The following is a 60,948-nucleotide window of genomic DNA, read 5'->3' on the forward strand; positions in this document are numbered from 1 at the left end:
TGTTTTTTTAACTCTTTCCGCCCTGTGGGCACTAAGAGGGCCTCTTTTAGAAAGGCCCATTATGGGTTCGGCCAGGCCCACAATGGGGCAACCGGGTGGTGAGGGACGGGGCCCGACATATCCGAACGGACCCACCCTCCGAAAAATTCCTGAGGATTATTCGACCCTGATCAGATTCGATCCCGGGTCCCCCAGAGCGGTAAGCTGCCACCTTGACCGCTCGGCCATCCAGCCGTCCGCCATAAGTATGTCATTGCAGTTTGGTTTATGGCCAACACGACACACTGTCAGCTGCAGATCCAGTCTTAAAGTTGGATCTATTTGGAAATGCTTACCAGTTCAACTGCTGAGACTGAGTATCACCAATCATTACCTATAAAGTTTTCGGTGATTACTGGTTTCCAACAGACTGCAATTTTCAAGGGTGGGCTAGACCAGTGGCGAATGATGACATCCCCACTATGGACTAACCAATGAGTAAATTTCCAGACAGATCCCTTAGTGACCAGTCATCCCATGATGTTATGAAGTTGGTGCTCATGCTGGGCATTTGTGGTCAAACTTTCCACCTCGTTGAGCGTTAGGATGATCTCAATACATTGTCTTGCATCAATATTAGCATGAAATGATAAATTTCATTATAGTTTGCCTAAGATTTGTTATGGGATTCACTAGAATCAATTACAATATCAATAAAAAGATCATTGATACACAGTATCAAGCAATGATCTTTATATTGTTACTATATAGTTTCAAAATAGTATTAATACACCTGGAAGAGCAAATCAATGAAATGATTTTTAAGAAAATTAAATTCTTGTCATTTATGTAATGTGTTTATATTAAGTTTGAAAAGAAATGACCCAAGTGGTTAAGGCGTCAACTTATCGTTCCGGAGGATTCGGATTCGAATCCGGGCAGAGAAAAATCCGAGAAACCTCATAGGCGGTTCGTCAAGGATAGATCAGGCACCATCCTGGCCGAATTTACGATATTTATGATAAATGTTACCATAACGCCCACAGAGGGCCAAATTTTATCGGCAATTCTTCATTTTGATTATAATTGAATATTAGATTTAATAGTTAATTTTTGGCAATATTATCAAAGTTTTAATATATTTAATTTAAAAATATTAACTGGACAATTATTTTAAAATTAAAATGATAAAATATTTGTAAGCGCGCATCTATTTAAAACGCGACGTGTTAAGGCTTTTTCTAATTTTTATAATCCTTTTCGGTTAATTTGCACCTAGGTAGTCCAAGATGGTGGCCTAACCGCTTGCGACTGTTGGAAGCGAGACGCGATGCCGACGATCCCGACGGCGACTGTTGCGAGCGAGACGCGATCACGTGACCACCTCGGAAAAACGCCGACGCCTAACTAACCGTCCGTTGCATGTAAAAACTAGTACTACTATTACTAAGTATACGAAAAAAAAAAAAAAAAAAAAAAACATTTTTCTCACGTTTCCGAAGGCTGTCATTTTCCTTTCTTTTTTGTCAACGACGACGTGCTGACCGGTTTTCGACTCGTCTTAGGACGCTTCTTTTCTCTTCTTCATCCGTTTGACATTTACACTTGTACTTTCTATTCCCTTTGTTTCCGTTTCCTCCTTTTTCTTTCAGGGTTCTGGGGCGTCGGGCACAGACGGCGGTTCCTTCCGGAAATACGGGGATCTTACCCGATCCAGGATATATATAACTTAAATGTTTCGCGAAAAGTTCGAAGCGTTTTCCGGGCCGTAGTTGGTCCCATTTGAACAACTTCTTGTACATGAACATCAGTGGCGTGCCGTGACATTTGATGATAGGGAAGCTGTGTTTCTGTAAGAAGCCGACTTACAGGGGCAATCAATTAATTGCGCGTTAGGGCCCGTTCGTATTCGTTTGTTCGATAAACCAGTAAAAACCGTATACTTATTTAAATGTATTTTTAATAGATTATCTGACGTACTTAATAAATAAGAAAGTTCAATATAATTACCTCCGTTATTAGATTCAATAAATTCCCTATGCCCTCTTTTTTTTTTAACTCTTTCCGCCCTGTGGGCACTAAGAGGGCCTCTTTTAGTAGGCCCATTATGGGTTCGGCCAGGCCCACAATGGGGCGACCGGGTGGTGAGGGACGGGGCCCGACATATCCGAACGGACCACCCCCGAAAAATTCCTGGGGATTATTCAACCCGTTCGGATTCGATCCCGGGTCCCCAGAGCGGTAGGCTGCCACCTTGACCGCTCGGCCATCCGGCCGCTTCCCTATGCCCTCTAAATACCAATTCTTGCTTTGAGAAAAAACATATAACATCTATTAATTTAGATATATCTATTAATCGTAATTATCTTGTTATAATTTTCAATATTTATTTTATATTGTCTACCAATGTTAATTTCTATTCTATTTTGATTTCCAAATTGCTTCAATTTTACGAAAGAATCGTCATTCGTCATAAATTTTATTGTCAAAATGTCAAAATTTTTTTTGTTGACGTATTTATATTTAATTTAGGCATTGGTCTTTCTCTTTTAATAATGTTTTTCTTTTTCGTTATATGGTCTTGAGCCAAAACGTTTTTAAAATAAATTTTTGAATTACTAGCCACGATATAAGGGCTAAAATTTCTTCAATTGTATGAATATACTTTTAAAGAAACTTATAATTAAATATAACTTTGTGAAGAAACGTACATAAAAATAACAAAATATTTTCTACTTTTTAAATCTTAAAACAATCCACTTACAAGTTAGTGAAATAGCTCCCTACGAGTGGCTAATGAATGGAATTAGAGACGGTCCAGGTAGGTGTGTGCGTGCCAAATCCCGAGGGTTCCGATATTCGGTCAATGTCAAATGCCTCTTTTGTCGCATCACTAGTATATATCAAAGGACGTGACAGGGTTGTTGTATATTTTAAACGTTTCTCACCATAGCTGTAAAAATCTAAATATGTTAAACTTAACAGGTTGTCCGTCGTTCGTTTTCTAACTAATTCGTTTTAGGATCGAGTGTTCACGGAAATTTCCAAAATTTACAACTTTTCGGTCACTCTCATTGAACTGGAAAAATTTCTGTCTTTATTACATCTAATATTATGAAGAGATCAGACCCCACTGTACTCGGCAAGAGATTGGTTCGGTTAAGCTTCTGTTTAAGTAAAATTTCGGCTCTTTCATCGGGGTTTTATTTATGTTTCTATTTTCCTAATCGCTTAATTATTTAACTACTTCTTAAGTAGAAATAAGTCGAAACCAGTTACTTTGTACTTGAATATCTGTAGTCTTGGGAAAGAAGTGGAAAGAAATTTTTATGACAACCGATACATAAATCGTAAATTTAAGGAAAATAAATTCTAGAGCTTTTTTTTGTACCATTGTACGTTTCATTTATTAAATTTGGTTGTAAAAGACGCTGCCAAAATAACAGTTAATTTTTTTAACACTGTCCTAGAATTGTACACGTTTTTTTCTGCATTCCCTTACAGATGGGATATACTAAATCGTAATATCACCAGTTTAACATTGAAATCCGTAAGTAATATAAGATGGGAGAGCAGAATAAACGCAGAATAAATATCAATGGATTTTTTTTAAAACTCCTGTCAACTATACAGAACTATCACAAAAACATGCCAGTAAACTCCTATCGGTTTGGTTAAGTTATAAATCTAGTCTAGGGTAGGCAACCTTTTTTTTATAACATGGGCCAGAATAAATTTTACGTTTTTTCCGCGGGCCGTAGTAGTCAATTGACGCCTTCTTGTGACTCGTAATTTTTTAGTCTGCAAATATGAAATAAATAAATAAAAAGTTAATTACTACGTTTATTTCTCTTATCGTTTTCGAAAATTACAAAGAATTAAAAAAATAACTATTAATTAGTTATTTTTCCAATTTAATAATCTATTAAAGATCTCGCGGACCGGATAGAAACTTTTCGCCAGCCGTAGCTGGCCCGCGGGCCGGGGGTTGCCCGCCGTTGATCTAGTCTGCTCGTGATTCACATAATCGGGCGAGGGCGGCCGAATATTTAGCAGGCAGGCGGCTAACAGCCCACAACCGGTCCGGGATATAAAATTAGAAACTTTGTGTGTGAAGCATCCACCAGCTAAACCGGACGACGTTGGTGCTCTGTAAAGCGCATGCGCCAATGCCTATAATCTGGCTGCTCGGAAGTTAACGGGCGGGCGGCTAACAGCTGAGAACCGGTCCGGGATATAAAATTAGATGCTTTATGCGTGTGTTGCTTTCTCCAGCTAAACCGGGTGAGGTTGGTGCTCTGTAAACCGCATGTGCCAATGTCTATATGATCTGGCTGATTGGAAACTGAACCGGTTTCTACACTCCTTCCGCCACCGATTTATTCGAATATACAATAGCAATCTTATCGTTTTTTTCACATGTAGTATAGAAATTTGTAAAAGATACATAATGCACTTATAATAAAATATTAATTTTAATTAATGCAAAGTACGTTAAAATATGAAAATTTATATTTTATAAAATACAAGGGAAGGTCATTGAAAGGCGGAATCGGCGCTTCCAATGACGGCACGCCACTGATGAACATGTACATAAATCCTCGGTGTAATGTTTGGGCAAATGCTTCCTGTTTTTTAACACTCCCCATAACCGTTCTATCTTCTGAGTGTGTACTACGCCGGTTTGAGGGTCCACGAAATTCTTCGAATGATTCGCCGTCTTGTGAACTATTTCCACACCTTCCAGGTCGTCTATTGATTGTAACCTCTCCACTCGTCGGTAAAAACCGTGCTTCCAGATTTGACGAATTTCGAAATTATCCAATTCAACGTTTCCTCGCTCCTGTCGTTGACCTTACAAACAAAACATGCGAGGTTATCCTCGCGACACACACTCCGCCGACTACCCATCTCGTGCCCTTCAGTTTGCGACCCTTTTCGTATTTACGTCTGGCTATCACGGTCTCGTCGATTTCCACGGTTCTGCCGGGTCCTCTTATTTTAAACGACGAAACATTCTCCACGGCTATCATCAATACTAGACGGAAGTAGTTAGCCCAATCGACAGACGTGTGTGACTACTGATAGAGCACGCAAAGGCCGCGTTCTTTAGCGTGCATTCCAAGCACAGCATGTGCCATACGAAGGAAAACACTTTGCCCCAAGAAATGCGTTCGCACTTACCCCTGAAGGTACCTTCAAAAGCGGAAAAGTTCTTTTTACAATAGGCGCATCTCATCGCCACGGAGTTCCTGTCGGCACGGTACACCAACTTCGACACACGGGAACAAGCGGTACAAGCGGCCTCGACGTGTCGCAAACCTAGTTTTACAGCCAATTTCACGTCGGACGGAATTCTCTCGTCCATCCCCAAATCGTTAAATTTGCTTCCAAGCAATTCAAAAAACATTAGCGAATCACACTTAGTCCAGAATTCTTCCGAAATTATCACTTCGGTCGACAATATTATTCTCGGGTTTTTTTTTCTTTCTAAATTTCGAAAAAAAACAAAAATAAACCAAATGCAAAATGTCAGGAATAAACCTCGATACGAAAGGAGAAAAAAAAGAGGGGCAAGATTCTAGGACCGAATGACGCGGTGGGGAGGGGGGGCAAATCGTCGACCTCCCTGGGGGAGCAAAAATGTCAAAGGAACCATACCTGTATATGTGCGCGTTCGCGAGATATAGCCCTCGAAAGTTGCGCCTACGTTATGCGGGTTCGCGAGCAAAAAAGCCGGGTCACGTGACCCAATATTTTTTTTACGATTTTACGGGAGTCCCGTCGCTTGCCGTTAAAATTGCCTTTAGTAGACGTTTCCCCCATTTTTTTACTTCGTTCAAGAACTACCGTGAATCGATCACTAGTTTAGCACATGGCGGCGTGTGGTGGCGCCCGTACGAGAGGTCAGTCGGGCCGCCATGTTCGCTGCCATATAGTCATTTTGGGGGGCCTATATCTCGCGAAGGCGCGCTCGTACACCCATGGTTCATTAGACTTTTTTGTTCCTATCAGTATGTTCTACAGTTCTGTTAAAGTCTCAACCGCGTCATTCGGACCTAGAATTGTGCCAAAAGGGGCAGGTACCGTAAAAAAAGTAGTAGGAAAATTCTAGAGATTAAAAAAAAAACGTCTCGCATACGCCACGACCAAGCGAAAGGAAACGAAAATTTCCATAATTTTACCGCAAGGGAAAAATCGACGACGAACGAAGCGATTTGCATACAAAAATAGCCAGATTTCGAAAAACGCCCTCTACAGTCGCCAGCGCCGAGATTTCCGAACGGGTCACGGGTTACGTGATCGCGTCTCGCTTGCAACAGTCGCCGTCGGGAGCGTCGGCAGTCGCAACCGTTCAGGCCGCCATCTTGGACTACCTAGGTGCATTTTAACCTAATTTTCTTTTCCTTTACAAAATAATAATTTTATTTGTATTTTAAGTAATAATTTAAAAATTAAAACAAATATTTAAAAGAAAAAATTTCGAAACGATGATAAAATTTAAATTTTTCATATACACTTACGACGTAAGGGGGCTCTTTTACAGCAAATGGCGACGTACACAAGTAAACAAGTATAAAGTTTGAAAATGTCTAGTGAAGAGGTAATTACCATCGATTATCGATAATCGTACGCATTAATATTTATAAATTCGGACTTAAAGTGTAGTTTAGTTATATATAAAACGTAAAAACAATTTTTTTTGCGAAGAATATTGTAATATCTGTAATATAAATAACTTGCAATTGCAGTGGAAAAGTGGATAAGACCAACGAACTCGGGTAGTCTGGTCGTGGATTCGCACCCGACCAACTGGCTGGCCACGTGGAATTTCCCGGATTTTCTACACGTGAAGAAAATCCGGGAAACTTCACGTGGAACCATTTTCCTATAGAAAGTCGTCCTAAGAGGCACTCCCCTTGGCAGATTACTCACGTGTTGTATTGTTGTATCCCATTAAACTAGTGAATCCCAAAGTGGGTGTTACCCCAGGGGGAGATAACTCTAGAGTCCTCTCCAAATGGTGACTGTAGATGAGGATTTGGGTCACTGACAACCTTTCTCTTTCCTTTGTTAAAACACCTAAGAAGAAACATTGCATTTAATGGTTTCCAAATGTTGAGAACAATGCACAGTAAGGGGACAGTGTGAGGTTCATAGAAAAACTTTTCTAAGGGTGTGACTGTACAGATGTGAATCTAGTAGTGAGTGATATAGTTCTTGGAAAGGAAAACCATGCACGAGCAAAAAACAATAAATCTCGCTGGTGCAAGAGAATTTCTGCCTCTCGCAAACATCTTGTGAGAATCAGAATTTTATTACTTAATTAGCATGAGAAATATATATAGTTTTTTCATGTTTACAAAAAAAGGAGAAGACAAAGCTGTCACTTTTGTGTTGAAAAGAGAAATTAACTTCCTTTCACATGACCTTATCTCCAAACTGAACTAACCATCTGGATATCTACCCCCTTGTACATCCCATTTACCAACATTTTCCTTTAATGCTATTGGTCACAAATTAAGATAAAAAAGAGTGATTTTTTTGCCGTTTGGGATAGTCAATAGAAATCCAACATTGCCACAGAGACAGCAGTCTGCAGAAATTTGAACATGCCATAAGACAGACAATCCTCCAGTACTTCAAAGGTGCCATATTAGCAAGAGTCTCCTCACTCACATCCTCTACAGTCCTTGTCCTGCTTGACACTTCATCATACAGCTCGCTATCTTCAACATAGAGTAAGAAAACCAAAGTCACAGCTACAATCAAGAGCTACAATCACGGTAGTATTTTCAACTTGTTGTAAACTCTCACTCAATTTATTTAGAGGTGTATGTTAGATAGACTAGATTTATGTAGATTGTATATTATGTATTTCAAAGCATGTGTCTTCATGTTCTATTTTTATTCATTAAATTCTTTTATTGTTATCATTATCGGTTAATCCTCTCAGTTAATCAGGTAAGGACATTCACCCTACTACGTTCGAACTTACTCGCGACTCCTCCCCACTCGAATAATAGCCCTCCTAACCACCATCCGGTGACCCCTGTGAGCGGGCCTTAACGTATCGACGACCAAAGGGTTTAGCCCTCAACCGTGATCTCACAATTTGGCGTCTCAGGAGGAGTGGATGTTATAAATTCGACGTTCTGAAAACTCACACAACTGATGGGGGTTTGATATTTATTGCATCTTGTTGCTGCTTCTCACTGAATACTGTGAGTAGAAGATGGCTTTCTGATATCTTTCATCTAATATATACAGTGGTGATATTCGGCGGGTTCGCACAGGTTTGCCCGAACCCGTTGTTAAAATTTTCAGTTTCCCAAACCTTGTTAAACACACGGAACATTTCTCAGTGGGTTTGTTTTTTTTAAAAAATATATTAAAATATGCGTATTATACTCTGTAATACTACTAAACTAAAGCCTTATACCCCGTTCGTACTGAGCATTTCAATCTAGATTGTGAGCAAGGTCAGGGAGTATGTCTTGGTACGATATCTCTCGACCGTTTCAATCGAGGTTTAATCGCGATCGATTCAAGAGAGTTCTTGAAAGTAGATCCAGTGATAAGAGAGATCCCAGAATGCCATGCGCGCGAGATAATACAAGATGGCTGTCGAACACGTGTTGGGCTATGGACAGCGAAAGAAAAAGTATAATGTATCTCGAGAGATGATGATGACACGTGTATTTCCAGAAGCGCCATTTCGCGGTAAAGATTACCCCTGCCTAAAAAAAAAAAAGGTCGACAGCCCTAAAATATTATCGTTACCTGCTCTTCACCCATGGCTCGTTACGTTCCAAGTACGCCACTGATTGTTAGATATACGGTTGCAAGGAAAGGTGTTGTATTTATTTCTATTCAAAACTTCCATTTCATTTGTCCGTGATTGTCAGGGAAAAATTTTCTGCTAGCGAACCCCTTGTTAAATATTTCGAATATCACTACTGAATATATATATATATATATATACACAAAAATCTTTTTGTATTTTTTGTTTTTTTTTTCTTTTCTTTCTTTCTTCAAACTAGATATACATAGTCATACAAATTCTGTTTTATTAACAAATTATAGTAATGTTCTTTATCCTTTTGCTGTTTTGAGAGAGGAGGAACACCGTATTTTCATTTTCTTTTTATGTGCTCATTATGAAGTAATCCTAGTAACAAAAGTTATTCTTTGTTAGTAGTAAGTGTCGTAGTGAACCATTTTGATTTTTACTTCCATCATCTGCAATAATTCATGCTTCTCGCGCGTTCAACGCAAAATGAACAACGCGAGTTCAACGCGAACATGACGTTGTCATCTTCACGTCACTTTCTCCCGTTCACTCATGCCATTGTAGTCACACTGTACTTAATGACAGCAAGGAACATCATCACTTCTCGCCATATATTCTCACTCGTAGTGCTCGACAAATTCACTCGCTTACATCTGCAAAGTCATACCCTAGAAGAATATTTCCAAACCACAAGGGAAAGCAGGTTCGGGGATATTGGATATATTAATTAATAAGTTGAATAAACCAAGGGAGCAGTGTCTTGAAAAAGTTTAGTAATCACTGCATTAAACCAAATCATGCAATTGCAAGTTTATATTCTATTATAGAAATATTCTAATTAGATAAGAGCTGATTATTAAAGTCATACATTATTTTGATTTTAAAAATTATATTATTATTATTATTATTTTCTTCTAAATATCTTGAACATCACTTGCCTGTTTTTAAATACCAGGTGGTGGTAGTAATTAAAGTACAGTAGAGCATCGATTATCCGACTTAATTGGGGACTGGGGTTGGTCAGATAACCGAAAAGTATGAAAAAATACATTATTAGTATAGTGTATTAGGCCTAGTTTAAATACTAGCCTCCCTTTCATGGTCAAGCCAGTGCTGCCAGCTAAAACATGCAAAAATTTAACAAAAATAATATTAAAGTAGCCAAGACATAACTAAATATTGTAGCGCCACATCACTAGCAGACATTTGAATTTGCCGACTAGAACACAGTCAGTTAATTGGGGGTCGGATAATCGATGCTCTACTGTATTCCTATTAGGGTTTCTCAAACTGGATCCCAGTTGTTTTTTTAATCCGGGAAATTCTTTTCATCCTGGGAAATCTCACAAATTTCTTAAAAGTTTACTTTCTTTTTATTTTGTGTTAAGGTTGTGGAAATTTTTCCTATAGAAAGTGTAACTAACTCATAAACTGTCAGAATGCATTTGCATTTATTGATTTTAAACCTACCTATTAGTTTTTTAATTTTTCCTCGTTATGGCATGTCACAAATCGTCAATAATCAATACGTATCTTATTTGTGGCAGGACTCTGAAAATTCTTTACTTGTCAAAACTTGTAATATCTGGAATAATTGTGCTTACTCTGTCTTAATTTTTAACCATGCCCAGTAGCTTCAATAACTGCGTAACACCAGGTTGTACAAATTGGGCCAGGATACAAACGAGTACAAAGTCTACAAGTATGAGGTTTTTCTTCATAAACCTGATTATTAAAGACAAACGAACTGCCGAATTATTAGGCTATAAGCTTGATGTTTCTATTAACACGTTGACTGCCACGTGACTTTTCAGGATTCTGTTGTAAAACGCCAACTTAATTTAATTATATTATATTATTAAAAACTCTAATCAGAGTACATAGAAATAATCAAAAAGCATATAGAATGTGTTTTTCTTAAAATAAAGGTATTACGAATTATCTCGTAGTTGGCTTATGTAACAGAAAGCTCTTCGCTAAAGACAAACTACGAGTTAATTCGTGCACAGACACGATTCGTCCTGTCACTTCGCTACAGCCAATCGGAGATGTGCGTCTAAATTCATTAGTAATAAATCGGATATAGAGGCGAGCACATCACATTTACGTCTTTTTTGAGAGTGTTATTTTTTATTTATTTTCATAATCTTATATATAAAATTCTCGTGTCACAATGTTAGTTACCGTACTCCTCCGAAACGGCTTTACCGATTTTTACCAAATTTTATATGCATATTCAGTAGGTCTGAGAATCGGCTACTATCTATTTTTCATACCCCTACACCATTTCCCCCTTTCAAAAATATATTTATATATGGATTAAGGCTTTTATGTCCAACAGATGGCGCTAACTTCCGACGACCTAAGTTTGCTTTTCTGTGAGGCATTATGCTTTTCTGTGAGAATGGACTGAAGCAGATCATTTTCTATCTATCTATATAAATAAAATATAACGTTCGTTTGTTCCTACCGATTCCTTTGAAATTTTGACACAACGTTGCATTCGAATACGCACGCGTTTTTTTATAATATACATGTCGAAATTCCCCCCAGTGGGGGGAGATGGACGGGATTAAGGCTTACCGTGAAGAACTCAGCTTCTATTATACTAATTTACATGCGGTTTTTTGCGTTTTTAATTGCGTTTTAATAGGTTACGTCAACAGAATATACACTAAAAAAGGATTTTTCGATATTCCCCAGCGGGAAAAATGACGGGATTAAGGCTTACTGTGAAGAACTTGGCTTTTATTATACTATTTTAGATGCATTTTTGATTGCGTTTTAATAGGGTACATCAAGAGAATGTACACTAAGAAGGGATTTTTTGAAATTCTCCCCACGGGGGAAGTGTTATACATTAATAATAGATACATTTTGAGCCACAACAACGCGTGGCCGGGTCAGCTAGTCAAATTATAAATATCCCAATATGGATAAGAAAAGACCACTGACTAAAAAACAACTTGATTACTACACTAATCTAAGTGATTCAGAATCTGACAAAATTTTTGGTGAGGATGGTAACGACAGTAGTGATAATGTACCATCTGAGGATTCAAGTGAGGACAGTGATTATGACGTGTCTCCGAACCTGAAGATGAGACTGTTCTCGAACCTGAAGGCAATGACGATGCGTCTCAAGCAACCACATCAAATCCAAACGATAATTTGTGGACAGAAACTCAACAAAATCCTGAACTATTTATTTTCCAAGAAAATGTTGGTTTGAAATTAGATACGACAAACCTTACAGTGCAAATGCTGGTAGACTTATTTTTTTCGGAAGAATTTCTTGCATTACTGGTCGAACAAACGAATTTGTATGCTGCACAAGAAATTGCAAAACATAAAGAAATAAAAAAATCTAAAAGGGTATCACAGTGGAAAGACGTCAGCACTGCGGAAATGAAAGTTTTTATTGGACTTGTATTACAAATGGGTCCTTGTTCTTTTCCTTCAATAGAACATTACTGGAGCACAAACGAATTGTATAATATAATGTTTTGGCGATCACATATGAGTCGAAATAAATTCCAATTGTTACTGTGTTATTTTCATTTAGTTGATAGCTCAATACCATCTTCTGACAGATTATATAAGGTAAGACCTATACTAAACCATTTCAATAATATTATGCACCAAAACTATGTGCCTGATAAAAATATGTGTATCGATGAATCAATGATGTTGTGGCGTGGAAGATTGCATTTTTGCCAGTACATAAAAAATAAAAAACACAAATACGGTGTCAAACTGTATGAACTATGTGAATCCGATGGTATTGTTATGAAAATATCAATTTACAGCGGAAAATCTGAAGGAATTGACAGTAATTTAGGCCACACTACTGATGTTGTCTTACACTTACTTGAAGACTATCTTGATAAGGGATATACCGTATACATGGATAATTTTTATAATTCTGTTGCTCTTACGAAATTACTGACTACACAAAAAACTTTGTGTGTGGAACTCTGCGAAATAACAGAAAGGGGAATCCCAGAGATGTGGTAAATCGAAAACTGAAAAAGGGGGAGTTTATTTGGCAGCGAAATGGTCCTGTTACTGTATGTAAATGGAAAGACAAACGAGAAGTCCTTACCATTTCAAACATGCATGTTGTTGAAATGGTAGAGGTGTTCAATCGCAATGGAAAATGTTCGATGAAACCGAATATAATTCGAGATTATAATCATGGAATGTCTGGCATTGACCGATCAGATCAAATGCTATCGTACTACACAGCTCTAAGAAAGACTATTAGATGGCCCAAAAAGGTTGCATTACATATTATAGAGATATATATACATAATGCGCACAAACTCTTTCAAAAAGCAACTTCTTCTAAAATAAAACTTATAAAGTTTAGAGAAGCATTCGTCAAAGCGTTGATTGGAGAAGAGATTCAACCAGTTTCAAAAAAAATTAAATTGCAAGAGCTTCACTATTTACAGAGTATCCCACCTACTCAGAAAAAACAACATCCGACAAAGCCATGTCGAATTTGTACCAAAGCTAAGAAACGCCGAGAAACGCGTTATTTCTGTCCAATCTGTCCAGAGAAGCCAGCCCTTTGCGTAGAAGATTGTTTTAAAAATTATCACAAACAATAAAAATATCGTTTTGCTTTTGATTTTGAATAAACTTTTTATGATTATATTTTCTGTTCATTTATTAATAAATGTTCTGTTCATATAAGCCAAACTTGATTTTTTGTTCTTGCCCCTGAAGCTATCTATTCATATTTACACTGATATACTACGAATTACATCGTAGCTGCACAAATATGGCAAGGAAACAAACTACGATATAACTTCGTAGGTGGCGTCCTAGGCAGAAACGGTAACTACGAGTCATCTCGTAGATGGCAGTCAACGTGTTAAAGCAGCCGAGGCAGACAAATAAAGAATACTAGAGAGCAAAAGAAGTACTACAATCTCGAAAACGAACTGGAAATCTTCCAGGCTACGGGTAAAAAAAAAAAAACATAACATCTGTCTTCTCTTAAATGCATTAAACACGATTCCACTTACATCAATTGAATCGGAAAAAACATTCTCGGTAGCAGGACTTTTCATTACTAAAATAAGAATCGGATTACTGATCGGAGTATCAACCATCTTTGCTTTTTAAAATCTTATTATAAAAATTTACAATAATATTTTGTATTATGTTTTATTTAAAAAACAAAAATTACCTTTTAAGTTAGAAGTTTGATCTAAGTTCTTTCCTTTTTTTAAGTTTTCAACTCAATTCAAAGCATTTTTGTTTTTTTGTTGTCTTTGTTGTTGCATGCAGTTTCCAGCAAACTTTAATAGACTTTTTCTATTTGCGAAAACTTCTACGTAATTCAAAGGTAATTTTTAATGTATATCTTACACTGCATTATTAATATGATTTTGGAGGTTATAGAATGTATTAAATTACTTTAAAAAGTGAAAAATATTTATATCATTTGATTTAATGATATTTTGTATATCTTAAAAATGATTAATTCTATCCCTGGATTTCCCGGCATTCCGGGAAACAGCTCACTTTTATCCCGGAATCCTGGGACAAGCAAAAGACTGCGAAATGAGAAACCCTAACTTTCATTCACTGCTGTCCAGAGAGATATTTAGCAGTCTAAATGCAACCAAATCAGCATGGTGACATTTCGAGATCTACAGAAGATATTTCTTTTTAAAAAAAAGTAGTACCAAAACTCGTCACTATGGCACTTTTGGCACTGCAAGTAACAAAAAAGAGCAGTTTTATTTGTGCGATGCTTAAAAAGTATGATTTATTGAGGACACGTTGCAAATTGGACAGCCTTAAAGACAACGTTACACTGCATGTGAGAAATATCACGGATGATCAATTATGGTCAGCCATTGAACACGCTTTCAGAATTCAGATCACATTGAACAGTATTCCTTTAAGATATAGCATATCTTGTACAAATAAAGTGTATTTTGTTTTCAGTTTTTGGTATTAATTTTTTTTATGTTAAGTAATTGTCTTGTATAGTAATTACAGGACTGCTAAATCTCTCTCTCTCTGAACAGCATTGAGTAGGAGTGTTCTAATTACAATTACTCGGTATAACAAAATACTTTCGAAGCATCTAAATAAAAACAATACTTTATATTGTTTTAAGTAAATGATTATTTGTATTATAGTAGTGTGCTTGAGTTCCAGTAATACATATTCATTTGTATTTAATCCTCAAATGAAAATTATTTTAAATTTTTAATAAAAATGGATTCAATTGAATATAATTGTCATATATTCTTTGCAACATAACTGCCCACCTATCCAAATTATATGTTATTTGTATAATTAGTTAACCAAGTCCTATTTCAATACTTAATCCTGCTCCAATCGTTTAATTATTACTGTAATTTGGTCCGTGTTTTTTAAATATAATTATGTATATTCTTGTTTCATCAATCAAAAGTTAAAAGACATTTTAGTAGTGTTAAAAGTCAGTAACAATCGGTGTTATTTTTCAGATGGTGTGCACTGGTAAATAGCATAAAAAATATAAATAGCCAGTACACAGTGTCAACAGTTGCTCGGTAAGAAAAATTCTATATATTCAGTCTGGAGAATCACGTGATAAAAATGAACGAAACAAATTGGCCACCCTGTCAGCCACGAGTGCCATGGGCTAATTGAGACCAACACAAAAAGCAAATAGGGTGGTCACTTCCATCTCATTGTAGCTGTTTTAACAGATAATACTGTTTGTTAATTGTCTGTTCCTGCTACGTTCTTCTCAAGAAACAAGGTATAGGGAAGAACTAATGATGATATTTTGAAAAGGAAAGGTAAAAACACGATTACTAAAATATCACTCCATTCGGCAACTGAAATATGGAATAAACTATTCAATTAGTATTCATTGCACTAATTCCAAACAGTCGTAGCTTTAATGTGACAATGTTTTGCATTAACTAAGGCAGCTTATTTTCACGAAATTCGCGGCCATCAATGCCAAATAATTGTTCTCGTCGACTTCGGAAAGCTAAATGCTTGTAATGAAAGTCGCTTAGCGTGCACGGGCGAAAGCCTGGGGCCATTCGGGCTACCGAGCTCTCAAATCTGTGAAATCATAACTGTGACTTATACCCTTTTTCATCCCCTTAGGGTTGAATTTCGTAAAATCTTTTTTTAGCACACCTAAACTTTACAAAAGGAACACCCTCAAATTTTTTAAGTTTCTAGCACCAGTAGTTTTGGCTCTACATTAATTATCCTATCAGGATTTATTCTTTTATATACGAGTATTTAGATGACTAAACTACATAATAAATAGGTAGTTTTCGTTTGATTTTTTTACATTTTTTCGATCTCTTAAAAAAATAACTTAGTTATATTACTTTTCCTTTGATCTTTTAGATAAATAAGCAAAAAGTTGTGCTTTCTCAAACTTGAAATGTATGTTCAACATTAATAAAAGTTACCAAAATGATTAATTTACTGTGTTTTTGTTACTTCTTTTGTTTTTAGGTATTCGGTATTTGGCCGAATAGTAACCAAGTATTCGTTTCATAACTAGTAATCATATAATTAGGTTTATTGTAACTTTTTATTTTACACAAATTCTTTGTGCTGCCCAATACTCCCTTCTTTTTGACCATTTTCACCATATTTTTTCAGCCAACTTGTTGATTAGGCTAGCTATAAATCATAAAAATTTGGCTCTCCATCTATGCATCTTAACATTTTATTTGGCCCGCTGTTTATAAAGGTTGCCTGCTCATCTTAGCAATACATTTTCATGGACCTGGGAGAATGATATAGTTTAATATAATAATGTTATGCTTTTAATGATATTGTACAGCAAGTGATAGTGAGGAAAATGGCATGTATGTAAGGAAAACAATGTACTTTCTGCTGTATTCTTCAGATATATCATAGGCATATCATAGCTGTTGTCATTGCATTGTATGCAGAGTACGACAGGTGTGACTTAGGAATTAGATTAATTGGAACATGCAATTTTAGAGTAACCCTTCCAGTTTGGTGCTTGAGGCTGTTACCTCTTTACCTCATCTATCGGCACAGCCCTGATCTATAATCATAGTGAATTACCGCTTATGTCTAACCTGACAGAGCCCAAATAATACAAATCTCATTCTTGTAATATAATATAAGCACACATCAGCTTGATCTACTTATTGTTTTCCTGGCTGTTATATATAACAGAGACACAGGGAAAGTATGGCGATAGTTCAAAAAATGACCCCTGAGATTTTTACACTTTTGGGCTTGGGACACCTTGTAATGTCGAGAAATACAAAAAAATTTGGGGGTTTTTTCTGTATGTATGGATGTTTGTGTGGAGGGCACAATTTTGTTCGCTGTTTTTGAAGTTTAGTAACTCCTGTGCTCTTGTGTCGAAAATTTCTGAAACAATGCAGGAGGTTTGTTTATTAGGGGGATCGATGCTAATAAATTTTGGTGGTTAAAGGTCAAGGGGGTGGGGAGATAATGGGGGTCGTGTATACAGTAGGGTTGGACTTTACTTGTTATTAGCATTTACAATTTGTTATAAAACCCCTCCCTACCCTCAAAATTAAGCTTTTTGCTTGATTTTGAGGGTAAAATATCATAACAAATGACACCCCCAAATGTTGCCAGGAAAGTTAAGCAACTCGTCGCTGGATTTTCTAATACGTGCATTTTGGAGTTGAAAACAGTAGCATTTATAGAATGGAAGTTTAGATTGTTGTTAATTGTGATACAAAAAATTTAAATACTATAAAATATTGCAAAACTCCAATTATTTGAGTCTTCGAGCTATCTGGATAATTGGATGTTTGCCTAAAATTGTCATTTTTTTTTTCTATTTAAATATGTTGTTATGTACAAATTACATGATTATGTGCAAATAAAATAGTTAAAGTATTACTGTGTTCATTTTTGGCAGTTTCATTTTAATGTATTCATTTAATAATTTACATATTTTACAGGAACAAGATGTGTTTGAAATCACAGATTTTACAACAGCATCCGAATGGGAAAGGTAATTTTATAAAATCGAATGCTAGTTTGTCATCTTTAACATGTTTTCCACCCATGTAGGATAAAACATCCCTATTTTTTGGGCTGCAATTTGAAAAAATCGTAGAGGTATAAATTCTCACTGTCCATCCTTCTGCCTGCCTGTCCTCCTGTAATCTCGAGAATGGTGTTAGATAGATAAAAGTCAAGACCAGATATGGATTCTCGGGCAGGAGGCCCCAATTAACTTCCGTTTTGGCCAGAAATCCGGTTATTTCAATTTGAAAATTTTCTCCCGAACAGAATTAGATACATGGGCAGCATGGCTTCAGTGTTAATTTATATGTTACTTAGTTTTAATTACTTTTTTGTACATTAAATACATCAAAGAAAGTATATTCAATCAATTTCTTTGCTATACCTGTAAACAATATTAAATTAGTGTGTAAATTCAATGTGAGTCCACATAAAACCATATGCTTTATTTAGGTAAATGTCTTTATTAGAAAGAACAGAAAACATACTTCCGTAACTCAAAGCAGCAAAATTAAACTTAGGCTATTTAATCACAGATATAAATAAAATTACCAAGATGACAGTCTTTACTATTGCACGTGTAGACAAAATACTAAATTAAAATGTAAAATTGTCTTTAACTTATTGTTCTTTTCCACACCCTTGAGACCCGATTTGTCTATTGAGAGTTTGGAAGAGTCTACTTTACCTTTGAGACTCTCATATGCCTTGATGTGCAAAAAAGTATTAAGAGACTCTGACTATTATTTGGTCTCGAAGGTATGAAGGACGACAATAGATGAAGTCACTTTAATTTTTTAATCTTGTGTTTCTTCTTCTTAGACTATTTTATATTTAACAAGCAATTATTCATTGAGACATTGTCACAATGCTGGGCTGCAATTTTTAATTTAAAAGATGATGTACGAACTTCCAGTCTAGACCAGAAGTTCGTACATAGTTAAACAGGGCCTCTGGCTCCTAAACTCTCCGTATCTGGTCTCGATTTTTGTCTATCTAATTGTTTTCAAGATTAACGAAGGACAGACAGCCAGGCGGATGACAATGGAAATGTATATGTCTGCAATTTCAAAATGGCAGCCCAATAAGACCACGCGAGATGCCACAAAAGACCATAAGAGTACCGAATACCATAGTTCTCTACCTCCTAAATTATCTGTACTTCTTTTAATAATAAAAGAGCAAAGTGTTTACTAATTACATTTTATGAAAGTAATTAATTTAGACTTTTTTAAACTTAAAAAAAAAAGTTTTTTTTTATTCTAAATCAATAAATGATTTTTAAAATATATATCTTATGTATTCAGGTTTATTGCCCGTATAGAAGAGATCATTCACGAATGGAAGTTGGTTTCATCAGCAACTGTACAGCCACCTTTAAAAAAGGTAAATATAAATTAGATTATCGTAAAAGAAATGCTTTGATGAATCAAAAAGAATATCAGAAACAGGTTCAAGCACAAATATATTATATTATAATTTGATAGAGTGTACTCTTAATTAGCAATTCTTTCGTAAAGCATCCCAATGAATACTTGCAAATGGCCCTTTTGTTATTGAAAGGAACCTTTCAGAATGTGTAAATTACTAAAATGCATGATTTTATGTTGTAATCAACATTGTTATTGCCAAACCTGGGCTTTCAACCTCTCAATCACATATTTGTACAGTACATAGATTTTGTTACTATACAGTGGACCCCGATATAATGCACGTGTCGGGCAGAAACAACACCCGCGTTATACCGAGCAGTGCAGTGTAATGCAGGTTCACCTCTTTACTTTAGCAATAATGTCAAGCTTTTCTTTTACTCATCATGCATACAATAATTAAACACTATTCAAAATACATGCAGGAACTCAATACATATACAATTACTCAATACGCAGTAACAATGAAATGCGCTACTCACTAACGGCACATGGATCTGTATAAACATGTTTGAGCTTATCACGTCGCAAACATCGCCCATGCTATAACCGAGTGCGCGGTATAGTGAGCAGCGCTATAACGAAGGTCCACTGTATATACATGGTATCCCAAAAGTTTCCATACATACAAAGATGAAATGTAACTTTATTCACAAAACATTGAAATGTCAGCATTAAGATTTGTGTCAGTGGATTGACGGAATAAGTCAACAGAACACGTGGATGATCTGCCAACAGGGTCACTTCTGGCAGGACTTCTTATGTGGAAACTGAATTCTGTTTAGGTGTTAGACACCCAAAACATTGCACGGTGGCCAGCCCATTGGTTAGGCACAAACCAATGACTAACTACCAGTGTTCGATGGTTTATTTATTCAGCCACTGGTTGCCTTAATTTGTGTCACTGTATGGAGACTTTTTGGACACCCTGTATATAATTCTTATTATTTGAGGTACTTAAGTTTAGCACCATATTCAATTTAGTGTGAATTTCAGGTGTTTTGAATACCCGAAGTTAGCACTAAATTGTTTAACCTGTGTAACTTTGAGGTTGTGAGGTTGAAAGCTTGGATTTGGTGATAGTTGTTGGAAATCCTCAAGTGAAGGAAACTGTCACTCCTTGGTTATGCACAATTGATCCTCTATCCCTGTACTTATCATTAGGTACGTATCTGGGATTTTTTATTCAATTTTTGTAAGACAGATATAATGTCTTTCATTAATAATTTCTAATTTTACAATGTGTGTTTGATCTGTTTTTTCTTATATTCTTTCCGCTCCATTAAAGAATTTATTTTACAAGTTCTATATTTTAGAATATTAATCTTATTTAACTATTTCAAATATAAATGAAACAAAACCTTGTCTATTGACAGTAATTAACTTTAATTGTGGCAAAACTCTCAAGATTTGTACACTTTGTAATCTGTCAAAAAGACTTATGAAGTTTACAAATCTTGAGAATTTTGCTACAATTAAAGTTAATGTCGATAGAAAGGATTTTGTTTTATTTATGATATATTTTGACATTAAATGTGGTACATACAGCTATTTCAACTGATCTCATTAAATAATTATAAAATTTATTTTATACGAGAAATAAATTTTAAAGTGTGAAGAAATGACAAAACAAAGACATTTTTATACATTGCCCTTTTTAGAAATTATTATTATTATTATTATTATTATTATTATTATTACAGTGGTACCGTGACTTACGAGCCATCTCTCGGCCGATTTTTTTTTTTTTTTTTGCTATGAGTTAAGAGCTAAAATTTTGGTTATGAGCCCACTTCAGATGCCCCACTGCTAGTTGGCACAGCAAACAATAGATTAAGAAAAAAAAAAATGGAAAACTGCCATAATTTTATCATTTTTGTCTGACAGGCTATAGAAAAACATGTGATCGAGTGTCATAGTCATTAGTTCACTTCTGTGTTGTGTGCACCACCATCTCTCATTTCTCAAATTTTCCATCTTTTCCTTCTTTATCTATTCAACAAATGCCACAACATCTGCTAAACTAGTTTATTGCAGTACATTCTGTTGTGTTTTTATACAATATTTGTTATTTATAAGTACATTTTTCTTGTTTAAAAGCATGTAACAAAAAAATTGCGGTGTTTCGGGGGTTCAGAATGGATTAATGGCATATCAATTCATTTCAATGGGAAAAACTGATCTGATGTACGAGTAACGAGTTTCGTCACAGAACGAATTAAACTCATAAGTCGAGGTACCATTGTATTTTGTGATTTTCTGAAAGTCTATACTTTATCATCATAGCAATTTAATGACTCAATCAGAGATTAAATGAATATCGCTTAGTTAATAGCACTAGCATAGTAGTTTTGTTCCATGCTAGTGACTAAGATACATAGATACATCAGTACTAAGTACTAAGATACATAATACTTATGTATGTTATACTATGTATCTTAGTAGTTAGTATTAAGTACATAGAATATTAAGAGACAATTCTTTCAAAATTATAGCATGACACGAAAACAAAACATTTTTTAACTAGATACATGTATCCCTTGCTTAACGTGGGATTTGATTAATGTGCGAAATTAACCACAGTAATCCCTTTATATACACAGCAGAAGTTTTAATTAATGTGGCTTTAACAGCCATCTTAACACAAATATGCTTTTCTTGGCAAATAAGGTGTTGGTGAATTTACTATTTCATGCCAAGGAAGATTTCCGGTACAGATATGCAGTTTAATTACGATAGTTGTGAAATTTAACACATTACTGCTGATGCGATATTTTATTCTTTGCTTAGAAGATATTTTTAAAACTTTATTTTACATTTTGTTTGTGTAAAATCAAATTGAAACGTCGGCAGACAAAATGCATATCGGGCATATTACATATGCTTTTCAAGTTTCGTAAACAACATAACGCTGTACAAACAGTAAAAAATTCTTGTAGTATATGGGGAAGATGTTCCTAAATATCAGACATGTCAGATGTGGTTTTGAACTAATGGATGCAAAATATAGGGGCCACCCAAAAGCTGTTGACAAAAAGAAATTTTAGGAAGAAATTGCTAAAAATCAATAAATAACAACTCACTAACTTTCAACAGATCTTAGTACAGTAGTACCAAGGTACCACTGTATTTGATTAATGCAATTTTGATGTACATGGTAGCATCGAGGGATTAATTAATCGCGTTAATCAAGGGATATCTGTATTAATTAATAGCATTTGATAAACTAATTTAAATTATTACATCTTAATTTGTTTTATTTTAATGAATTACAGAATGAATTAATTACTTCACAATGGGAAGAAGAAAGAGAGTCATTATTATTTGCTAATGTATCATTTGATGTGATACATCATTATATCAAACAGGAAAAACATAGTTCAGATGAAGTCGCCGGAAGTGATGAATCTAACGGTTAGTAAAGAATTAGTTAAATAGATGTTCGGATTTTGAAAAGTTTATTTATATTAATATAATTTTATGTGATTTGTAAACATTATTCTTAAATTCTGTACATAAATTTGTTGAATTTATTAATATAATAATTATAAAAATAGAATACAAATGCAAGAAATCTACTGGTATTCCAATTCGGACTATCAAACAGTAACACTGAATATGTCTTATAATCAAGTCTGTTTTATCAGGAGACAGAGTTCAGTTGGTAAAAGAAATTTTATTCACTATACATTTCGGGATTAGAACATCCCCTCTTCAAGCAGGAACACTTCAGTTTTTGGGCTGCAATTTGAAAAAATGTTAGACCTATAAATTTTACTGTCATCCGTCTGTTCGTCCTTCCTTAATCTCGAGAATGGCATTAGATAGATGAAATTCAAGACTAGATATGGAAAGATTAGGGGCAGGAGGCCCCAATTAACTATATACAAACTTCTGGTTTACACCAGAAGTTGCATGAATTCAATTCAAAAATCTTCCCCTGAATAGAGTTACATAGATAACCAGCACGACTCTGTTATTAACAAGAAAAGTATGATGGACAGGGGCAAGACACTAGTCATTTGAGATAGAGAACATATATTTTAAATTAAATAAATTAAGAATATGATTAAAAATTGCGGCCCAGCATTGTGGTGATGTCACAATAAATAACTGCTCGTTTAAAATTTAGATATTTACATATACACTTCCGACGTCACAATGTGCTTCTTACACAATTCCAGGAACAATCCAGTTTTTACATCTACATGACACGCTCCTTTTCCACCGCTCCGGTGTCAAATTTCTAATTAATTGCAAAGATCTTAACAGCTTCTTACAATTTACCATTTGATAGTCTGAATTAGACATATACGTGACATAAAGTCTGACATAGTGATTTAGTTTCTGAATCGTTGCATATATATAAAAATAGTATGAGAGTGATATTATTTTAATACAAATGTTTTAAAGGTTAATGTTAATAAGCATTATAAGTGTAATAAAGTATTCTGTATATGAATAAAGGCTAATAGAAAACACTTTTTGATAAATAAATTATTTATTTAAACTTCAAATTTGACTTTTAATTAGATTTCCATAAATCTGAGTTCCTTCCTTTTTTTCAGTAACCCTTGAAAATATTTTTAGACTTAAGTATAAATTGGCACATTAAAATTTAGCTCTGGTCTAGTTTGGCTCTCTGCTGTTAGTTTATTGCATAGAGCAAGTGAACTGCATCAGTTGAGTGGAATGTTGTGTTGAATGAACATTGGTGTCCACATTGTGAAATCCACACACACAATCACCACTATATTGATGTCATCACGTTATGCTGGATATTCCTAAACATCATTCAATGTGTGCAGCTTGTATAGATGTGACAGACAAGCATTTTCAATATCATCCGTGATGACGATACCACGGCTGGCTTCTGTATTATTCCGTGCTGTCATAAGCTGTAGACTGCAGCTACTTTTTCATGCATAACCCAATATTATTTTCTACATTAATTTATCTTACATTCATAATTTAGAGTATTTTTTCAACAAATTTTTATAATGGCTTCTAAAATTTATGAAAGTTTCAATACATTTGTCAAGATCGGCGTATCATTTCAGAATTACTTCCTTGTGCAATGACCGACGTTATGTCTTGGGAAAATGATTTCCCCCCTCGAGCACATTGTTTAGTTCGATGGTAAGTTTTATTTAAATTAACTTTTTATAATTATTGCTTATCTATCATAACGTTTGTTGAAATTACTGTAATAAGTATAAATAAACTTTGTTAAAGCATGTGAAGAAAATCCAGAAAATTCACACGGCCAGCCTTTTTCTTCACGTGTGTAATACCTAAACAGCAACCACTTTCGCGTAGAAAGTGTTGCTTTGCCTTATCCCATCAATCCAATCTACTTCAGATATAAACATCCGTAAGCTCAGTATTTACGTTAAGGCCAAATGATTGTCAAATTAGTCCGATGTAATTTGGCAGTCGTTTGGCTTTAATCTACTTCTACATGCAGTTTTGTGAGGTAGCATTTACAATTGAAATTTATTTTTATTTTCCTGGATCTCTGAAGGAATAAGAACAATTTTGGATACCAACAATCTACTTAATTTAGATATCATAAAAGTAGCTTTGGTTTGTTTGCAATCTTTCTTTCACTTGCTATCAGAGTTCAGTTTTAGGAAAGAATCAATCAAAAGTTGTAATTTGTGTATTTAAAAACTTAAAAATTTACTAGGTTTAATTTAATTAAATAGCAAACTAAGTATATTTGAAATATTTAGCCTTAATTATGCATTTCTTGTAAGGTATAGTTGCAAGTAAGTCAAAGGAACATGGCTTTTCCCTCCACATAATAATTTTATTTTTAAGAAATTAATCAGAATACATCAAAAATTGAATGTAGGAAATTCCGGAATAATAGACTCGGATCCGGTAGCAAAAATTATAACCCAAAATATAATTTGGCAGTTTATAGGCCTAATTTCATTTGTATAATCAGAAATTTCAGTATATAAATCAAGCCAAGGATGTTCAAACTGCAGTTACAGTTTGTTGATCTAGCCCAGTGGTTCCCAACCGGTGTTCCGCAGATTTAGTCGCAAATCGGAAAGTGTACAATCGTATTCAAGCTGCCGAATATCAAAAAATTAAAATCATAAAATTTTCATAAACTTAAATATATATGTACGACTCATACTTATGGAGTGTACTACTGTTTCGAATAAGATAAAGGCAATGATAAAAACTGAATGAAATATGTAAGAAACATCAAGCACAAGTTTCCCATTAAAGTTATTTAGGTATATTTTTTCCTGTCTTAGAATTGGCGTTAATAATATGAGTAGAGATTTTGAATTATAACTGCTCAATTCTAATAAAATAACTGATGACAAGCTTATGTATTTCATATTAACTTAAGTAAGCGTTCCTCTAAAGAAAATTGCTCACAAAAGTGTTCCACATCCTAGAAAAGGTTGGGAACCACTGATCTAGCCTATGAAACAAGGGTAGTAGCCTGAACATGATACAGTTCATGACTATATTATGTTAACACTGATTGAAAAACATGAAAAATTATTAATTAACGAACACATTATTGAACAAAATCAACATTTACAATCATTCGCGTGCATATATTTATTTATTTTCCAGACACATACCGTATTTTCACCCAGGATCTATAGCGCATTGCACATCCAAACAAATTCCAATTTACAGAAGTTTACCATGCAAGGTTATTATTGGGCAGTTCCAAATTATCTCCTACTTTTCGGAGGGTGCCAGATTAACAGACTTCTACTGTATTTCAACACATTGTTAAATTGTGAAAATTTAGAAGGAAATAATAAATTTAAGCACTTCTAATATTTCAATATGTAAAGATTTCACAGCTATTTTTTATGATTTATAAACAATTTTAAAAGTAAAAATAGGTCAGAACTATAATAATGTATTCATTTGTTTGAGTTATAATATCTAAACTAATTCTCCGACTCAATAAGAAATGCCATTAAGTTTACTTTCAAATAAGCATTTTTCTTGGTAGACATATGGCACTTTATTTAGTAAAGTAGTTTTAATAAGCAAACCAATGATGTAGTCCTTTTCAAATGAAGTGAACTGTCATTGGCTTGTTTATTTGGCTGTATTAAAGCTGCTTTATTATGCAATTTGCCCTGTTTATGTGTGTGAAATAGTATGAGTAAAAATTATTTCCGAAACACAAGCTGTTTTCCTTGTTATAGATAAATAAGCAAACTAATTTATTAATTTTCTAAAATGTATAGAAAATTTTTTAATTTTTAACTCTATGATTGAAGGGGGGCCATTTATTCTATGTCCATCAGGCCCACAATGGAAGCAACCGAATAGAGCGAGGGACGGAGTCTAATGTATCTGCGGCAGAATGCCCACAAAATATTGGAGGATGCCTCAAACATTTTGCGGACATTCGTTGCAGGTCAAATGAGGTATTCGAGATCTAAATTTGAATCCAGGTATCTCGGATTAGCAAAATGTATAGATTTATGAGCTTTACGAAAGTAAAAACATAAGTCATTAATATCTAAATAAGATATTCATTATATTTATTATCGTTTCAGGTATGGTTTAAGAGATTTCATAATTATACATCCATCTAAAAACAACGAAGCTATCACAAATGAAGATAAAGCAAAACTCTTGTTGAGCAGTATATGTATAGCCATTAATAACACAAATTGGTGAGTAAAAAGTCTTGCCGTATTTAAACATTTTTTATACAGGGTGCATAGTTAAGTCCTTAAACACTGACATGTGTGAGTGACACACAACATATGGCACAATAATGAATGCAGCGTGAAGACATAGGAAAATATGAAACATACATTTATAAATAAACACATAAGAAATAAATGAGATTGCATGAACACATGAGAAATACATATTTCATTGTCTGTGCTTGACATGCGCATTAGCATTTCACACTTTCGTGTATGAAAAAAATGTCCTTTCATGTTAAATTGATTGCACTCTACAACTTTATAGTTGACTTTTATTTCGGAATTGTGCATCTTTTTCAAGATGGATGCAATAATTTCTGAATTTTACCACTATAGGTGCTGCAAACAATCTCATCTTGTAGCAGGTGGTCTCTTTACTATAACATTCATAACTGCAGCTATCTACATTCATCTGTTACATAGATGTATAAAGGCTTTACTATGCACACTGTATTATCAGGGTGATTCAAAGGTTCCCAGACACTGACAACACTTTTGTGAAAAAGATCTCTAGCACTGGCAAAACTGCTGTGAATGCAAACGAGCTGGTATTTGCATCATCATCAAAGCATGTACTTTTACTCGAGACATTTTGCATCATTACTGAGACAAGTGTTCAGTGCAAGGGTAGCAGCAGAGAAAATTTGAAAAATTGAAGGCCCAGGCCTTATGAACAAGACAACTTTAGCTGACTGGTTCGGCTGCTTCAATTCTGGGAACATCAGCCTCGTAGACAAATATTGGTGGAATTTGGACAGTCCGGTACATCGGAAACTGGTTTCTAGTGGACGGCAACCTCTATGCTGAGCAACTGGAAAGAGTGTTTGAAGTCTTGCAGACTCACTATCCAACATTGCTTAATCGAAAGCATACACTGCTGTAGCACAATAATGCTCTGGCACACCATTCCAGAGTGGTCCAAGAAAACTTAGAGGAACTGAAAAGGATCAAAGCTTTGCCTTATCCAGCATACAACCCTGACCTCACTCCATCAGATTTTCACCTCTTCAATCATTGGCACATTTTCTGTGAGGACATTCCTTAATCTTGACATCAAAATCAGCCAAGTAGTAATGCCAAGGAATCCACCAATTTGCAAAAAGATGGGTCAAGACCATCGCTAACAATCGCATTTATTTCAAAGAAGGGCCATTCTTGTGTTTTAATATCAATAAAGTTTTGTATCTTGTGTCTGTGTTCGGGAACTTTTGAATCAACCTGATAATATAATAATAAAAATGTTTTTACATTATATCTTTATTTAGCTCTCTCCCAATATTTGTTCAACTTCTTCAACCACACGAAAAATTCTACACCGGAATATGTGAAGGCGGAGGATTTAGAATGAACTTTGAAATGGTTCGCTTGCATCATACTCTCCCTCAATATAATCATTTATCGGGACTTCTGAACATTTACAGATCCAAATTGGTAATTATATTATTTTAATACGTAAATTAATATTGGCTAATATTTAATTTAAATGTATAATTAAATATTTAGGGTACGCAATTAACAGATTTAGCTCCAATAACCGTGTCTATAAGGTTCACTTACATTATGAGAGATTGGTCTTTATATACTTGGCCGCAACCTCCTCCAGGTAAGGTTTTAAATGTCGAATTGTAAGTTAATTTTATTTATAAGTATAACTTTACTTCTATATCTCCTGTAGATTACTTGTGTCACACAATAGTAAGTGATTTTGACTTTGTGAACTGCAGAACACACAAAATGCTTTCTCTGTTGTGTAGTTAACTTCCTGATTTTATAAGAGGTTATGCGTGTGAATGACAATAGAGTTAAACCATAAAACTGGGCTGTTGTTGTTAGATTACAGCAATGAATTTATTAACAAAAATCTATATGAAAGTGACATATATTGCTTAAATTCTATTTCTGCAACTATTGAACCAGTTATTGAATTATCCGACTGCCTTAGCATCTAACAAATGAGAGAGAGAGTTTACAATTAAGTCAACATAATACTTCATTCTTTTCAAATATTCTTTGAAGTCTTTGGCGGGAGCTGGCTGCAGTTCCCTGCATTTTGGCGGGAAACTCCTTTGTTCCGGACACGAACTTTCTTGTCCACAAGTCTGGTTCTCCAGCTCTGGATGATTTGTGTTCAGCCCTATTTATTTCATTTTAATTGTCCAATTATTTGGGACAGTTTAGGTCACCTGAGCAGAGAAGCAATAAGAATCTTCCTTGTTAAACTGGTATCGAAGTTAACGCCTTTCTTCAGGAACTTCCTTCTAAATTGAAAGAAAGACCACCATGATTCATGACTAAAGAGAAATGGTTTTTGGTTAAATTATTAAATTTTACATCAATTTAGGCAAAAGTATTACCCCTAGGTTCTCACGATTACAATATCTTTTAAATTACAATTGTTCCTCAGTATCTATGAGAGATGGTTTTGGGATTCATCAATGAATGCTCAAGTTCCTTATATCAAATGCCATAGTATTTATATATAATCTAAACATGTCTTTCTGTATACTTTTAAACCATTTCTAGATACTTGTAATACTTAACACAATGTAAATTTTATGTAACTAGTTGTTATATTGTATTGTTTAGTCAATAATAACAAAATAAATCTATACATAAACTGTAAGATGCAATTACCATAGGCCTAAATGTCTATTATATGTTGGAAACAACATTCTCTTTCTTTTGACACTTACAGATTACTTTTGTTCAATGGTCCAGAAGGAAATACACAGAAAAGTATTCAGTATTCAAAATATGACTTGCTTCTTGGAACATTCTGCGGTTGTTATTAATTTTTTAATAGTTTTGATCTGCAATTTGGATGAGTTTACAGATACAGAACCTGTGCATACAGAGGGCATTCTATTTTTTGGGAATTTGGTGCAATTATTATTCAAGGACGACTATTAATGGAATAAATCTGGTGACTTTTTTTTACTTTATTCAATCAAAATTTAACATTTGATACACCCCTACTTTATTTCAATGTACGGTAAGAATAACGACTGAACAAACAGCGCTTATTTTAAACTGAAAAGATGCACAATCTTCCTCCAATAACAGTGTTTACTATTAGAGTGCACTGTATATAATGCTTTTCATCTTGCAGCAGCACTGTTTATTAGAATAAAAACGATATATGAAATTATCTGGTGTACAGTAAAACCTGCGTAAACCAGACTCGTGCGGTACCGAATATTTTTCCATTTTGAACAAAGTCTTTTTAACAAAAATATTTTTGATTATATAGATATAAATGATTTTGGAGAAGATTTAATGCCTTCAGATTTAGGAAAACTTCCTTTCGGAGCTACAGAAGATCCTATTATGTAAGTAATAGCATTCTTTTTGAAAGACCCTTTATTTAAGAATAATCTATCATTTTAAATTACAGTAATACCCCAAACTTACGCGATAGGTGGGACTGGGCGATAACCGCGTAAGTTGGGGTATAATTACGCATATAAATACATACAAATTATTTTTAATTGGGGTCAGAGACTAAAGAAAACAATAATTTAGAAAAAAATGTTTAATAAAATCTTAGATAATACATATGCGTAACAAATTATATTATTTAAATCGTAAACCAAAGTTATTTTGATGTAGAAGGCTTCATAAAATCTAACAAATTCGTCTGACAGATCAAAGATTTTTTTTCTCCAGCAAAATTTCCTTGTAGCATGCTAATAAATTTTTTATTTCTCGTTTTGTAGAAGAAATGAGCTCTGCGTTGGAGTCTATATTTTCTAAAATTTGTAACCTCTTTTCATTTTTGTATCAAAGTCTTTAATAATGTTAACTTTACATTCCAAAGATAAAGTTTTTCTTTTCTTGTTTGATGCAGAAGAATCGGTTCTACTTCGTTTGGATGACATAGTAAAGTCTCTCATGTTTCCGTAGATATAACAACAAAGAAATAAATAACAAAATAAATTGTAGCTATGCGTCGATTTCACGCGACACATCCGAACATGTAAGTAGAACAATAGTGTGGGGGGAGTGAGTAATCAAGAGTTGCGTGGCGCTCAAACAAAAGACGAATCGACGAGATTTAAAAATCATGTAACTCCGGGTTCGCGTAAGTCGAGGTATTACTGTATTGTAATTATGTTAATTATTATTCGAGAATATCGTAATGTACATTAAAATGTTGGAAAACTATTCAAGTTCTACATTTCTCTGTTACATTTTCTCAATGTATGCACCTTGTATTGCATAGCACACTTCTGATAAATACTCAACTTCTTCCTATGCTCTCTACAACAAATCTGATGTCACTCCTCCCACGGAGTCACAATTCTAGATTTGTCATACAATGAAGATGCTTAGTGGCATGTTCATCGTGCAACAGATTACTCGTGTCACACAGTGACGAGCAATTCTGACTTTGCAAACTGCAGAACGCATACCTTCTCTATGCCAAATCACCATTTTCGTATATGGTGCTTCCTGGAGATAATAGACGACAAGGCATTTGAATGCAGGCAATACACTGACGATTGGTCGGTGTATGTCACACACTTCTTGAGTAATAATTAACTTATACTTACAATAATTTAAAATGATAGTATTCGTTTTAAAAGACTACTTCTAATTAATCAATCAATCACATGCATCTTAAATTATATCTTTAGAGAGCTTCAATTGTCCGTAACTTTGATGCATTGTTCCGCGGATGTGGTAGTCGATAATGACGTTCATTCGTAAGTTTCTTCTCTTACTATTTTGTCATATCTGAGATTACGAGAGAGTTCGATCATTTCACTTTATTCAGAGATCTCGATCCACTTCGTGCACCAATATGGTCAGTTCGGGTTAGAATGACAGAAAATCCGGCTTGTTTAATGGGCGAGTATTTCATATAAATTATTCATTTTAATAATAAGCCAAATCTGTAATTACAGATTTATTTCTGATTTTTATGTTAAAGTTTAAAAGTTTTTTAATGTTTTCTAGATGATTACTTAAAGGAATTTTTCTCGCTTTCTCAACAAAATGAACCGCTCGGACAAATCATCGGAAAAAATCGACATTGGATGAAGACGGTAATTTTGTATTTTTTTTTTTTTTTTTTTTTTTTTTACAGGATTGGTCAGCTAAATGAATAACTCTTGCATTGCAAAAGATAATGAAGTTTAGTTTAAAATGATAGTTTTTATAATATAATAATAGCTGAAATCGGTTAATTACTTTACTATCATTAATACATTGATTACATTATAAATAATGCAGTACAGTTAATTACAATAATATTAGTTAAAATCAGTTAATTGGATTACAACTAATCAGTTAATTAGTGAAATTTATTTCCACTAAACCACAAATTCAATTTAATAATTAATTTAAACTTAAGTTATTATATTTGCAGACTTTCTGATATATTTATGTACAAGTCTTGCAATTTAATCTGATTTTTGTATGATTAAATAATTGTTACTACTTACAGTGAAGTTTTTATTAGTGATTAAACGTGATTGTTTAGAAAATTGACCGTTAAAAGGAATAGTTGCCAAATAGTTTATACCACAAGTCTAAAATACAGTTGCTTTACACAATTCCACTCCAAAACTGGAATGTCTTACATAAACACGTGTAAAACCAGCACAAATTAACTCAAAATAATACTTTTACCAGTGTTTTCATCTGCTTGTAATAGACATCTGAGGATGTCTATTACAAACAGACAAAAACATTAGTAAAAATATTATTTTTGAGTTAATTTCTGTTGGTTTTAGGTATGAGTCTGTGTTGCTTTATGCAATCTTACAATTTATAATCATTATACTTTTGTTTTCATTTAATTTCATGTCCTCAATAGTTGCAAAATGATAATGCAAAATAATGCAAAATAATAGTTGCAAAATGGGTCTGAAGGGGATGCAAATAGTTGCATCCCCTTCAGACCCATTTTCAGCATGAGGAATAGCCAAAGGTCGGAGCAAGATTCAGTGAGTATTGCGGTTGGGCAACAACAAGAAGTTTATTGTCGACAAGGAATTGCTGCACAACAAGCAACAAGTAACTTGGTGCATTGTCCTGATGCACGGGCCCAGGGCCGGATTATCGAATAGGCAAAGTAGACAAATGTCTAGGGCCCGTAATTTGGAGGGGCCCGGCTTCAATGCAGAAGATTTCTCTGTTGCAAAACGAGTTTAAAAGTATTTAAAAAATTAGATAGGACAGAAAAGGCTGTATTTAACAATTCCTTCTAAGCTCCGCCTGACTAGCCATTATCTGAAAAAAAAAAAAAGGTCAACAGCCACCCATGCGTCAGCGTCAGAAGTGAAGTGCGCCACGAGATCTCTCGCACCATCTAGAAATATTCCTGGGGCCGCCTCTCATGATAGTACTGATGTATGGTTATGATTTATTTTCTGAATCTAAACTTATATGTCGCGACATCGCATATTCGATGTAGCGTTCAAGTTGCTCGAGTGCGAAGTTATTACAATTCAATAGTGTTTTATAGAACAGTTAAAAAGGGTGACACCACGATATTTGCACCGGGTGTCACCCATGCTAGCTACGCTAATGTCGCATTATATAAGATTTGTTTAGAAGCAACTTATTTAAATGAGGCCCCAATTTAAATTTTGTCTAGGGCCCGCTAGAGGCTTAATCCGGCGCTGCACGGGCCACCTGCCCTGCCGCTTGTTGCGCCATTTCTCCAAACTTCATATTATAACCTGTGTAAAACTAGCACATAGAAATGACTAGTAACACTACCATGCTGAAAATGAGTTTCAAGAGGATGTGTTATGCAACCACAGAGGACATTGAATGAAATATGATGGCCAAACTCCTGAATATTCCAAAAACAATCCTTCCATGCTTCCAAAAATGGCAGGATTGACAGGGCAAGCATGTGCGCAGTGATGGATCCTACTTTGAAGGTGATATTAGGTAAGCATTTCTATATTCCTACTACTACAGTGCTACCCCACAATCCCGAGAACGTTGACTGCCCACGTATATTGTCATCAACCTATTGGCCATTATCCAGAAATTTCCTAGATCAATGATCTCTAACTTTTTATTCTCCACCACTTCAAATATATAAAAAAATGCAGCTCGTAAATATATTGTATTAGCATTTACGTATTGCATTTTTGCTTTCTTCTTCAAATCGAAAATTAAATAAATAAAATTTATATTTAGTGACAAATTGTTTACTATTAAAATGTTTTTATTCAAAGTCTCCGTGTTTAATATTAACTGTATAAAATTTATATTATTTAATTAAAATTTAATTAACTAATATAACTTATGGACTTATAGTAGTTTCCAGTCGGTTAGTGTCTGTTTTCTAAATCATAAATAAATCACTTGATAACAGTTAAGTTCCGATGTTCTTTCAGTTGAATTCTTTATCTTCCGGTTACTTTATATTTTATGCAAATTTACTCATACGAAATGGCAAAACAAAGTTTATTTTAGCAAGTTATTTACAGTTCTCACAAATTCACAGATTTGCCACTTTGCACAATAATTTTTTAACTCTGTCCTGTGGGCACTTTTTTTTAGCAAGTCCAAAATGAGTTTGGCCAGACCGATAGTGGGGCATCCGCACGGAAAGGGAATGCGTCTGACAGATCTGGATGGACCACCCCTGAAAAATTCTGTTGGGGTTTGATTCTTCACCCCACAGCAACGAGCTGCCACCTCAACTTCTCGGCTTTCCACTTTGCATATAAATATAATGAACAACAAAAGCAATGACTGGTTAAATATTTTTCTTTTGTTAGATTTTTGGAAATTTTCTCAAACTCCTCAATTTGAATCTCTTTTTCGAACAAAAGTCCATTCAAATCCCATTGTCATATTGAACAAATCCTACATTTCTGCAAGAAAACAGTAATATATATTTTTTTAATTCAAAAACAATATGATTCTACCATATTTTATTTGAATATGAAACAAATTTTCTCATAGATTATTAATTTTTTTTCCTACAGTTAATTTATATTTCTGAGTATAATTCATATTAAATTAATGTTTGCATTCTGTAAATAAGTTATCAAATTTCCTCTCTATACTAACTCGTTTGAATATTAAGGAATTATTCTGTTATTGCGAGATTTTCAATTCAGTTTCAAGTTAAAGCCTTATCTTTTTATTTCTTTTTCATGTTATTTAACTTGTGTTATTTATCATTAGCTTTCAATGGGCAGAAATTAAACCTAGATCTAATCTGAGGTCTAGTCTTAACTACTATTGATAAAACTGGAGTTTCGGTAACGAGGGGTTTATGTGGCATATCCGATGTCTTATCAAGTGCAAATATATTGCATGTTAATCTCTTAAGCCGTGGTCACATCTTGCAATTTCTAGTCATGCAGGCAAAACGACTATTCCCGATAACTAGTAAACTCTCTCCTAAAACCAGCACAACTGCAACCACAACTAGAAACAAAAGACCTTTCTACTCCAATTGCAAATGCACATTCAATCAGCAAACGCCTTTGTTCCATGCCATGTGGTGGCAGGTTTGAAAATAGTTATCATGGCAGAAAGTGAGAATACCGACCGGCACAGCTTTAGAATCAAGATTGATCGAGCTTATTCAGACTCGCGAATACCTGCGGAGTTTTAATTCTTCATTTTATCAAAGAAAAGATGAAAGTCTCGCCATTGATTTTTAGATTTCTGGATATAAAATGTTGACTGTTTTTGGTTTAGTAACAACAATATTATTTTAAATATAGCTAAAGAACTAAGTAAAAAGTACCATCATTTGAGAACGACATTCCTTCGCATTAGAGAAAAAAAGATGATGATAGCAGGCGAAGTGGATGTTAGTTCATGATAAGGTCACATGTTTTAGAGTTAAAACGCCAATGAACAATGTGACTGTGACGAGACGAGCAACTCACACTCGTTGCAGTTGGAAATCTCTAGGTCTGACAATTGTTTTAGTCGCTTACATACAGTTTGATATGCAACCTAACCCCTGTTGCTATCTGATACCGAAGCTTCAATATTATCGATAGTAGTTACAACTAGACCCTCGAGTTTGATATGATGGAGCATTATAAAAATAGCAGCCAATTGTCTGCATTTATTGTCGTGTACTCTATTTACGTTCCATGTTAGATTTTAGCTGGCCAGTCGTCATAAATTATTAAAATACTTTTAAAATTTATAAAGTATTAAAAATCTCTTGTAGATGATCCGAATTTTGGTCAGGCTCTCGATAAATTAGCTAATCCGACGGCTCCGATACCCGGTCTGCAAAATATCATTTATCAGTCCAGAAATCAAGTACAGATAGAACAAAGCGAATCCTCTCTCATAAGCGACGAAGTTTTAATAAAAATTTTGCAGTATATATTTCCTGATTCGGTTTCTCTAAGCAAAGAGGTAGGGGAATTTTACATATTTAAACTTGTTTATATTAACTTAGACATTTTTAATAAATTTTCTGTAGGAAAGCATTGAATTCGAAAACGATAAAGCACTTCCCGAAGTATTTAGAACAAGAAAAGAGTTAGAAAAATTAGAGGTTTGCAATTATTGTATTTGTAATAATTTTTATAAATTTAGAAACAAAAAAAAAAACAATTTTAATTAAATTTATATTTAATTAGGAAACGTTTAAATCGTTCAAAGCGGCACCTCCCGGAAGCTTAACGTGGCGACTTAGTCTAGCATTGTGTAAAGTTAATTATTGCTTTGGAGGAATTGCGGCCGTAGCTCATCTCTGGCAAGAAGTTTTGGTCGAGATGAGACATCGTTGGGAAAATAATTACACCCTACCGTGGTAAATATGTCTGCAAAATACGTTTAAAAATACCGAAAAAAATAAAAACTCAAAACTGAATTTAAATTTTCTCATTTTAGTTTAGAGTCTGGTTCGCCAAATTTGACTCATTGTCTCTTACATCAGAAATTTCAGGTTAGCTAGTTTACAATTTAAAATATTTCATAAATTATATTATTTTTTGAATAAGATGTTCCAATATTTGATTTGTGATTATACAGTAGCCTCCTTATCTGAAAAGGACATATTCCAAGACCTAAAGTGGATGACTTAAACTGCAGATAGTAGCAAGGTTGAGGCCGAAGTTTTAAACACAAAAACGTGTATGTCGGACATTCAGCGCCACCTTCCTGTAAGCCTAGAAGTTTGACAATGGCATTTGGAATGTCAAGCATGATTCTACTGACTTTCCAGATGCCATTGTCAAACTTCTAGGCTTACAGGAAAGCGACACTGAATGTCTGACATACACGTCTTTGTGTTTAAAACTTAGGCCTCAACCTCGCTAGTACCAAACCCTGCAGATATTTTTTCTGCCCCGTGGGCAATAACAAGACCCTTTTGGCAAGCCCATTACGCATTCAATCTTGCTTGTCCAGATGGACCCTCCCCAAAAAAAAAAAAAAAAAAAAAAAAAAATCCTGGGTTTTCTGATCCATCGGGATTCGATCCTGGGTGAATCAGGACAAAGTGTTCCAAATTGAACACTGTTCCAATCAGAAAATTTTTCCAGGAACATCCAATTTGTCCATTTCTACTCAAAAATACTGTATTTACTCGAATATAAGATGATCTCGCATATAGGACGAGGTGTGACTTTAAAGATCAAAATAAAGAAAATTAGATTTATTAATACAATTCTAATTTTATTTCGTTTAATAACAAGTAAAATATCAAATGCACGTAAATGCACACGTCCTGCAAAAATTACTGGCATTTTAAACCTCAAGGAAAAATCTTGTAAAAATCGACAACATAATTTGTTCATGTAATGCTGGACAATCGGGAACCTTTTAAACACCAGAAGGTGAGAATCCAGTAAAAAGTGCAAGTACACAGTTTACAAAAATTATACAAAAAGAAAAGAATCCTTCGCTTGCGCGTATAGGACGACCTAGGTTTTTGAAGCAGTGAAAAATGGATAAAAACCTTGTCTTATGTGTGAGTAAATACGGTATTCCAATTTGTACCGTATTAAAAACAGTCAAACAAAAATTGTAGATGGTAGGTGTCTGCAGGTATCACTCAAGCATACACCATCTCTATTCACGCCTTCAGTAATCTGTAGCATGCACGTCATGTTCTGTTGGTCCTTACAGTGTTGTGCAATGTCTTCAAAATTATTGACAGTTTTCTTCAATTGTCGACAATGGCTCAATGGTTATGTCTGGTCATATTCTAACTTTTATTATTTATTTATTTTTTACCCCTTTGTGAGACTAAGAAGACCCTTATTTTTAGTCATGTCTGTCATGGATTCTGTCAATGGATTCTACATTGGGAGAAGCCAGATTTTCTAACAAAAACAGTTGAAAAATGTAAATTAAACAAGTATGATTGGTCCAGAAAATAATTTTAAAAATGTTCAATAATTGGTAATTCATTAAAATTATTGAATTATGCATACGTATCATGCGCATTATTAAAGATAAACATGTATACGTAATACCAGATATACTAACACTTACCATATAATGAACTTGCATTAACCCTATTTAAAATGAACACATCATCATCATCTCTCCCACTTATAATGAACTTGTGTCAACATATCGTTAGCATGCATGACAGGATTATCACGGTAATGGTAGTGTGTGTTCTTCAAACAATTTTCCCTACATACCTAGACTTTTGAATCGTACCATATATAATTTTTGAATAGTTGCTATATTTATTTTTTCATCTGTTCTTTGTAACCATTTAGAAATTTAAAAAATTCAAAATTTCTCTCGAGATTATCCATTCATTTATTACACTACAAATTGGTGCATTCCAGATGTTAAATTGTTGTATTCAGCGCAAGAAAGTGAGAGAATGGAATCAATTGAATCAAAATAGTTCGTCGCTCGTAACTTCGGAAAGCAGAGAACCGAGTTCGCAGTCGTTTTACAGTGAAAGCGACGGTGACGACGAATATTTTGAATGCAACGACGCATCAAATAACGACAAAGAAAAGGCAAATTCGAGCGACAACAGCAGTAAATACTTCAAATTTTCAAAATTATTGCAATTATTTTTCTATTGTGAAAATTTTTGAGCAAATAATTTAACTTTAGAAACGCAAAAACAAGTTCCGGAAGGTCGGTTGAAGCAGTTAAATAATCTAACTTTATTGCATTCTGATGCCCCATTGTTCATACCCATTACTCAGGTTCGTGCACGTTAAGTGGTTATAATTGTCATCATTAGCAAAAACACTTTTGTAATAATATTAATGGACTTTTTGTAATTAAAGGAACCTTCGCCGATGACAGAAGACATGTTGGAAGAACATGCCGAAATCTTAGTTCAGTTGGGAACTAATTCCGAAGGCGCCGCTTTGCGTGCAAGAATGCAAAGTGCTTGCCTGATGTCAGATATGGAAGCATTTAAGGTTATAAATATTTCAAAAATTCAAGACGAATAATTTAGAATTAATTAAGACTTAATTATTAATAAAATCTGTTTTTAAATTAGGCTGCAAATCCGGGTGCATGTCTAGAGGATTTTGTCCGGTGGTATTCACCCCGAGATCTAATCGAGGAGACCGTAACGGACGAAGAAACGGGAAAAACAGTGACTAAGAGTAATTATTGAAATCTTTTACAAACATATGTTTGACTAGTCGTTAATTGTTTTTGTCCGAAAGGTCATCTGAGTGCTCGTATGCTGCTGCCTGGCAATATGTGGCAAGAAGCTTGGGAGAGTTCTCGTGCCGTGCCTGCGCATCGCCAGAAAAGACTCTTTGACGACACAAAAGAAGCCGAGAAGGTCTTACTTACCAATTTTAATTAAATTCTTATTTTCTACCATACCAACTTATTGTTATTTTGTAAATTTAGATACTTCATTATTTGGCAGCAATTAAACCAGTTGATTTGGTTAATCATCTGATGCCTGTTTTGATATATAGCACATTGGTTCAGTTAGCAGAATGTGGTGAGTATTAGAATATTAAAATAATATACGAGCATAAAATTTATTAATTATACAATTTTTAGTGGAAATTGGACCCCCTTCGCTTGCAACTAAATTAATAGAAATTGCTAATAGAACAGCGAAAGTCATGCATATGCCTCAACCATCATATAAGGTTTTGTATTCTTTTCATAAATCTAAAATTGTTTAAGTAAGAATAAATATTTAAATCAGTTTTATATATCTTAGGATATTTTAAGTATGATATACGAAGCAGAAGTAAAGATTTCACAAGGACAGTCATTATATGCAAAATTTTGTAGTGAAGATAACAGTAACGAAGAAGAAAACAAGAAAAAGACGTCCAAAATTGACGTGGCCACGAGTTCGGGCGCAGAGGATTCCAAGAATGAAAACTTGGAAAACGCCGTGCAGAAATTTTGCTTGGATTTAGTCGAATATTCCGAAGTCGAGGTTCCGGGAGGAAGCAAGGGCCTGATAGGAAATAAGATTCGTCGACTTTTTGCCGAAGCCCAAAGGGTATTTTGCTCGATGCGTTCTATAAATGTTCATTTTAACATAAACTAAGAGTACCTCTCTTTTATCCGCAGAATTCTCACTTAATAATAGACGAGAAACCGCTAGCGTCTTCGGGCGGGGTCTCTTCGTCCGAATATCACTCGACAGTCATGGAGTTTCCCAAACCTTCGGCCAGGGAATTCATTCTGAGGGCCAATCTGTCCAGGCCGACCCAGTGCTCTGGTCCTTCGCCCCAGCGCATGTATTGCCTGCTGACGCCGGAAGAATTCCGACTAGCGGGCGCCTTCAGCGAAGACACGACATTTCAATAGATCACTTTTGTTTAAAGCGCAAGTGACTTACTGATTAAATTAACTATTAAATTTTGCATATATTCTATCTTGTACATTTGTAAAGCTGAGTGATCGTTGGATTACAGTTTACGTTCTTTGTCGGAGAAGATTTTATAGAATTGCAAAGGAAATACCGTTAACAGTAGCAAAATCAGTCAAAAATGCTAAACTGCTTTAATATAAATGCCTGTTTTTTTAAAAAATAATGACGATAAATCAAATTTTGTATAGATAATGATAATAATAATAATGTAATATATTTAATTTAAAGAAAGAAAGTATATATAATTGTATTTTTGGAAGGATTAAACATTTCAGCTTGTTGATCAAATATATATCTTTCTCTCTGAACTTTCCCACTACATTTTGGAAGGAATCCAAGATTATTCTTTCTAGGCGAACGAATGCAACAAATTTCCAGCCGTTAAAAAAATAATCTGGCATGGTTTTCACCGTTTAATTTTCAAGTAGCATGCAACAATAAATCTCTGTACGGATTTATTACATCTGGCTCGGTCACGATTTATATTCATCTTATATATATTTTTAAACATTCGTTGCGATGAATAATGAATCAGATACGAATATTAAAGAGTAATCATCGTTTTCCGTGAAAACTTTAATTTATACGATTTTAAAAACTGGAAAGGATCCAAGGAAAGATAGGTTAAAACACGCGAACGTCATTTCGGAAACCACGTGTTTCGAACCTCACGATATTTTTGGGGGAAAATTACAGAAACGAGCACGCAAATTCATGAATTTTTCAAAATAATCCAAACTCCTCTATAGCAACTACAAATAAACAACACGGTAACCGAGCAACGGCGATAATTATCTATCGTAATCGCAAAACAAAAAGTCGTGACAATCACGTCAATGCGAGCCGCCATTTGTAAACAACAGCGAGCACCCCCTGGATTTTTTTATCGTTATTTTATTTTATTTTTTTTTAATTTCGACTTTCCGACTGAAAACGATACTTCTATAGGCGATTGCGTGTGCGTATTTTTTACGATCTCTATGAATCGATTAATTTTATTTACGTCGAAAATCGATTATTAATAATCGATTAGGTAAGTTGTAAATTTAAATAATTTCCGCGAGTAATGAAGATGGGTTGCTTCGCCGCACTGCAGTTCAATCGATTTTCGTTCCGACTCATTCCAGATGTCGATCACAGCGCATTGATTAAAGAATATAGCAACGTAAGGTAATGACGATGCATCATAGGAGGAAGGTAAGCGGCGATATACATTTTTCTACAATCGATTATTACAATTAATCGATCGTAAACGTTAACGCTTCTAAAGGTATCATTCTCCAAATCGCTCGTGTCGGGCAGTGAAGAACCTTTTACAGGGGCGCCTTATCCGTCAACTCTCTACTCCTCCGCTTCTTTCGTTGATATCAATTTTATATCCCGTTTAATGTATATTTTAACGATAATATACGTTATAGAACGTATTTAAGAACGTTTTCGCGTGGATTTCCTAAAGAAAAATCCCCAAATTTGGGGCAGTTTCGAAGGTAAAGTAGCTCGACGCCGGTCGTGTGCCGACGAGTTAACTAACGACTTAGACGAGCACAATTACCCAAACAACTCCAAATTCGCTTCTAATGAGATCGAGGAGAGGAGTATTAATTAATTCTAATTAAAATTTCAAAGTTTAGAAGCCGAAATGTCGTTCCGTAGATGCCGAAGCGTTATCCCCATCAAAACAAACTAATTATAGCATCAGTAAGCATTTCATTAGTATTATAATTTAGAGAATTTAATTGTAATTAAGTCTTAAAATAGATTAAGATATGCTCGAGGCATTAATTTAATTTCATTTAAGTTTTAATTGCTGGTAGTTCAATTACTATAAGGTAAATTTATCATTTTTAATCAGTATATATATAACGTTACGGTGTTTTGTAACATAAAAATATAGTTTTAACTTTAAATCTGATAGGTTTTTCCCATAAAATCAAACAATTTAAGCTTTGATTCTGAGGGATTTATATTTAATTTTTATATAAATTTGATAATCCTTATATAAAATATGCTTAATGGAACAAAAAATCCAGTTTATGCCTTCATTTAATATTAATTTATGGCTTTAAAAATGTCCAAAACTCTGAATGAAGGTCAAAATTATGCTTTACTGGAGTGAAATAATACTTTGTTTGCTTAATATTTTAAAGATTTTATGCTGATAATGCATAATTTTATTAAAATTATAAGAAAATTACAGTTAACTGTGTTATAATAGTAGCTTATTTGAAGATTACACACAAGTGAATCATAATTCTAGTATAATTTGAAGAAAATTATAATAAAATTATGCTTTATTATATTATATCTGAATATTTGTAGCCAACAGTTGCATAATTTCACTTAACTAAAGCATAATTTTAAGAAAATTATGCCTTATTGAGTTATCTTTAAATATTTATAGCCCAATAATGCACAATTTAATTGTAATAAAGCATAAATCTGGTATAATTTTGAAGAAATTATGTTTTTATTGGAGTAAAAACTTTAAATTAACAACCCATTAAAGCATAATTGTCTCATAATTATAATTTATAACAGTTTTAAGATGTCAGCAGTGATTATAAAGTGTTGATTTTCCTATAAAAAAATTACAATTTGTAGCTAATTTTCTAATCAATCACGAATAATAAATTAATATAATAATTAATTACCTGTAATCATAAAATAGAAATGATTTATTAATAATAAATCATTGTTAACTTTGTTCTGTACTCTTAAAATCTCTAAACCAGATCATTCAATAGATTGATTGAACACAACTATTATAATTCAAATGACTTCATCAATAATTCTATAGTCTACGTGACATTTTAAAGCTATCCTTCATACTTTTCCGAGGCTCGTATCAAATACATTTGTGCAAATATCGCTCCGTTCTATATGGAATGTAAGTTAACAGTTAGAATTTACTATTCGGACGGGACTCAACATTATTAAAAATAAATTATTATAATAATTAGATTCCTACCTCAACAAATACAAAGGAAAAGTATACAAGATCGGGAAGCAAGATGTCGAATGCCGTTATTAGAGTGGGTCAGGCTATCTATTTGGCCGTCGACAGATTCGTGTCTATAGGAGAGGCGATTGCGGAGGATAATCCAGAAATAAAAATCGACATGTATGAAGTTTGCAGGGATGCCAGAGCCGCGGGTAAGTTTGTCAATTGGACGATTGAATTTATAACCACGGTGGCCAAACTCTGGTTTGCGAGGCATACGGCTTCCTTACTTATACAGTTACTTTTTATAAATTTGGTACATATTACACAAATAATATTTTTGTAAATTATCTGACTAATATGGAAATAGACAGAGGGATTGTAACTCTCAACTTAACCTCAAACAGGCAACTGAAAGCTTAGGATACATTCATAGAGTAACAGTGAGCTTTACATACTATACAGTAACATTTTAACTATATATAATATAAATACATAATTCAGCCCTCCAATAAGCCTTCTAATAGAGGATACAATCCTTGTATATGTATTTCTGATATGTAGTGTATGGCTCCTATTATGACGAGGTTTGGCCACTCCTGATATATAACAATGTCATGGATTATTAAAGATTATTAATATGCTATGAACTATAATACAAAATAGTATTTATTATCTGTGTGGAAATCAGAAAAGGATTTAGCAGTTTACTACTATCTAAAGCTTGCTATATGCTATCAATTTAGCTTAGCATTTTATGTTTTTTCTAATTATTGCTTAATCAAAATTTGATAGGCGCAATGATAGAACAGTTGTGCGAAATCTATCATCTGGAAAGTAGACACAGTTGTCCGATCGCCGACAAGCACCAGATGGTTCGAGCCGCTCGATCTTTACTATCGTCTGTGACTCGTGTTCTCTTGTTAACCGATACCGTTGTTGTTAAGCAGTTACTTGGTGCCAAAGATAGAGTAAGCAATAACATTTAATTCAATTTATTGACTTGTATAATTTTTGGAAGACGTCCAAGGACTAAAATAATATATTTTTAGATTAATCAATGTCATAGTTTAATCAAAAAACGATTTGCATTCATATTTAGGTGTCGATAAGTTTAAACAGACTTGAAAACGTAGCAAATTTTACCGAATTTGTTAAAGCTTTCAGTCATTTCGGTGCAGAAATGGTCGAACTTGCTCGCTTGACGAGTCACAAACAAAATGTGAGTAAACTTTTTATGGTTTTATTCATTAAACCGTTTTGCGTGATTGAATTTCATTTATTTTTAAAACAATTTAGGTTCTGAAAGATGAACGGCAACACTCTCAAATGATAGTGACTAAAAAATTATTAGACCGCTCGGCCATGATGCTCTTAACTTCTTCAAAAGTAAGTTCTGTAATCCTATAAACAGAATCGATCCGATTTATAAACAGTTTGACGAATATAAATTTCATACGCAGGCTTGTCTTCGCCATCCAGACTGCGAAACAGCCCGAGAAAATAGAGACACTGTCTTTATCCAGATTAGAAGAGCAATCGACCTTATTCATTTCATCGTTAAGGAAGGAGTGATACCGGATCTAGCAACGGGAACGACAAACGGAGAATCTAACCAGAATGGTGGTTATAGATCTATTTCCGGAAGCATATGGCAAGCAGAAGAACTAGAACAATGTTTAACTGTTCACAATGCAGTTAAAAAGTTTGAGGTTGTACTTTTAAATTCATACCAAATAACTAATTTATAAATTTTTTTAAAATGATAACTGATTTGTTATTTGTAGGAAATGATTGAAATGGGGCATATGACATTGATTGATGTCAGCTACAGAACTCAGCTGAATAATGCTTTTGATGCTATCGTAGAACGTACTCAAGACTTCACCGATTCTGCCTACACGACTCACGAACATAGAGAAAAGATTCTTTTACTCTGCGATCGAATTAAAATCGAATTAAGCCAGTTGCTTAGAGAGGGTGATAATCTGGTAAGATATTTATTTAAACATCACTTCTAATCAGTTTAAACATTTAAAATATATTTAATATTTTTAAATAAAACTTTTCTAAACAAACTTTGAAGATATTAAGTGTAATATGTAAAAAGAAACAACCTGTATATTCTAACAGTACAATTAATGTGCAAATGAACCTTTCCAATTACCTTAAATACCATCATCGGAAGACCGAGATGGTTAGCGCATCATTCTGCAGCTATGGGAGACTTGGGATTGAATCTGGGATTGAACCCCAAGAATTTATTGTAGATGATATATCAATCTTTCTTCCTCACAATCCAATTGTGCCAATTGTGTGGACCTAGCCAGTCGAAAGATAACAGCCAGTTTGATGGATGAGGTGACAAGCAACTGCCTGAAGTAACAACACAAGAAGTCAAAAATGTCCAAAAGGAATATAAATAAATAATAATAATAAGCCAAATAAAATGATATCCCATAAATGCACTTGTTTATAAATAGTTCATGCAAGTGCCAGTGCTACAAGTGCTCTTTGTCGACAACCATTCTTGGTCTCAGAGTGGTAATAATCAGTTTTACCTCAGGTGCAAGTTACCATCAATTCAGTACTGTCCACAACAAGCATGGAAAAAGGTGGTGCCCGTAGGGCAGAAAGTCAAAAAATAAATAAATAATACCAGGTTATATTCTCTTAAGATTCAAAGTTATGGGATTTTAAACCTCATGATGACTAGAAAGTATTCTTTTGCTTATTGAATACATTGCTGGTGTATATAGATTGTTTATTTACACATACTTAGTGAGATAACCAATTTAAGAGTAATATTTAGAGTATGCTTAATGCTTGTATATATAATGAGGTATTCTAACGTTAAAAAATTATTTATCTTTTACTATAATTAATTATCCAGTTATTAAAATCTTTTGTAAATCAAAAAGACCTTTCTTACCTCATTAGTGTGCATAGGTAATGCTGTCATCTTCAACTAGTTTAATACTAATAAACTAAATTTTGAATGTTTGTATCAGTAAACTTTTTATAACTCTATGCAAAATACAACAGAGGATCAATAGATAAGTTAACAAGTGGATTTCTGAACATACCTTTATTAGTAGAAATGTGAAACTACAGCCAGACACACATTGGTAAGAACACTTTTTCCACATAATCACCAAATTTATCCAAGCATTTGTTCTACCAAATAATCAATATATACAATTTTGTGTCAAGACCCTCTAGCTGGGTGATGACAGTTTGTGGCACATTCGCCACAGTCAGAAATTGCTGTCCACAGAATGTTTTTTCGTGGGCCCAAGGAGATGGGAATTGCCAGGTGCCAGGTTCAGACTATAGGGAATGTGTTCTAAAACCTTCCAGTGCACATCATCAATGCGGGAACAGATGCATTGGGCAGTGTGCAGTGTTGAATTGTTTTATGCAAGAGAATGACAACCTCTGGTCTCTTGCAATAGATTCAAAGTACAGAGCATTAGTCAACTTTCTACCTATTGTAGATACCTTGTGGCCTTATTTATTTATTCTCCCTTGTATGATAAAATTATGTCAAATCTATGCCTTATTGTCATTATCTTTATATTTTTACAATCCCTTATTTTTATGATAAATCTTCTATATTCCCATCATATACCATTAATTACATATTGTATTTGTATTTTTTGGAGGTTAATCAAGAAAAGAGACAAAGAAACAAGTTTAAATTCTTCAAGTTTAAAACAAGTATTATAAATGTGTATAAGTGCATTTGTCACGTTCATATCTTTTTCTTGTACTTATTGATTTTCTTTATTTATTTACTTAAAAAGATAAGTACGAGGGGGGACCGGGGGCCCTTGGTTATGCTAACACATCAACCAAACTGTTATCTGTTTATATGATAAAAGGCTATCTTAGTATTCGTAGGACAGAAAGAGTTTAAAAAATAGAAATTAATATAAAAAATAAACTTAACGCATATTTTTTACTGATAGGAGTTAAGAGATCAGCAATAAACCAACACAGATTAAAGCAACGAACACAAACCTGTGTAAAATCAATGCCACAAAACGTAAGTAGGCGAAACTTGTGTCATATGAAAGTCTCTATCACACAAGTGTCATGTAAATAAGGCACAATAGAAATGTACTGTACTTGCAGTGGCGTAGCGTGGGTGTCAGCCGCCCGGGGCGGAGGAAAATTTCGCCGCCCCCTTATTTAGGTATTTTTACAAGATATTATTATTTATTGTGAAATTTTGCTGCCCCCTATAAGTGTCGCCTGGGGCGGGCTGCCCCTGCCGCCCCCACTACGCTACGCCACTGTGTACTTGTGCAACAAAATGAAATGTTGCACAGGTACACTGCTATCCTTTATCCAACTGAAGAGGGCTAAGCTAAAATAAAAAATAAAGTGGTCTAAATTGTATATACTTTGGTGACTTAATATAATACAAAATACAAAAATACTGAGGCATTGATTGATAATTTAAATAAGATCCACATAACCGAGTCCTACAGGTTAGCATCTAATGATATTAAAAATATGTATCCGTCCATCCATCTCAATAAATTGTATTAAAACTATATTAGTAAATAATCGTTTCCAAACCGTCTTGTTCAAAATGTAATATGTTATATATACAGCAAAATTGTATCTGACAAATTATCAGCTGCTAGGACCACTAACATTGCATTCCTGAAATATCAGTAGCTTATCTCGTACCTCAGAGAAGGTATTTGGATGATTCATTGTGATGGAGGGCCATTTTTGCATGTATATTTGTGTGTTTCTTTAATTTTGGACAAGAGTGTAGATCAGTTATGGAATTATAGCACTTATAGAACATAACTTGTACATGTACTGTACATTCACAACTGAGATGTTCCATTAGTGCTGTTTGCAAGTTGTAAAGCTTGAAGTACAGTATGTATGGTTGACTGAGGAGGGATAAAAAAAAGTCTCAAAATCCATCCCAATTCCACTTGTACGGTGAGATTCGATAAAGACTCACAAAGTACTTATACATCTGGGCTTATTCATAAATTACATAACACTGTTTTTATACATTTAACTACCATTTCATCCTTTCTGTACATTAATTTATTAATTATGTGTATAACATACAAAGCAGTGATATAAGTAATACAGTTCACTGCATTAAGTAATTTTTGAAGAGTCCCTATACAGTATAATTATGTTAATTCCTGATATTGTTATTTTTGTATAGAGTTCCATCGGTGTTTTACTAAGCAAAGCTTCTTCTTCTGATGTAAAATGTTTATTATTAAGAAATTTATATAAATTATTTTCTTTATTTCTACTTATATATTTAATCATCTACTTCTATACAGGATCAAGCCGGCACAACAACACCGACGGATAGACTGGAAACTTTTGTTTTTCAAACTCTACAAGCAACTAAAGATCTTAGACAACAAGTAAGACTCATTTTCTCTTTTACATTATTATCTTGTCAAAACATTTTCTTTTTTGCAATTATATTTAATATTTAAGATCATGTCAGTGTTGTAAAAGATTGTATTGATCATGTTGCTTTGAATATTAACTCGGAGATGACCGAAGTAGAATAAGTGGCTTTTTACGCAGCGTGCAATTGAAGATGTTTACTATAAGCCAACTACACTAATAGTTTCCCACTTTACATATTATATTATTCTTTAAATACCAGCCATATATAACAGCTTCAATTTATCCTCACGTCGGGCATGCATTGCTTTTCTCCATCAGACTGGACTTCTTCTAGAGATGGTGGCTTAACCACCTACTTCTACCCAAATTGCTTAATTCCTTAATTATTAATTAGCCTTAATGTGGCCGATAAGTGTTCCACAGGATCACTTATCGACCACAGTGAATTAGTTTGAGTTCACAGCTTATGATAACATTTGAAGGATACACACAACATTCCAGAAGCTTGTGAGGTTTGAAACTGGTCTTTGTCTTAATAAGTTGAATTTATCATGAATTAAAGTTCATAGAAATAAAGTGTTTTCTTCTGTACTTAAACTGTCAATTTCCTTAAAGTAGCCATATTTTCTTGTCGATGCTTATAAAACGGTAGTGAGGGTCAAAACTTAAAACTCTCCCGTGCATGCCTTTCTCAGCCTCTTCTCTATTATGGGCTCCGTCGGGGGTTCTCTCGCCGAGATCATAGTTTCCCTGATACATTTATCATTTATAAGTCATATTATAATAATTTATTAACATTTACGTACCATTTTTTTATTATTTAGTTGCAAGATACAGCTCTGGAGCTTTCTGACGAATTGTTAAAACTAAGGAATGAAACAAACCTTCTTTGTAAAATGAAACATATTTCTATGACTGGAGATTTTTCGAAATTAGAAGACTACACCGATAAATTTAAGGAACATGTAGATTACGTACAAGAAGTAAGAATAATAATAACTAAGGAATTTAGAATATTATTTTATCTTCTTTTTAAAAAATAAAAACTGTTTTTCTTTTTTAAATTTTAGGTTTGCAAAATGCTTCATCACGTTGCAATCACCGAAGCGCAGCAGATATCATCAAAAAGTATAGAATCTTGTCTGCAAGTTTATGGCCCGCAGGTTGGTAAAACTCTAAAAAAAAAAATGGCATCATTCTTCTTAATTTATTATTTATTTCTAAAATAAATGTATTTATCTGTAATTTTCAGGTGATGAGTGCTTGTTACACTCATTGTCTGCATCCGAATAGTAAGATTGCAAGAGAAAACTTGGACGTGTTTATCGATGTGTGGCGATCTCTCGTCAATGACGTTACGAGTTTAGCCTACGAAATCAATGAATATTGTCAAGGCCATATACCAGTATCTGCATCTAATACCTCACCGCAAACTGAAGTAAATAGTTTTTCCAAATAATATATTATGTTTTACTTTTTACTGTCATATCTTCAATATTGCCAGAGCCAGATTTACATATAAACTAACAAGATTACAGCTTTTAGGGCCTTACATTACAAGGGGCCTTGTTCTATTCTCGAGAACAGTTAATACATACTTTCCACTAGTATTTGATGAAGTGACCCTCCTATATGTAGTGTAGGTCCATAATTAGTCTAAATTTGGCTCTGAGTATTACATACAAACTCTAGCTATTATCTTCCACAGTTTCTATTAGCTATTTTAAAGCCTTCAACAGTTGTAAGGCAAAAATGAGAAATTTTCTTTAGCATAATACTTCAAATGAACTATCACAAGTTAAGCTAGAGTCCAAGAAGGCTACAGTATATAGAATCTATATCCTCGACTCAGTGCCGTAACTAGGGCGGTGCCAGCTGTGCCCAGGCACAGGGCGTAGACCCTGAGGGGCGCAGAAATGACCTGGACCAAGTTTTGGGTCATAGTTTTGGGGCGTAGTTACAGGTGCTCGCACCAGGCGCATAAAAGGCTAGTTACAGCGCTGCCTCCACTAGATTTTTTATTGAGGTATTCTCTAATTAGAAAACTCAAAAATCCAATCTCAAGTGTGAAATTTTATTGGATATAGATTAAATTGTATTTGCTATCGAATAATTATTAAAAGTTATTATAATACAGAAGACTCGCTTGTCGGGCCATTTCTTGTACAGAGGGTGCCGGATTACTGAGAGTATACAGGCCTAAAGCCCGCTTTATGGCAACGAATGACATGACCTGTTTTACTTCTGTATCGATTTGTTAAACCCCCAAATGCACAGCTTTGGGCTCAACGTACTGAATCAGACCACTCAGGAAAACTTCCAAGGAGTTGGCCAAGGTACTCAATGCATCAGCCTATACTCTAGGGAACCGGGATCAAATCCAGGTAGAGAATCCCAGGAATTTTTTATGGGTAGTTTGTCCAGAATATATTGGGCCCCTTCCCTGACCACCCAGTTGACCCATTGCAGGCCTGGACCAAACCACAATGGGTATAGCAAAAAGATTGTCCTAGAATCCACAAGGTAAAAGAGCCAAAGTTTTAAAAATATTTTCAAGGATTTGACTCAGATACAAATCCTGAGCAAAGGTATCAGTTAATCTCGAGATTTGTGTCATTTTTCTCATTGTCGGTAATCATTGATTTATTGATTTATAAGTTTAAGAAATCTGAACACACGAAACTTTCCAATAACAGATCAATATGACAATAGTCAAATTATTGATCATTTATATCTACGTTTATTTTTAAATATAGTAATTTTATATATTTTTAATTTAATGCTTTAATTACTGTTACGAAAAATAATTATTTATTTCAGAATAAACATCAAACTGTTTTCAAGGGGGCCATCCTTAAATTATGTAATGTGGATATGGGTGGATGGATACTTTCAGATTGTTTCAATGCATTACAAAGGAGTGGGGATATTAAAAAAGCATTACATAATCATTTCTGAAATGTTGCTTAGCCAACTGTATGCCACTGCTTTGTACGTTATGTGTAATAAATAAAATAATCCGGGACATATTTCCCATTAGCCTCATTAGGCCTGGAGTTAAGGGCGCAACAGTTTTGGGGTGCCAAAATTCAATTGTAATAACAATAAATTAATGAAAAAATAGTTATACATAGAAAAAATCCATAAAGAAATTAGATAAAAACATACAAACACACCTCTTGTACGTTTCCAGCATTAACTTTACACACAGAACAAATGTTTTTGACCCAATTTGCAGGTCTACTTTAGGTTAGAAACCATTCCAAAGACGAAGGATCTATGTTGAGTTCTGAAGCAGAATCATTTGAATATTCCATGACGTTATTTTAAATCCTTATGTTGTGATTCGGTATTTAAATAAATAATAGAATTTTAAATAATGTTACGAAATATTCAAATGGTTCCACCGTAGAATTGAATACCTCCTTCGTCTTCGGAACAGCTTGTAACTTCGGCTTCAATCTTTTACTATTATTATTTACAGAATAGTTATTTGTAAGGTGTTATCACACATTAAAGCTTTCATTAAATAAATATTCATGACTATTCTGACCACCTGAAATGTATTTTGGCTTAAAATAACACCTGTAACGGCTGTTATTTTAAGCCAAAATGCAAGACTGTGTAATATATATATATATATATATATATATATACACAGTCTAGCATTTTTATCAGTCATATTTTTTTCCTCCTTTGTGGGACATTAAAGAATCTGTCCAATGTCAATTGCTTTTTCTCTTCTTCAGGACTTTTTGGAAGTAATTAATAGCATTGTTGTTGTAGAGATCCCCAAGCTAGTTAACCTCGACCTGGTTTGGATGCCATTCTAAGACCATTGTTCTGACATCCTCTCACTTCTTCAAAACACCTTTAATAGCAGATGCCGGCATTGATCCTCTTTCGTCTTCCTCTTTTTCAGAAGAAAACACATCTCGCCGAGATTCTCGGTGTTCTTCATTCAAGAGTTCTTGGAGTTCTTCTGTCATCAGATCAGTTTGAGGTTCCATTATGAGCTCTTCAATGTCATCATTTTCCTCCAATTCAAGAACTCTAGCAGTTGTCACAATTTCATCCATAATTTCAGGGACGTCGTCAACATCTCCCTGAATGCAGGAGGGACGCAGCTTTCACCAAGCAGAATTCGACTGTCATTGAATGATTCCTGACCGCACCTTTTGAATGAGCCAGATAGCCTCAAGAATATCAAATTTTTTTCTTCCAAAACATTTTTTATGTTGTCATTGAAGAGAACTGGCATGCTTCAAAACACCTTGAATTCTACCTCCTCGTGTGACAGAAAGTGGAGTTCATTTCTTCAGTTCTCTAGCTTTATCTTGAATGACAGTAATACTAATTACATCTATTTTCATTTCCCTTTCTTTTATCCAAATTAAAAGCAATCTCTCTATTTTTTCACGGATGGCACATCTTCATTTCTCAAATGTGATTTTCATTACTCCTTTAGCTGCGTGAGCTTCTTGATTATATCTTTCTTAGCCAAGATTGTGCCTACTGTAGACCTGTTTGAGCCATACTGCCTAGTAACATTCTAGCCCGCTCTCTACCCTGGCTATTATCTCTTGCTTGGTTTCTATGGTGAGTACAGTTCTTGACACTCCACTCTTTTTAGGCTCCATAATATTATCAGTTTCTTTTTCAAATAAAAAGTTCAGAAAAGCACTTACGAAAAGAGAACAGAAAGCAACTAGCACACAAAAACATTATTTAAATGTGAAGCCCAGATGGAATTCAAAATTTGATGTTAGAACATTAACAAATATCTGACGGGACAGTTAAATTCTCACCTTTAAGTGCTGACAGTCTCGCAAAGACTATAAAAAATTCTTTCTGTCAGAAAGGTAAACGAAAGGCTGGAATTACAAGTGAGAGTTTCAAAATTTGGAGGAATATTATCTGTTTGGTATTGGGTTGAGCGTTGACGTCAATATCTCCCACACTCCGAAAGGTTTCAAATAGTCACCTGGAGACAAGGGAAGACCAATTAGTATACATTATTTCACGTCGCTTCTTCTTGTGTTTGTTATCCGAACATGTGTTTGTTGTCCGAACATAAAAATCTTTCACAAAAGTGTTCATTGTCCGATTTGTTTGCAGTCCGAACTGTTCGTTAACCGATCACCCACTGTAATTTAGACTAGAAGTATCCAGTTAAGCCACCATCTCATGTTAAATTAAGTTATTAGAAATAACTTAATTAATTCAAAACATTCTGGAATAAAAGAGTGAGACTCAAACCTGCTACTCCTGCTAACTATCTTTCAATTTTAGCTTTCAGATCAATTAATTTGGAAGATTTAAGCTACCATCTTGTACAGTTATTGGCCTACCTTTAGAACAATATCTTAATATTTAATTAGCCACATTATAGCCCAATAAGAATCTGGCTGTATTATTCGGTCAAGAACCACTGAAACAGAGATTAAAATGTTCGTTCCAAAATCCAACATGGAATTCTTATTTCTACTTTTATTATGTGAAAATTTATTTAATTAATTTCTTTATTTTGTAGGTAACAATGACAACTCTTCCCCCAGTAACAACATCCACAATAACAATAACCACAACTACTACTACAACAACAAATGTCAATTCAAAATCACCACAATGCATGAAACTTGATGTGGAGGTAAACCATTTTTACATAAGAAATATAGAAAATTTTATATTTCATGAGTCTTTTCTTGTCGTAAATCGAATCTATCTAAAAAATACTTATGTAACTTTTACAGGAACAAGCAAGCATTGCCAAATTAGGTTTAGAAATGAAGATGTTAACGTCGGAGATGGATGCAGAAACTAATAAATGGCCCACGACCGATAACGATATCGTACGACGTGCTCGAAGTATGTCGCAAATGGCTTTTTCTATGTATCAGTTTACTAGGGGAGAAGGAGAACTTAAAACCACACAGGTTAATTAACTTTATTGTTTAATTTAGAAATGTATTAAAGCTTATAATAACATAAAAACATAAAATAATTGAATACACTTTATACAAAAAATGATTATCCAATGTAATTAATAAATCAATAACTCACTACTCACCACACCGGAATTACTTCCAAAAAATTACGTACCCAAAACCTTTTACGGTGTGGTAATTCATAAATATCGTCACGCTAATGTTTTCGAACCCCTTCTGGGCTCTGCTTCAGGTTCCAAATCGTTTCTAGATGGATGTTCAATTGTCATTAAAAATTCCTTCGATTGGCATGTCGTCAAAATATTAGTTCGATCATAATTTCGAAAGGATTTACAAAAAATCCACGTCACACATGCGCAACAAGCCAGCCCATCCGTGTATAATGGGTTGACTAGAGTGCACCAATCGAACGAATTTTTAACGGCAATTGAACATCCATCTAGAAACAATTTGGAACCTGAAGCAGAGCCCAGAAGAGGTTCAAAAACGTTTGCGTGACAATATTTATGAGTCACCACACCGTAAAAGGTTCTGGGTATGTAATTTTTTGGAATTAATAAATCATTAAATAGAACAGTGTTTCTCAACTCGCGCGACAAGAATAGTTTTAATTTATTGCTTTATTGTTCCATGAGAATAGTAAATGTGGAATTTCTCATCAATTTTTGAGTGTGTCGGTGCTAATGCTCCACATAATAAAAAGTATACGAATGCTGTTCCAAGGCCTTGTAGTCAAGAGCCACCAAAACAGAGAATAAAATGAGCCTCTGCCCAAAACTGACTTTTCAGAACAAACTCGGCTTTTACTTGTTTACAAAGATGAATAAATTTCTGTTTCTGTAAAGTAATTTTGTGCAGAGATCTTCATCCTTTTGTCTTTTATTGCTTACATGGAGATTTGAACATGAATAACAGACAGTATCACCGATTAGAGAGAGATATCCTACATAGTTTATAGGCAGGACTACAGAAGTAAGGTTACTAATACTAACCTCAGACAATAATCACTGCTTTTCACCTTGCACAGACTATATATATATATATATGAAAGAGGAAAAAATACAGACATAAATTAATTCTATTTATGTAATTAATAGAATTATTATTTCTTTAAAATCAATAAATTCTTTTCCTTTAGGATCTATTTACTCAAGCAGAGTTTTTTGCGGAAGAAGCTAATAAATTTTATAAAGTAGTTCGACATTTTTCTTATCAGGTATGATTTGTTTCTTTGTAGTTAGTTCAGAATACAATTAGTTATCTTATATGGTTATACCTCATTATAATGCAATAATTATTAAAAAAATTGTTTAAAATCAATACAAAAAGTAAGAATTACTAATAACTTTTGCTTATAAAAAATGATTTATTATTTTATTTATTGGCATTAATAAGTGGACCCTAACGACTTTGCAACTAATAAACTTCATTAGGAAAATATTACACTTAATTAAAATTGCATCCTCTTCGAAGAAAGAGGATTCTATTACAAATTTTGCATGGCCAGTCCATTAATCAATGAACTGGCCATGTTTTCCAGGTTTTATTTGTATCTAATGCCTAAATATGGGCCAGTTTCTCATAAAAAGTCTCCCTGACAGATTGCCCAAATGATTGCTGTGCCTTCTCCCATCAATGCAATCAAAAATCATGAGAGTTGAGCTAATTTGAGCTCTTTTAACAAAGTTTCCTACATAGAACTAATATATCTTTCGGGCACTAAAAGAGCCTTTTTCCATATCCGTTATAGGTTTAATCAGGTCAACAATGGGGATGACTGGTGGTAAACGTTACTTAACCAGATCAAATGTCCACGAAAATTTCTGAGGATCCTTGTCAAAACCTGTAATAGATATGGAAAAGGCTATCTTGGGACTAAAAATGGCAGTTTTGCAGCAACTTAAATAGTATATAAAAATTTTGTCAGAGTTTATTGCATTATATCAAGGGTAATTGTGTTATTTATAATTTCTATATTATGCAATATGTTTATACGCTCGTATCCTGGGTAACACTTGGGATACATTCACGAAAATGGTCACTAAGCACATAAAATGAAGCTTTGTGCATTCTCCATATTTAGGAGCATTTGTGCCATAGCATTTGATCATCCACCCAAATACTAAGCTTTCTTTCCATTTCTTTAAACAAATGGCATCTTGAACAAGTTGCTTTTGCTGTTAAAAACTTTGAGGTCTTAGTTGCATGTCTTATCTGCATTTTTTAAAGTCGTTATTGCATGAGCTATGGAAGCAAACTTTTAGTGGGAGGCCAGTGTGCAATGTTATGTAGCTACTTGCCTCAGATCTAACTATTCTGTTCTCTTTTTATGAATTTTAACACCATTTTGCATCAAGGAATGCTTTTACAAGCTTTAATGCACTAAACACATAGCCTACATCACAGTAACAAGCCTCAAAAGTTTAAGAACTTCACTGAAATATTCCACTTCTCATCGGGTAAACTGCCCGAACAAATTTATATCATGAACGGATTTGTACAGTCATGAAAATGCTGCACGCTGGACTTTAAAGTAGATCTTATAAAAATCAGTACCGTGACTACGTAACACTTCTTGGAATTCTCCTCTAAAATCTGTTCCTGAATGCCGCCGATTGAATCTTGATTTTTGATTTTATTGCAGAGATGATGAGATCCAAACCTCTTGTAGCAGCCCTCACGTATGTTAAATTTTGCTTCATTACTATCCCCTTTGTCCAGCTTCTCCAACTTTTCTTTTTCTAGGAAGAGTCACTTTGCCTGTATCATGTCTCTTTCAAACAACTTTTGACTCTTTCCAAAAATATTCAAACTCTATTTCAGAGTTAATTTTCTTCAAAGTCCTAAGTGCTATTATCTTTGGTGAGCAAAGGATGGCACTTAAATTGTCACAGTGAACTGAAGATGAGAATGCTCAGCTTCAGTCCAAAAAGAAATTTAAAATTTTCCATCTGACATGAAACGATTTGTGGTGTAATCTTGCTGTCTCACAACTCTTCTAACGTTACTGTCTTAGGGCATTGTATTCTAAAGGTTGGCATACTAGCCTTTAAAGTTCAATGTGTTGGACACAATGTTCTGAATCCAGGCATTTGGAAATCATATTCCAGTTGTAATTCGTTCTTTATTTTCTTGAATTGGGCTTCTCGTTTCAGAGAATACTTTATTAACTTTCTCACTTAAACCATCCAGAGTATTGCGCTTGACTTTGTTCTTTTTAGCATCATCAGAACAAGAAAGGATCAATTGGTGCTCTTAACAATGAAGCTTGAGGCTCTTTATCCAAGAATTTTTTAGCCACTCCAGTTTTTTGTCCTGCTAGAGCATAAGTTAAATGGAATTAGAAGTTGTATTTTCAAGTTCATACAGTCCTATGAATTCCTCAGTTGCATTGAATTGTTGAATACATATCACTTACTGTTCAGTTAGTTGCTTTGTTGTACTGTACATAATCGAGTAATACTTCTTGCAGCTAGAAAATTTGCTGCTGATTTCAAAGAGCCATTATTTTAATAATTTCACTTTGATTGTCTAGATGTACTGTATATCTCAGCAGATATACAGTACATCTAGTTGAATCATAAAAAAAGGCCCCCAAAATCCAGGGTCGTCTTATATGACAGATATATGCTAAAACTATAAAACTTCAATGAAAATTTATACCTCGTCTTATCTGCTGAGATATACGGTATGTACTTGGTTTCTTATATTGTGTTTTTACAGTGCAATTAGCATTTAACTTCTTGGTTTTAACAACACTTACATAAGTAAAACAGAAAGTTTTGCCCTGCTAAGGACCATAGTGGAGCTAGTTCCATTACTAAACCACTGAAGTCAAAATAACCATGCTTGATTTCCAAACAATTGTATAGAAAAGTTAAAATTTTCTGGTTCTTCTCGTATATCTGTATTGATTGTGAAGGTTGAAATTGCCTTAAAATTCATTATTTATGCTGACAGTGCCTGGCATAAAACACACGACAAAGGAGAAAAATATTACCTATTTGCAGCTCTCAATCCATTATTATGTACAGAACAAATAAGAGGTTGCTTTTCGATGCCAACAACAGCCCTTAACATCAAACATAGCAACGCACAATGAAGATTGCTATCAAACAGCACAGAGGAAGACTGCTTCAAGGATACGAATGTGTATAAACACAGTTAAATTTTTTTCACGCTTAATATCTGTAATTTAATTAGTTCTGTAGAACGAAATTAATTGAATAATAATTTTAATATTAAGGTTCCCGGAGAACCACCAAAGAAGGAGCTGCTTGAATATTTAGATCGAGTCCCCACTTTTGTCCAACAACTTCAGTTTACGGTGAAAAATCCTACAGTTGGTAAAGCCGCTACATTCACAAAAGTACAAAAGATAATTAATTATAATTATAATTTATTTAAATTTCACTTTATAATGTTTCGTCTTTGTATCGTACAGGTAGATAATGTGATAAAAGAAACTAAAAATCTAATGAATGCCATTTCAAAGGTTGTAACTCATTGTTTGGGATGCGCAACAAAGGTATTCTCTTAAACTTTACTTATTTAATTATAATGAGAAATTATACTATACATATAAACTATATTATTTTATTAGTACAATTTGGATTTTTCCGGAGCGGGTTCGGATCGTTCCCGTCTAATGGCCCAGTACAGAGGAGAGGGCGAAGAGTACGTAGACCCCAATGCTGGGATGCCGCCCAAAGCGGGAGTTCAGAGCGCGTCGGATCCAAACATTTGACAATTAGGGATCGGTCCCCGGAGGGCCACGAGCGAACCCAGGCGCACCACCCGTGTGTCTTTCTTAACACTTTTGGGGGCAAAATCCAAGCGAGAATAGTAAAATATTTTAATTAGTTTAAAATAGTAAAATAATATCTAGATACATACATATATATAAGTGTGTGTATGTATGTATATATATATATGCATTTTATTTCTATAATATTTGATTTTTAATTTATAGAATTATTATTTTACGAAATCTATTATGCCATGAATACAGCATAAAGAAAATATATATATTTTTTTATAAATATACTAATACCAGAAAGAAAAAATAGTTTATTTATAACATAACTAAAAGTGCATCATTTCACAAGTTTTATTGCAAAAATAATTTAACGAGCAAATAATACTTTATTCTACAAAAAATTCATTTATGAATATGCAATTATGCTTTTTCTTCTTTTTTTTTTGTCTAATTTGTTTGAAATTATTATAATTATTTTGCTTCGTTGATATTCCAGTACTTAATTATAACGATAGAGGCCGAAATGGAGATTTTTCAATAATTTGAAAGCTTCGAATCACTATATAATTCAGCATCTTTTCAATTGGCCAGCTGTAATACAGTGGCGTAGCGAGGGAGGTGTATCATACACCGGGCACCACTTCAAATGGTCTCCAAGACAAACTATGTGTGTTTCTGGAGGGGGCACCAGTTATGCCCTGGGTGCCAGTTATGTTCGCTACGCCACTGCTGTAATAGTTTCGGTTCTAGATTCACTGGTTGAAAGTACATCAGGACAGATCCAGAATTACATTATTAATCCTTTTTCTGCGAGCACATTGTCACGCCATTCCATAATACATAGTAAGAAATGACTGTAGTATTCACTAAGGGCTCATTCGTATGGTAATACAGATGTGTTGTGAATTAACAATTACATATTCATTCAGCAAGATAGTTGACCGAATAAATTTGTACCACACGACACCCTTGACGTTTTTCGTCGAGACTAAATATCTGTGATACGTACAGATGCAGTCCATTTCGAGTACAGATGTATTACGAATTCACCCCTCCTGGAGGAAATGAAACTTGTTTTTTTAAGTCATCACTTTTATCTAGGAATATGATTTGCAGCTCTGAATTAACTCGTATATGTTCCTAGATAA

The 60,948-nt window shown here is 34.1% G+C and overlaps 2 protein-coding genes across 3 annotated transcripts; both read left to right on the forward strand.

The window, feature by feature from the left end:
• The first annotated feature begins 6,510 nt into the window (after positions 1-6,510).
• Rab3GAP1 (RAB3 GTPase activating protein subunit 1) lies at positions 6,511-40,852 on the forward strand. Its single transcript, XM_067264768.1, has 26 exons — positions 6,511-6,583; positions 17,737-17,789; positions 19,111-19,189; positions 22,509-22,647; positions 24,294-24,372; positions 26,790-26,909; positions 28,214-28,379; positions 28,452-28,551; positions 30,199-30,277; positions 31,586-31,654; positions 31,726-31,799; positions 31,908-31,996; positions 32,807-32,969; positions 36,118-36,311; positions 36,379-36,453; positions 36,539-36,711; positions 36,792-36,846; positions 38,708-38,909; positions 38,988-39,082; positions 39,167-39,304; positions 39,388-39,496; positions 39,560-39,681; positions 39,753-39,849; positions 39,912-40,003; positions 40,078-40,368; positions 40,440-40,852. Exons 1-26 carry the CDS (start codon positions 6,569-6,571, stop codon positions 40,677-40,679), a joined length of 3,108 nt encoding a protein of 1,035 aa, XP_067120869.1. The 5' UTR covers positions 6,511-6,568; the 3' UTR covers positions 40,680-40,852.
• Positions 40,853-41,594: 742 nt separating this feature from the next.
• Positions 41,595-60,401, forward strand: LOC136970304 (alpha-catulin-like). 2 transcript variants are annotated; one of them, XM_067264720.1, is made up of 18 exons: positions 41,595-41,776; positions 41,871-41,940; positions 43,704-43,896; positions 44,480-44,655; positions 44,787-44,906; positions 44,984-45,073; positions 45,148-45,396; positions 45,472-45,675; positions 49,015-49,101; positions 49,918-50,076; positions 50,164-50,256; positions 50,346-50,531; positions 54,627-54,743; positions 54,847-55,029; positions 56,180-56,257; positions 59,288-59,410; positions 59,486-59,569; positions 59,645-60,401. In XM_067264720.1, exons 2-18 carry the CDS (start codon positions 41,917-41,919, stop codon positions 59,786-59,788), a joined length of 2,310 nt encoding a protein of 769 aa, XP_067120821.1. In that variant the 5' UTR covers positions 41,595-41,776; positions 41,871-41,916; the 3' UTR covers positions 59,789-60,401. The 2 variants fall into 2 exon arrangements, with proteins under 2 accessions (XP_067120821.1, XP_067120822.1); XM_067264721.1 differs by lacking the exons at positions 41,595-41,776; positions 41,871-41,940 and adding an exon at positions 42,415-42,441.
• Positions 60,402-60,948: the final 547 nt, after the last annotated feature.

Source organism: Centruroides vittatus, unplaced genomic scaffold (assembly GCF_030686945.1).
Source record: "Centruroides vittatus isolate TY-2023 unplaced genomic scaffold, ASM3068694v2 contig_1916, whole genome shotgun sequence".
Lineage (NCBI taxonomy): Eukaryota > Metazoa > Arthropoda > Arachnida > Scorpiones > Buthidae > Centruroides > Centruroides vittatus.

Excerpts from the sequence above, each read along its gene's own strand:
- Rab3GAP1 (XM_067264768.1), top strand. Across the intron at positions 24,373-26,789 it reads GCACATTGTTTAGTTCGATG|GTATGGTTTAAGAGATTTCA; the intron begins GTAAGTTTTATT and ends TTATCGTTTCAG. Across the intron at positions 30,278-31,585 it reads GCTACAGAAGATCCTATTAT|AGAGCTTCAATTGTCCGTAA; the intron begins GTAAGTAATAGC and ends TTATATCTTTAG.
- LOC136970304 (XM_067264720.1), top strand. The coding sequence starts at position 41,917 with ATGACGATGCATCATAGGAGGAAG. Across the intron at positions 45,397-45,471 it reads ATGCAGTTAAAAAGTTTGAG|GAAATGATTGAAATGGGGCA; the intron begins GTTGTACTTTTA and ends TGTTATTTGTAG. Across the intron at positions 59,411-59,485 it reads AAGCCGCTACATTCACAAAA|GTAGATAATGTGATAAAAGA; the intron begins GTACAAAAGATA and ends TGTATCGTACAG.